The following is a 72,089-nucleotide window of genomic DNA, read 5'->3' as shown; positions in this document are numbered from 1 at the left end:
TTTCTCATTTTCCATTTTTCATTCATTTTCATTGAAACATTTTTTTGGATTTCTAGAGAAGTGATTCAAAGATCCTTTGTAATTTCCTTTAACCTTCGAACCAACCTTGAGTCTTTGGGCGGGTGAGACAGGATTTTAAATACCTTCCATATTACCAGTAAATCTCACTTTAGGACTATGACCATTATTGACCAAGCATCTTGATAGCTTTAATCACATCCATACATTTCCAAGATGTCATTCAAACTAGCAACAACATGTCAGCAGCTAAGGTTACCAGATTGTAATTACTTTGACAAGATACAGGTCCAAAATTCCATTTTATTTACTCTTCACTTTGTTAGTGTCCAAGTCATTATATGGAAAACAGCTCCCTAACTCCAGAAGTGTCCCAGCTTCACTTTTAATGACTTTATGTATCCAAGGACTGTGGGATATTAATCACTCCAATACTCTGAATTTAATTCAAACTGTGAACAGTTATACATGGAAATGTTAGGTATTCCAAAGCTGTATGAATCTTCTCTTAGTACCTAGTTTAACCAGTAAGTTTAATGCCCTCTCTTGGTGAAGAAAGTAACTGAGATGTCCACAGTGTACTTGGAAACAATGATGTTTGTGTTTGCACATGTTCGGAGGCTGAACACTAAGCCATTGTTAATGCTTTCACTGAAGCTTATGAGCAGATGAGTCTTACACTCAACAACCCTGAGACAAAGATCCCTCCCAAACTGACCCTGCTGTACCACACTGCCCTCCAACGGTATTGGTTCATGACAAGACCCTGGAAAACATGGAGCACTTCCCATATCTTTGGATCCACCGCTTGGCAAAGACAGATGTTAGTGATAAAGTTCACCAAGGTCTTCAATGCACCAGCACAGCCTTTGGTCGACTGTGAAAAAGGGTGTTTGCAGATCTGGACGTCAGACAATCTCCCCTCTACTCCTTCTCGACTCGAAACGTCGACTGTCCATTTCCGTCCACAAATGCTGCCAGGCCCACTGAGTTCCTCCCGCAGTTTGTTTTTTGCTCCATATTCCAGCGTCTGCAGTCTCCTGTTTCTCCCAAAACAGTTACTCTGTCCTGACAAGGTGTTACCAGGCAGACAAAGGAAAAGGTTCAAGGATAAGCTCAAAGTTTTCTTGCAGAAATGCAATAACCTCAATGACTTCTGGGAATCTCTGGTCCATGGCCACTCAATGTGGGGAAGGATTTGGGATCCTTCAACCATCAACCTCCCATTAACTATACATGAATCCCCACATTCTCATTAACACCCCCTTGGATTGTACCACTCACCTACACACATATCCAGAATCTACCCCTCACCTACACATCAGGGGCAATTTACATAGGCCAATGAACCTACCAACTTGCACATGCAAACTCCACACAGACAGCACCCACACACGGCCGGGCTTGAATCTGGGTGGTCTCTGGCATTATATCCAAGGAATAATTATTTTTGTTCTGAAGAGCAAAGGGAAATCAGCGTCTGGATGTTGCATTCGAACTGAATGGTTTGGATCTCCTTCAAGCATCCCGACGTCAATAGCCAACAATAGTTGAACCAGTGTGAGCTGGAAAATTCTTCAACAATTGAAACTGGTTTTAATCTCTTTCTGTACTGTGATCCAAGTATAAAATAACAAAGCAAGTGAAAATTGTTGTATTTGTGTCAAGTACCCTCTTGTCCCCCCCCCACCCCCACACCCCACCCACCCAAATCCTCTTCCATTTTCTTCCAGAACTATTTATTATAGTAACAGAGGACTTTGTCTTTTGCTGACTATTCAAACCCTATTTTAACCAGTCCAAACTTTCATCTGCTCTTTGAAGTCTGAAATCTTTTACTCAGCTTTTTCTTTGCCTTCATTCTTTTGTAAATGAGAAGATTATGAAAGGTACAGGTTTGATGAATGTTTGATAGGAAAACCATGCCAATGGTACCTCGGTCTGCCAGGGCTCCCTATCAAAGTCTGGTTCCAATTAACCAGGTCCTGTCCCACATGGTGGAGAGGTGTTTTCTGACTGGAGGTCTGTGACCAGTAGTGTTCTGCAAAGATCAGTACCAGGACTTCTTTTGTTTGTAATATAGATAAATGATTTGGGTGAAAATGTAGGTGGGTTGATTAGTAGGTTTGCAGATGACACGAAAATTGGTGGAGTTGTTGATATTGAGGAAGGTTGTCAAAGGATACAGCAAGATACAGTTCAGTTAGAAACTTGGGCAGAAAAATGGCAGACGGAGTTTAATCCAAACAACTGTAAGATGCTGCATTTTCAGGGGTCAAATGCAAGAGGAAAATGTACATTAAATGGCAGGACCCCTCTGAGCATTGATGCCCAAAGGGATCTTGGGTGCATGTGCATAGCTCCCTGAAAGTGGCAACACAAGTGGATAGGGTTGTAAAGCAGACATTCAGCATATTTACCTTCATCGGTTGGGGCATTGAGTATAGAAGTTGGGAGGCTGTATAAGATTTTGGTTAGGCCACATTTGGAGTATTAAGTGCAGTTCTGGTTGCCACACTATAGAAGGATGTGGCGGCTTTGGAGAGGGTGCAGAAGAGGCTCACAAGGATGCTGCCTGGATTTCGAGTGTGTTAGCTATAAGGAGAGTTTGGATAAACTTGGATTATGTTCTCTAGAATGCCAGAGGCTGAGGGGCGACCTGATGGAAGTATATAAAGTTATGAGAGGCATCGATATGGTAGGTAGTCAAAGTCTATTTCCCAAGATGGAAATGTCAAATGGAAATGACAAGAGACCATAGATTGAAGGTGAGAGGGGGAAAGATTAAAGGAGATTGTGAGACAAGTTTTTTTACACAGAGTGTGGTAGGTGCCTGGAACACGCTGCCAGAGGAGGTGTTAGAAGCAGATATGATAGTGACGTTTAGGAGACATTTAGACAGATATGTGACTAGGCAGGGAATAGAGTTATATGGACCATGTGCAGACAGATGGAATTAGTTAGATTGGCATTGTGGTTGGCACAGACACAATGGGCTGAAGGGCCTGTTCCTGTGCTGTAATTTTTGATGTTTTCTATAACAAGGGCTGGTACTACCTTACTGTGTTATTTAGCCAACATGATATTACTTAATTTTTACAGGGATTTGACCATCTCGAGTATATTCAGTTATGCAGTTAAACCACGGGTTTCTGAGGTGCTGACTTGCCAGCAGTTAACCAGCAGGGGGAGTAAAATAAAGATGGCTGCACCCATAATAACATGTCTTCCTCTCTATTATTATAGATTAGGTTATTACACAACCAGATTTGTTATAACCAAACGAGGTCCAGACTGACTACATAATCAGTCTGGGACTATCTAGGACTTGGTTTATTTAAGGTCCCATGCTATTTAACCAGATTTTATGTTATCTAATGACATCTGGTACTAACTCATGATGTCTGGTAGAAGTTTGCAAGGACTGGCACTGTATAATCCACAGCTTGCTAATAAGAAGTGGTTTTATCTAACCAATTCTGGTGCTATGTAACCAGCTGTAAAACCATCTAACAAGCTTTGGTACCACCTCATGAGATATGATGCAAACATTCAAGGTCTGTTGCCATCTAACCAGTTCAGGTACTTCCCTAACCATTTTGTGACAAAATTTATTTGTTTCCGAACTTAATATTTAATGAAATATTTTGCATTAACTGAAATAACAATGCCTTAGTAATTCCAACATTTGGATTTAATTTCATGTTTTAACTTGATTCTGGGGAATTGAACCTCCAACAATATTCAGCCAGCAATAAAAGATTGATGTCTTTGCATAGCTTTACACCTCCTAAAACAGGCTTAGTCCTGTCTAGCATCAACTGAGTGTGGACGGCCACGAATGGATCATGTTACAAAATGTTTTTATTTGACAGCAAAAGCTCCATACAGTCCTATACCTCTCATTATAAAAATATTATTTAGAGCTTGGAAGTTGCTGCCTGCAGGTTCACTCAAGGTTTTTGGGGAAATTTATTCCTTCTGGCTCACCCCAGATATTGCTGTTTTTGGTCTGTAGGTAAAACTGTGGGATATTCTGAGACACAGTAACCCTGCCAATAGGATTTGGAGCAATATCAAATCCCAAAGTGGTTACAAACTACAGTTATCAGCCAATTACAGCCAATTAAACAACTGGAATAGCAAGAGCAATTATTCATCAAATGGCAAACTGAGAATAAACAAAAGACAGCAATTTTCATGAGAGATTTGCCCCAAGGACCTACTGTAATTGCAACTAAAACTCTGGAGGACTAGCACAGGCAATATGTTGCCCAAATGGCCTCCGTTGCTCTATCATTACCATGGAACCAATGGTTTGGAGAAGGGTACATCCAACATCCTGCACACATTTAGCAAGTGTCAGCCAGAGGTGACCTTTTCCTCTGATAAGTGACACTTTACCCACTTATTCCATTTTCCCACTGGTTTCAATAACACTGCCAATATTTGGGAGGAGCATCAGGGAAACCCATGTGGAAATTCTGGCCCTTTTTTTCAGTGTTATTCCAAGTCAACTTCAGAGGTATGAAGACTGGTAGGGTCTTGGGGAAGGGTCATGTGGTAGAGATTCAAGGGGTGTGTTGATTGGGAGAGTGGCTGGGGTGACCACGAGCAAGAAGATTTACCTGTGTGGGCCTAATCTCGGCCTCTGCAGGGCTGACGTATCTGCTTCCCTACTCAAGTGCTAGGTTAATAATGGCAGCTGGTCACAGGAACCCAAGCTGCATTTTTAAAGGAGCCCTGGTCATTTCTGATGGATGTCTCTCTTGCCTGCTCCAAGCAGCAGATTAAAACTGTGTCAATTATGGGGGCATCAGTGGGAAATTTTAATGCCCTGTCACAAACTACCAGTGAACAGACCCTAAAGTCTCTCCCACAATTTAAACAATATTCTTATTCATGTTAAGACCCACTTCTCTTCTTTAGATTGCAGATTGGAACGTAGGGAAAAGACAATATATGGGGCTGTGTTGTGCCTCTCTATGTACTTACATCAATTGAAGCAAATGGCATCAGATCCTGTCTGATCAAAATCTCAGTCAGGATTTAACCTCTCCTTGAAGCTGAGGACTGATAAAGTGTGAGCTGAAGTATTCATCGCACTGGGAACTCAGCCAAGAATGGAATAAGAATTCCAAATCCTATCCTTTCCAAGAGATCCATTTGCACCTGGTTAACTTGTTCCATGCATCAGAATAAAAATAGTAAGGTCACAGTGTCTTGCATCTTTACACGAAGGCAGGTCTTCTCACTTACTGGGGCAGGAGTGGCAGCCAAGAAGATACAGAAGCATTCAGGGAGCCTCTCACTGAACCCCATAACAAAAAACAACCACTGCATTATTTGGTGGGTGTCTTTAAATATGAAAAAACACTGCAATGAGCTTCACAGAAGTTTAGTAAAAAAAAAATAGGCATTGAAGTAGAGAAGATGTTTATTTGATGACTGCCCAAGTTTGGCCAAGGAGTCAAGTTGTAAAGAAGTTTTTAAAGGACGAGATAAAGTTGCAGCATGGCAGGAGTTTGGGGAAGGAATTCCAGAGGATGGGATCTTGGCAGTTGAAGATGTGGCCACCAACAGTGGGGAGAAGGAGGTGGGTCAGCAAATAGGCCAGAGTTAAAGGAAGGGGCAGAAGGGGTGCAGGATGTTACAGGGGTAGGGAGGGAATAAGGACTTGAGATCTTTAAATGTGTTTCAGTGCAATTCATTAAAGACTTCCCAACAATTGACTCAAATACCATGCACCAATTTACCTTCTTTGGTCTATTGCAGCCTCAGTAAATTTTCAGATATTTGTACTTCATCCTTGGAATGTTGGTGCCTCTGGTACTTTTTGTTCATCCTCTTCATTACAACAACAACTGCATTTCAAATGCACTTTGTTGGCTGTAAAGGCCTGCGGAAGACTGGAGATTGTGAAAGGTGCTATATAAATTCGAGTCTTCCTACTGGTGCACTGAGAAGGTGGTTGGTGGCCCATTGTTTGGCGTACTAGTGATCTGCCCACTTCAGAGGCAGTTAGGAGTCAGTCGCATTGGTGTCGGACTGGAGTCAAGCACGGGCCAGACTGGGTGAAGGCAGCAGGTGTACAAACCTAAAGGGAAAGCCCCATCAAGTCTCACTTCATAACAGCTGACAGCCCGTGTCAACTCTCCACAAGTTCCCCCCATACAAAAAAACTCTTGAGAGAAACAAACAAGATAACATAAAAACCACACAGTACCACTGTAAGTATAATAGCAATGGAACATTTCTCATCAACCTCTCAGGGTAATCTTTCCCTCAAGTTCATTGGTGGACCTGTTGGTTATCATGTTTCATTTTCTGCCCTCCAGCAGAACATTTCAAACCTGCCCAGAGAGTGAGCTACTGTGGGTAGGCCGCAGTCATTGATTCTCCTTCACTCCCACCACCTCCTCTGCTTGCTCCTGCAAACAGAACCGTGGCTTTGTTGAGCAAATGACCTTCTGTGCACTTTCCTTATCAAGAAATAGAGAGCGGTTGTGTTGTAACATGCTAATAACTTGCACGTCTTTGAAGAATGCAGGGCCCACGCTGTGTAATAAGGATTGAACCCTCAGAGGCATGGTGGAGAATTTAGAGGCATTTAGGATAAAGGAAAATCCGGCATGCCCCTTCATGTCTGCTTCTGACTCCGAGGAGAAGTGTTGGGGACCATGAGATACCCAAATGGAATATGCTAAACCACCCTTCAAGGGTTATTGGCTGCAGGAGATGCAGATGGCCAAGGCACAGGATTCATTTCAGTGGCACAATTCCCTAGGATAACCATTTTCCATTAACTGAAGCTTACACCTTTTGCAGATGGGAGACCTGATTGAAGTTCATAGAATTATGAGAGGCATGGATAGGGTAGATGGTCAGAGTCTTTTTCTCAGGGTTGAAATGTTGAATACTAGAGGACATAGTGTTAAGATGAGAGGAGGGAAAGTTTAAAGGGGATGTGCGGACAAGGTATTTACACAGAGAGTGGTGGGTGCCTCAATGTCATTGCCAGGGGTGGTGGTGGAGGCAGATACAATCGTGGCATTCAAGAGGCTTTTAGATAGACACATGACTATGGGGGGAATGGAGGTATGTGGATCATGTGCAGGCAGAAGGGATTAGTTTAATTTGGCATCATGTTCGGTTCAAACATTGTGGGCCAAAGGGCCTGTTGCTGTGCTGTACTGTTCTATGTTCTACATTTAAACCAAGAGAGACATTAGTTCAATTTAATTTAGGCTGGAAATTTATTATGTTTCTGTACATTAAAATAAATTATTTGTCCCAATTCTGGTAGGGGGTGGGATCGAGGTTTCAAAGTGTGATGGTGCATGTGTGGAACCATAGGAAATGGGTGAGGTCTTAAATGGATACTTCTCGTCAGTAGTTTCTGTGGAGAAGGACATGGAAGTTAGTGAGCTCAGGGGAGGGAACAGTGATACTCTGGAGCGTGTCAACATTACAAAGGATGTTGGAGGTCCTGAAACTCATAAAGGCGGATAAATCCTTGGGGCCTGACCAGATGTATCTTAGAATGTTATGGGCATCAAGAGAGGAGATTGCTGGGGCCTTGGCGGAGATTCTTGCATCTCTGTTAGCCACAGGTGAGGTACCGGAAGGCTGGAGGATAGCCAATGCTGTGCCTTTATTTAAGAAGGGCAACATCAGTCTTCCATCAGTGGTGGTAAAGTTATTGGTAGGGATTCTGAGGAACAAGAATTATTTGCATTTAGAAAGGCAAGAAATGACTTGGAATAATCAGCGTAGCTTTATGTGTGAGAAATCATAGGTTGCCTCCATCAGCTGAGGCATTGAGTAAAAGGGTTGGGATGTCATGTTACAGATGTACATGATGTTGGTGAGACTGCATTTGGAAGATTGCGTACAGTTCTAGTCGACACACTATAGGAAGGATGTGATTAAGCTAGAGAGGGTGTAGCAAAGATTCACAGGAATTCTGCCTTCATTGGAGGGACTGAGTTATAAAGAGAGGTTGGAGAGGCTGAGTCTGTTTTCTCGGGAGTGAAGGAGACTGAGAGGTGACAGGAAGGAGGAATATTAAATTATCAGTGGCGCAGATGCTGTTTCCCATGGTAGGGGTTTCTAAAATGAGGGCATAGGTTTAAGGCGAGAGGGAGATTTGAAGGGGTAAATCTTTCACACAAGGAGTAGCTGGTGTCTGGATTGAGCTGCTGGAGGAGGTGGTGAAGGCAGGAGCAGTAACAACATTTAGCAGGTAACTTTGAATGAGACGGCATAGAGGGATGTGGAATTAATGCAGGCAAGTGGGATTAGTATAGATGGGCACGATGGCCAGCATGGATGCTGTGGGCCAAAGGGCCTGGCTCCATGTGGTACCACTCTATGACTCCTTAACTCCACTCAGCACATTAAACAGTCACGTTCCTTCCCAAGGTGCCTGCATCCTCCCTCTCCCCCACCCCCCCAGCCACCTCACCCTTCTTTCTCTTCCTCATCGGACTGGCTTATGGCGGACTTCTGGCTGGCAACCTGCTCTCCAAGAATTTTGCCAGAAAAGGTTCAGCATTCCCGCATCAAAGCCATGTTTCCCGTACATAGTACGTTGGAGCATGACTTAAACTTGCTCTCCTGCCATTGGTAAAACATATTTGAGGTTCATCCTGCATAGACAGTGGGTTCCTTATGAGGTTCTGCTCTCCGGGTAGAATCCGTCTGTAGAAGCCCAACTACCTCAGAAGATCAGATGTGGCCCTCCTCCTCACTGGACTGTGTCACCCTATGATGCTCCTCAGGTACTTCTCTCCTACAGTTCAACTTGGAATTGCCTTCCTATATCCAAACTTAATAAAATCTTCATTCTTCGGTTTGGAAACACCCATGCAGTGATTGCCAGAAGCAATAAAATAATATTCCAGCAATTTAGCTGCCGAAGGGTCTGACATCCTGGGAAATCAGTGCCAGGCAGCTGTTGAGCCTGCATGATCTAAGTTCAGTGAACAGTGCCAGTTCCGGGCAAAAGCAAGAGGTACAGGCCTAGGGGTTTTGGTAGATTTTACAGCCTAACTTTAATGAGACTGTAAGCAACACAAAATACACTTCAATGTATACATTTAATCTTTATATTAAATTTTTAACCAATCATCATTGTTTAATTCACTTTGGACATTAGAAATTTCAGTTACAGGGAAAAAGTAGCAATTGACAATACAGTCCGGGTGCCCCCATATTACATAGAACATAGAACAATATAGCACAATACATTATGGGGGGGGGGGGGACAAGGTTTGTGTTCCTAGGAAATGGGCTGTATCGTGATTTTTTTGTAACGCAAAACCACGTCATCTGCACGTGTCAAGAAACATGATTTGAAAAAGAAATAATTTTGTGTTGATTTATTTACTATTTTTTCACACAAATTCCATGAGAGTGAACTTTAGTCCGAGTCTCAAATTTTTGGGTAGTGAGTTGTGAATTCTGTAAGGGCGAATTTCTGTAACTGTGCAACTGTAACATGGGGCTCACCTGTATGTGATTCCTTGTGTCAGTCTAAGAGCAGTGCCACCTAATGACATGGAGCAGTGGCTTTAAGGATCAACTGGGGCTATCTAATCCATGTTGTATGAGAAAAGCTAAAAGGGGATCAATGCTCACTCTAAGTCTTAGATCATTACAATGCAGGAGGACATTTGGCCCATTGAGCTATTGCCGACACATAGTAGATTGGCATGGTGGTGCAGCAGGTAGTGCTGCTGCCTCACAGCTCCAGAGACCCAGGTTTGACCCTGACCTTCGGTACTGAATGTGTATTCTTCCAGTGACCACATGGGTCTCCCCAGGTGCTCTGGTTTCCTCTCACAACCCAATAATGACCTGGTTGATTGGTTAATTGGCTACTGTAAACTGCACTATAGGTGAGTGGGCAAATTTGGGTGAAATTGTTGGGCACGTGAGAGAGAACAGGTTACCGGGAAGTAAGTGGGAGAATGGGATTGCTCTGAGGGCAGACATAGATTTGATGGGCTGAATTGTCTCCTATGTCGATATGAGAAGCCCCTTCTGGCTTCTTTCCATGCAGATTAGTCTCCCTCATGTTCCCATTCATAGAACATAGAACTGTACCGCACAGAACGGTCTCTTCAGCCCATGACAATGTGCTGAACTAATTAAACTAGTAATTAAATGCCTAAACCAATCCCTTCTGCCTACAGAAGGTCCATATCCCTCCATTCTCTGCACATCCATGTGCCTATCTAAGAGCCTCTTAAACACTTGTATCGTATTTGCCTCCACCACCACCCCTGGCAGCACATTCCAGTCACCCACCACTCTCTGTGTAAAAAAAACTTGCCCCGCACATCTCCTTTGAACTTACCTCCTCTCACCTTGAACGTGTGCCCTCTAGTATTAGACATTTTGACCCTGGGAAAAAGATACCGGCCGTCTACTCTATCTCTGCCTCTTATAATCTTACTCACTTCCCTTTTGAGAACCCCTGATTGACTCTGTTCCTGCCAATTCACTGACAGTTACAGACCACAACCACTCTCAGTGCAAAGAAAGTTCCCCTCATGTCCTCCATTCATCTTTAGACCAAGTAGCTGTGTTCCCTGGCCCTTGAACCATCAGCTAATGGGGACAGCTTCCCTCTATTTACACCCTCTAAACTAGTATATCTTGTACACCTCTGATAAATCTCCTCACAATATTCTCTGCTGTGAAGCGATTTAACCTTAGAGCTGAAATCCCTCACCTCTGGAATTATTTTAGTAAATCCTCAATTTTCCTTTTCATTTAAGTCAACAGAATGGCTGCCATTTCACCAGCCAGATGTTTGGTACCACTGTGGGAGACCAGTTGCAGCTCCCATACGTCACAGCCTATCAATCACTGTAATTCCCATTATAGGCCCAAGTGCTGGAGCTAGAGCTAATGGTCACACCCCAGCATGAACATTTCATCCTGAGAAAATCTCCAGGAACTGTTAAATCATGTTTTCAATGAAAGACATGAGACAGCTTTCAATTTTATGCTTTGATGAAGAATACAGGGTAGGGACATGTTTGGCACAGCTTTGTGGGCCGAAGGGCCTGAATTGTGCTGTAGGTTTATCTATGTTTCTATAATTGTAAATTTAGACTGTTGGGAATAACTGAAATGGAAAATACATTCAACTGTTGGTAGAAGTTATACAGAAATAGAAGCTTGTGAAAGAAAAATAAGACAAAACGATATAATTTAAATGTTTTATATAAGTTCATGAATAAAGTAAATGGTTTAACGAGTTTCAAAATACATAAAAGTATACAAATGAATTTATACATGTGCATGTATAGAACATATATATGTTTGGCATGTGTGAGTGTAGTGAAGAATAAATATATCTATGTATAATACAGTATTTATCTTATTTCTCCATGCAAGCCCATTATAAACTCATAAGTCCACGCATAACGGGAAATGCCCATAGAAACTTGTGTTGCAATGATTGCTCTCATCTGGTACAAAAGGGTTGCCTTATAAGGAAAGGGTGAGTGGGCTGGGCCTAAACTCATTGGAGTTTAGAACAATGCAAGGGGACCTCATTGAAACATAAAGAAATCCAAGGGAGGTTTGACCAGGTAGATGCTGTGAGGATGGTTCCCCCACTTGGGGAATCTGGACCTAGTTATGGTTTCAGAATAAGAAGTCACACTCTAACATGTTGATGAGGAGAAATTTTTTTCTCTCAGAGAGTTTTGAATCTTTGGAATTTTTATTCCAGAGAACTGTGATGGCCAAACCATTACATATATTCAAGGTGGAGAGGAATTTTCGATCTATAGTGGAGTCAAGGGTTATGGGGATCAGGCAGGAAACTGGAGTTGAGTCAGATCAGCCATGATCCTATTGAATGGCAGTGCAGGCGTGAGGGACTGAGTAGCTTACTCCTGCTTGGATTTCTAATATTCCTATACAATAGCGCCTCATTTTTACCTCTTGCAACCCATTAGCTTGAATCACAAAAAATCCTTATTTACTAATCAATTCTATTCCTCTGCATTTTAAATTGCCATTGGTTTTGTTACTTAACAATAAATATCTATTCAATATCTCCCCAAGAGTTCCAGAAGACAGCCACCATAACTCTGGCAAGAGGCAAGGACTCTGTCATAAGATAGTAAATTCAGATCAGGCAGCACCTGTGGACAGAGAAACAGCGCAATGACCTTTCATGAGAACTGGTTCAATCTGAAATGATAACTCGGTTTCTCTCTGCACAGATGCAGCCTGAACTGCTGAGTATTTCCAGCATCTTCTGTTTTTATTTCACATTTTCGGCAGCTGCAGTGTTTTGGTTTTCAAGGACCCTATTACGTCAACCACACTGACAACTCTAGGACTACGAGTCCTGATAAAACCAGCACTCAAGGGCCACTCATGTCAACTGGGTGAAATGAGGTTTTGGGCCTCACTTTAGTGTGAGTTTCTCCTCGGAAGTGACCTAGAAACTGAACTCTTCAGGGACCGCAAGGTACCAACGGGTTGGATCTCAGCTGATATGTGGCTTCTGGCAGGGAAAAGGGAAACAATTTGCATTTGTACAGTGTCTTTCATGACCCCAGCCTGTTCAGAAGTTCATAATGGCCAATTAATACAGGAAATGCAGTGGATAATGCACAAATCCCCCAAACAACAATGATATAATGTCAGAAAAAACACGCTTTCATGATGTTGCTTGAGGGGCAAATATTAACCAGAAACTGGGGAGTGCCCACAACCCCACACATAACCAACCCTCCCAATCCCCCAACTCTGATCTTCTTTGAAATAGTGCCATCTTACACCCACCTGATGTCCCCAGGACTAAGTATTTTTGGTTCCCTTACATGAGTTGCAAAGTTGATGAACTTTGACAAGGATGCAGGTGCATCCTGGTACAGCAGGTGGCTGTTTGGAAGTGCCAGCAACATTAAGCAGCTGATGCCCAGAAGCACGCCCCTGATGGTTACTGCTAGCCCTAATGCACATAAGGTGCCCAGCAGCTGGCACTTAAATCTGGTAAGGTGAGTGTTGATGGTCACGGCAAGTGTAATACCAGCCCTGCCGCTAGCAATGCAGCCTGCAGATGGTTGTGCCAATCATATAAAGAAAATCAAACTATTACATAAATATTGTACATGGACCTTAAAATAGGAACTAAAGTCCACCACCATATCCCGATCGCATTAATTATGTGTGAACTTCATAACCACAGGCTAACTTTTTGCTTACCACATTTCACACTAAAATTTGACATGTAAACATTTACAATTGAACTCCCCCTGTGTAAGCAATTGATAATAACTCTCTGTCGATGAACCATTTTCATCACCCAAAATGCATTTCCAAAGTATAATCACCTCTCTCACAGCACCTGAAATTCATAATGTCCAAATGAATACTTTAAAGAGAATTTTAAAATCGCACATTTATAATTAGAGTTACCCACCGTGTTTGATTTTGCACATTGCAATTCTTTCACTAAACTTTCCAACTTCTATTGTTGTGTCACAAAAATCAGACCGCTGACTGGATACTTTTACCCCACAGAGCTTTGTTTCTCTGCTGAGTGCAGTGCTTCACTCAATGCATTTGGAAGACCAACACACATTCTGTCCTCAACCTAGAAGAATCTGAAGGGTTCTCCTTTTTCCTAAAAACAATTTGAAAGAGACAGGATGTGGGAGTGATGTGTGACTGTTGTGGGAGGCTGTTGATGGAATTGGAAGAAGTCCCATACAGTTATGGAATCTTGGAATTTTGGAGGTGGTTTTGGAATGTGGGTGGCAGGGAGGGGCAACCAGAATCTAATCCTGCTGTATGGAAGGTTCATCAAATGAAGGTGTTGGTAGAGAAGGTCTAGTGGGATTTGAAAGAATTAAAAACAGGTTTTAATAAACACCGGTGAAGAAAATAGAAACACAGTCAACAGAGGAGGACTCAAAAATAGACAGGCTTAGAAATTTGTGTGAATATTTGATGTACGTAACCCACAAATTACAGACCACAAAGGCTTTTTTTTCTGGCTGCACTGCATCCTTCTGTGCCGTGATTTCTATGGTCCTATAATCATGAGACTATAAAACAAACAGAGAAAAAGTCAGAAATAAAGATGTAAACCAAAAGAGAGGGAGAGAAGAAGATATAGAGGGAAAGAATTAGAAATAAGTAACAGTAAGAAACGGAGAAGGGAAGAGCTGGGAGAGATGTGGACACAAATTTCAAAAGCAGGACTTAAAAATGTACTAGCAGAAGCAGGTTTAACAAATAGAAAAGGTTTAAACACAAACGTGGAAGCTAGATTTTAATTTTATGGTTCAAAAGCACTTCAGACAAGAAATGTTTGCAGTTCTTTGCTACAAAACCAGAAAAACAAAAATTTGTTCAATGACTTCCTGATTGACCGCACCACGTATGGCCAGAGACTTGGGGCAAGGCTGGTCCACGGGTGAGGGACAACTGACAAACACTGCTCCTTTGTGGTTGGGACCAGGGCTTGCGTCCAACTTACATCCAGGGAAAAAAAAACTGAACTTGTGTTCCATCTGGGAATTTGCAAGCAGACAGACTGATGACTGAAGATAAAATTGAAACCACTGTGCCTGGAGACAAGGTCAGCACAGAGCTGACAATGAAATAAATTTCAGGTCCATTTACAACAGCAATGTCAACACAAAGTCATTTTATTTATAACGTAGCTGCAGCATTTGGGCCAGGCAGTATTCTGACACTGAAGGTATGTGACAAATGCAAATTGACAAATTTGGACAAATGCAGCCCAAACCCTGGTCATGGTCTAACCTGATACAGTAACAAAGCAGAGCAAGATTTGGTGGAGGAACGAGCCTTAGGATGCTTGTCTCCAGGTTCACATAACATCGATTTACCCCTCACAGTGCTGAAGTTAAACGCACTGTGGTAACAACCGGAATCCTGAGGGCAACACCGTCTTAGAAGAAAGGCCACGAACTCCGCTTGTGGCAATATAGCCAAAGGAAATGTGAATCTTTTTCTTCTTGAGTCAGTGGGACAACTCAGCTAATGAAAGGAATGCAGCCAGGCGTCAAAAGGATGAAGAGTCAAAACATTGAATGCTATGTGTAAATAGCATGCTGGAGATGGAAGCAAGAACAGAACTGAGAAATCTCATGAGAAGAACTACACAGTCAGTATTACCAGGCTTGAAAATAATGTCCTGATTCTAACCCAACAAGGCTCAACTGTGATAAAGTCAAAGCTTATAACTCAGTGATTGAAAAGCAAAAAACTGCAGATGTTAGAATTCTAAAATAAAATCAGAAAATGCTCAAAGTATTCAGCAGGTCAGGCAGCATCTGTGGAAAGAGGAACAGTTAATTTTTCAGGCTGAGCACCTTTCTTCCATGTCAGTGAGCATGACAAAGGAAGCTGTGCTTTCAATGCATATTTAACACATCACCAGTAAAGATCCTGGGTTACTTCTCAGTGAGCCTGAGGACAGGTTACTTTACAACTGTGTGACGTGGTAGCTGGCAGTTCTTCTGAGCAGCAGGTTAAAACTGTACAGCAGAAAGCAGTGAATTAAATATATCAGGGGAGCAGAAGCAGTAACATCTTTTTTGAAGTAGCCAACCAGGAGCATATTATTTATATAAGCTATTAATGCAATGGTGTAAAATTTACCATTTGCCTGCAATAAAAGCTTTGAGAATTTAATTGTTGGTTTCAAAGATCTTTGTTTGCAAAGAGTGGAGACACTCTTCCAATGGTGAGGAAATGGTGAGGTATATAAAATATTGAGAGGAATAGATAGAGTAGACAGTCAGTGCCTCCTTCCCAGGGCACCAATGCTCAAGACAAGAGGGCATGGCTTTAAGGTTATGGGTGGGAGGTTCAGAGGAGATGTCAGGGGAAGGTTTTTCACCCAGAGAGTGGCTGGTGCATGGAATGCACTGCCTGGGGCGGTGGTGGAGGCAGATACATTGGACAGGTTCAAGAGTTTGTTGGATAGGCATATGGAGGAATGTGAGATAGAGGGATATGCGGGAGGAAAGGGTTAGATAGTGTGAGGGTGGTTTGATGGACGGCACAACATGGTGGGCCGAAGGGCCTGCTTTATGCTGTATGGTTCTATGGTAAACCAGACTTCTGCCAACTCCTTCTGAGAGACAAATTGCACTCAGAGAAGTTGTGAGCTGCATGAACTGAGAGTTACACAGAAACCGCAGCACAGAAACAGTTTGATGAGCCAGCTGCTCTGTGTCAGTGGTTATGATTCAAAGCTCTAATTGTTCTGAGGCAAAATTATCCCGTGGCCGAGATCTAGAGGTAATAATACTTTAATGAAGCCATCAAAAACACAACTAATGGGCCAGATATTGCCAGGTTTGTTTTTACCAATTTGTAATAATTTGGTGTGCAACTTTTTTTGTGGATACTTAACAGTTAAGCAAAAATAATAGATGGTGTTTCCTTGGAGAGCATTTTGAGTATTTTGCTGGGAAGAGATAATACAGTGTCACCTTATAGTATGACAGGTACCAGTGAGTTACCGATCTGAGTGTCAGCTTGTGGCATGATGGGCATATGTAATATTGGCATTCCCATCACAGTTGTTTACAAGCAAGGATTCAATGGGTTATACATAACACATAAGACTAAGAATGAGATATACAAGAATAGGCAGATGTTATATATCAAAGGGTTGGTTTAAAACTGTTTGAAATTACGTCAAAATGTCACACATTTAAATGATGGGAAAACGTGTTCTATTTCTCTTTTGAGAAAAGAACTTGCTTGCAACACCACTTCCAAATCCAGGTGTTATCTTTATATAAGATTGCGCCCCTCATAACTATTTCTATATATCAGAATTTGTAGTTAACCTAGATACTTCCTTTGCAAAATGCAATTTTTCTCCAATAATTATTGTACCTCATCAAGCTCTGGTGGGCAGGGTACAGTTTCTTTCTCAGACTCCCTGGAGGAAATTTTCTTCTGTTTAGAGTTCCTCTACAACTCCTGGGCACATCAGTCAGTTCAAAGGTCATACTGATACTGTTTCAGAATCTAGTGTCCACTGAAGCATCTCAAATTTGCTGGAAAGCTCTCTGTTGAAGCTGAGAAATACCATACCACTGAGCACATAACTTGGAATCAATGTGCCAATATTTCATCAAAAAATGAGTTCTTTGTTGTTCTGAGCAACATGCTTAATACCAGCCTTTCTGCTGTATTGTCCCAATGGAAGTTAGATACAATCACTTTTATATGTTGCAGTTCAATGTTGCAGATGAAGACTTCTCTTCAAGCTTGGCATTGTGTGCATTTTTGAAGTAAAACACTTCTATTGAAATACAGATCACTTAAAACTGATGAAGATTAGATGGCAAGGTACAAAGGGAGAACTCTTGATGGTAAGATCCTACCAGTTTTATTTCATCTCAACAGTTATGTAATTCTATTTCTGATTTTTTTTCTTTGTATTATGGTTGCCATAAAGTTGGCAATAAAGTTTGTTTCGTAGCAGGATACGTCTTGCTATACACCAACAAGTATGCCCATAAAATCAGATCCACTCTGGATGGATATTGATGCCCCCGCACTGTTGTCCACAAATATGGAGGTATATTGATCAGCCTGGAAAACACAGAAAAAAAACATTAAGCTGAGCTTCTGTAATCTTCCTCCAAACAAAAAGTAACTTCTCTTTGTTCAACCTTAGCTTTTTGAATCATAGATTATTCAGATCAAGGTTGAGGGAAATTTATAATAATGATGAAGTTGACAGATAAAATAAAGAGAAGTATCAAGGCAGAAATAATGGGAGCATCTTTCAATGCCAGGCCAGGCATAGATGCAGATATGGCTCTGAGGAGATGCTCAGGGAGCCCCACTGTACTTCGAATAACTGCATGAGCCTTTGCTGAAACAATTACTCTTCGTCTCCTAGCAGTCAATCCGTTTTCTCTTTAGGGTGATGGTGGCACAGGAAGTTGCTTTGGAGACATCTTGCAGGCTCTCTGATGCACTGAGTCATTGATGAAGCTGTGGAGTAAAACATCATTCACCACCTCTTTTGGAAAGCTAGCTCACACTCAAAACATCTCCAGTACTTGTCACAAAACACTCAAAGGCACAGAGGTTCCCAAACCTGGGGATTTGCACAGCTACTGGTACAATCACTTGGTTTTGCTGCTTGTCACTTGACAGGTGGTACATCACTGTCCTGGTCTTCCAGCTTCACCTTAGCTCCGTAAATACTGACCCATTCAGTTCTCACCACATCAATGTGCTGACACTAACCCTCTACAGACACAACAATATAACACTGACACTGGATGCTGGCAATTATTTTTCACAGTATAGCATTTGTGTAATGATTCTTCAGACTAGAAGTTGATACATTAATAGTAACACCAACTCTGAGAGCCTCGTTCATCATTTTTCCTATTTCTCCACTGAGGTACAACTGACCAGTTTTTGGACTTTAACTGAACAGTTATGTCCAGCAATCAACCTCTATGACACCGGCAGCAAGACAAGATGATACCATCAGATTAATGGGATCAGGCACAGTAGTGTAGCGGTTAGCGTAATGCTATTACAGCGCCAGCGACCTGGGTTCAATTCCCGCCGTGTCTGTGTGGGTTTCCTCCGGGTGCTCCGGTTTCCTCCCACATTCCAAAAGACATACAGGTTAGGAAGTTGTGGGCATGCTGTGTTGGTGCCGGAAGTGTGGCGACACTTGCGGGCTGCCCCCAGAACACTCTACGCAAAAGATGCATTTCACTGTGTGTTTCGATGTACATGTGACTAATAAAGAGATCTTATCTTATCTTGTATCATATCAGTAGCCAGAAGCTAAAATGCCATCAGGAAAATGCAATGACGTTATCAGCCAGAGGCTATGGCACCAGCAGCCGGACAGGACGATACCCACAGCCAGTAGCATGGAATGCAGTTATCCTCTTGCTTCGATGAGCCCCTATCCCAAAGCTAACCAAACATTGTTTGGATTGTGCATAAATTTATCCAAAGCATTAGTTGGGATCTTTGTGCATGGGAATAATGGTAGAGCTGTGGAGAGGCAGAGAAAAGTGTGATCATGGTTCCAAAGTATGAGCCTACTTATACGAGAAAAGTCTCACCAATTTGTCTGAGAGAATCCACAGAGAAAGATCAGGCTGTGATCTATCAGGAGCACAGCACGGGTGGGTGGGTGGGTTTATGTGTTGGGGGAACAGGGAGAGTGAAGGAATGAAGTAGGCTTGGTGCTATTTTCAGGTGGGTGGACGAGGGAAGGGATGGTAGTGGGAGGGCTGCTCTACTGGTAAAACCACAACTCGTGAGAGTGAGTGAGTGCCTCTCGAGCATGTTGGCAGCACCAAACCACTGAAGTATCAGGGAACCTGGCTAACCTCCAGGGATGGACAAAGATGAAGGGATGGGTTGGGAGGGAGTCGGAGGAGGTGTGGGAGGAAGATCTGGTTCAGCAGCGGCTCAACTTCTTTTCCTCCTCCTTGTTGTCCCACCGAAACCACTTCCCTTTGCACTTCTCTTTGGCTGGGCCATTACTTGAGTCCTGAAACGCCAATGGGGTCCTACAGGCAGCACAACAAACCAATGTAAATACCTAACTGGCTGCACTTGAGCTGCCTTTATGGGACCTTTGCCATTGAGGAACATTAATTTACCAAATAATGGGGACAAAGCAGTGGACTGTGATGAACTGGACAGCACTTCTAAAGGGGCAGGCACAACTTTGATGATCTGGATGACTTCCTTGTACATTGACTCTAAATCAGCTCGCGAATTTTTACGCCGCTATATTTATGATGCAGTCACCTCGTAGCAGGGAGACTCAACACCTCCCCCTTGGTTTTCACATGGAAAGCTGAGGAAACATGGAATGGATACAGAGGTGGAGAGAGGAACACAAGTGGATGTTGATTTGAAAATGAAAATAAAATTAGAAAAAACACAAATCCTAGTTTCTAATAGATTGCACTGTTTGAGAGATAGCAGCAATATATCCTCAGTAGACTGAATGGTCTCCTTCCATGACACAATTCCCCACAGTTGTTGATTTATCCACTTCTGCCACTCTTTGTAGACTTTTTTACAATGAAATTGTAAGTAGTTGACAGAATTTATTTGCTTTGAAAATTATACACAGAAAAATGCCAGCAGTGGTCTTCTTTTCACATTATTAGGGAAAATAAAGAATCTTAGAGATCCCGAGACAATATAAGGAAAGATACGCTTGTGTTTGGACACTGATTCACATTGGTGAGGGTGTGATAATGGTGCACACTTACAAGCTGCACAGTTGGGGGAAGGCCAGCTCTCTGCAGCAGACTGGGTAACAGTGTGTGAAAGATACCATTTCCAACCCTGGTGCCTGAAATAGGTTGAGGCCTCAAAATAAAAAGGTACTTAAGGACATGAAAGTTACTTCAATTACTTTCTTGCTACATATCATGTAAGAAAAACCTATTAATTGTGAAAATAAAAAAACAAATACACTGGAAATAGGTTGCAGGTCCATGAGCAACTGTAAAGAAAAAGTACAAATTAATGCTTCTGGTATCGATGGGGTCTACTCTTTAATAAACAATGTTATTTTTAAAAAAAAGTCAGAGAGAAAGATGCAGAGAAAATCGTTCATGGAATGACCTTCGTGTGAATGCTAACTTTTTTTGAGTACTGCAATAAAATTGTACTTTACAAAAGTAACGTTGAGCTGGGTAAAAATATGCTTAAACTGTGACATGTAATCAATGACCTGACCGATGTTGGAATGGGCTGTTGCAATACAACGGTCAACTTCCTGCGGCGTGCCATGTCAGATGTGGTCAGTTTATAACAATGGGACGCTGTACGTTAATTAATGACTAATTTCATTTCTACTAAATGCTGTTTTTGAAACTTTTGCCAGTGTTTGGGACCTAAACACATGGTTTCAGAAATCCATGGGGAGTAGGGAGGTGTCCCCATTGGTTTCCCACTATAACACTGGCAGGGGCCCAGGGGAAAACACTGGGAAAGGGCAGAGCTGGTTGGACTCGTTTGCTCCTGTTTCGAAGTTCCTGATAAGCCTGGAAAAGTGAGACCTCCTCCCACTACTTGTAATGGAGCAGGACCTGGGAGAAGAGATTCCCCAAAGATGTTTCTGCTTGATGGTTCAGTTAGCACTCAACATGCCTGCAAAGGCTGTGAGTGAGTTTGGCCAATCTGGTCCCCAGAGGAATGAATGGGCCCCCATTGAAAATGGCCATAGCACCCAAGGAGGCCATCTTGCAAAAATTCCAAGAGGGAACTGTCTGTGGCCACCTCTAGGTTGGGATGATGGGTCTCCCAATGGGAATGCACATTTCGTTTGGAGGAGGTGAGTGAGTAATGGAGGGTGCCGGGCTGATTGCTCTGTGTTTTGAGCTGGTGACACTAACCGCTCCCATGTTTGCAGGCAGTGGTTCACCCACCAGGAATCCAGGTCACCAGGAGATGCAGCATCATGGAGTCATGCAGCAGGGAAGCAGGTCCTTCAGCCCAACAAATCCACACCAAACATCCACTTACACTAACCCTACACTAGTCTCATTTTATTCCCCCCAGATACTCACCAACGCCCCCTCCGGTTCTCCACTCACCTACACACTTGGGACAAATTACAATGGCCAGTTAAACTTTGGGCTATGGGAGGAAACCGGAGTACCTGGAAGACACCCATGTAGTCACAGGGAGAACGTGCAAACTCTACACAGACAGTGCCAGAAGCCAGGATTGAAGCCGAGATGCCGGAGCTGTGAGTTAAAGGCTGCGCCACCTCGACGAAGTGTGGCATTTGCTGCCAGGAGGCAGGAGACAAGGGCCAAGGTGCCAGCACTGCTTTTTATCTGACATTTTTGCAAATTTCTGCGAAACCCCAACCATCCGCTGGATATAGTAGTAACCTCAGTAGCCTCCCCCTTCTTCCCCATATAAAGCCATTTTCCATTAAGTGATGGAGATAAAAATGTGGCAGAACAGGTGCCAACGTTGAGGTTGCTTTTACCAAGTTACTGAGTTACATGTAGCAAACCCTTGTGATTGGGCATCATGACCAGCAACTGGTGTGATTGCTTATTGGACCCCCAGAGCACTTGATAGGTTCACCGCAAACCAAAATAGTGGCCCACTGGTAAAACAGGAGCCCATAAATTGTTCCACCACCTATTAATAGCATGAAAGCATCATTGGGTCACCCTACTGCTGCTTGTGAAAATCCTGCACTGATTGAGATCTTCAAGGGGCAAGTTCACAGAACAGCATTCTTGTTAATGCTGTGCAGTGTTCATTGCAGTGCAGCATGGCCTACTGTTGTGTGGTAAGTTCCCACAGCTACTGGCATTTAGCCTCTGCATCCAGGTCTTAAAGGCACAGACCACATTGCAAGCAACACTCTTCCAGCTGTAGGGGAGTGTTGCTACTCAATGAGTGGATGCTGTAATGATGTGAGAGTGCTCCTAGGGGGACAGAGAAACCTCAACAGGCTGGTGAAGAACAGAAGCCACAGGAGGAATATCCTTTGGGCAGAGAGAGCTCCAGTGCTACAGGCAGGTGCTCCAGCTGGGAGGTCACCATGGAGGTGACTGCTCTTCATGAACGCCTGGGCTTTGGGGAAGTCTGTAAAGCAGTCACATGCCTACAACCACTCCGCTTTCTCCTGTGGGCTGAAGTAAAGTTAGATGAGATCTTCTCTCCTTGAGTATGAAACATGGCTCATTGCTAATGCAGCAATGAGCAGCGAACTGCGGGATGAGGCAGACATCAGTAGCAGCAACTCTGAATGATTCCTGGGGGAGGTTCTTGAGAGTGATTGTGACCCTGACCCCCACAGGCAAAGCAGTCAAGGCTTGTACATGAGGCTGTATTTAAAGGTCTAAAATTTCAGTGAAGACAAGGAAGGCAGCTTGTATGTTAGAAATGGGCATACCACAGTACAAGTATCTATTCTCCGAGCAAATATAACACTTGAGATTAATTTTGTGTGTTTCATGACTGTTGGCATCACTTGCGGGAGCTTTATGCTGGAAAAAAGGTCCTTGTCCAAACAAAAATCCCACAGAAGGGTTAGGATTCTTGCTGACAGGCACTGAGACACCATAAGTGTGTGTACTATTGCTCTACTTCAGGGCAAATTATTTTCAACTGCACAGCACTGCTTGCTTACTGTTGTGTGAAGGAATCTTTAGGCTACAGTTCTATATGGATTCTCAGAAGTAGATGCAAAAGTATGTTGCACTGAAGAAATCCTTAGGGAATGATAAAATGTACAATTAAAATTCTAGATATCATCTATTGCACTTGGTGAATTCCATTAAGCATGAAGACCCACCAACATTGATTTATTTCGGATGGACTCTTCATGATAAAAATACAACAGTGATAGCTGATAAGATCAGGTTTGCAGGGTGTATGATGAAAGCTGCGATCAAGGTTGCTACCTCAATCACCATGTGGGTCACTGATCAAAATCTGCTTTTAGTCACCCCTCCCTATTCAAAAGGAGTTTTCGGTCGATATTACCTTGGTTAAAGATAGCACTACATTGATGCTTGATTGACAGACTCCCCACACATGAAAACTTCACAGCTGTGTATCTGCTAAAGGATCCACTCAGAGCGGATTAAGGATGCATTTTTTTGTTGGTGCCTCATGCATTTTTCTTCTGCTGGGCTTCAGATCTTTCTTCTTGCTTTTTACATTTGCACACGTCAATGTGTATTTTTCAACATCACATATCTGGAGCAACCATACTTGGACTTAACTAATCTCATATGCTTTCTGCACTCTGCACTGCCAGGCCTTTGCCGTGGCCAGTCACAAACTTGCTTCTATCTTAATTTCTTTTGTTGCTGATGCTTTTTATCTATCAAATTTTTGGCGAGCTACTTTGCTATTTCTTACATAGCACCTGCTGAAATTTCAGTCTCACAGAGCCAGCCATTAAAACAAAAGAGATTTTTAACCCATGCAGATGGTATTGAAATAAATACTAACAGGAATGGAACTACATAGAGTCAAACTCATGAAGTCACTTTATTGCTGTAAATTCCATAAACAATCAAAAGACAAATCAGAATATTTTGTTAATGGTGAGAGACTATATACTGTGTAGGACCAAGGAGAAAGTGTCATAGAGAGATACAGCATGGAAAGAGGCCCTTTGGCCCACCGAGTCCATGCCCACCATCAACCACCCATTTGCACTAATCCTACCATATTCCCATTTTTTCATTGTCCCCACATTCTCATCGACTCCCTCCAGATTGTACCCCCCACCTACACATTAGGGGCAATTTACTGTAGCCAATTAACCTACCAGCTTGCATTTCTTTGGGCACCTGGAGGAATCCCAGACTGTCACAGGGAGAGTGTGCAAACTCCATACAGACAGCATCCAAGGCCAGGACTGAACCCAGATCTCTGGCGCTGTGAGGCAGTGGCTTTACTAGTTGTGTCACTGTGCTGTCCTGCTGTGCTCTCGTGCCACCCCGAACCAAAAGATGGCTCAGCTCTCTGTACCCCCTTTGAGCCACATCCCGACATACAGATTGTGGATGAAAATATGCATATCGTAGTCGTGAAAATCTGAACCAACCAGGCATCAGTAGCCCTTTGCCAGGAGAGGGTTCCAAACCTCCACGTTACCGCTCTCTGCAATTTGATTACTTTTTGCTCAGACAGAAAAATCGAAAACATTAATGGAACTGGATGGAAGTGGAGGGGGTGATGGGTAGGTGAAGCCAGGTCGGGGAGGGAGAGGAGGGGTGTGTTGCGACAGAGGCTGTCTCTACCCTCCCCCCCACCCGGTTCCACCTGCCTAAAATTTACTTTTCCTTATCCGTTTCTCCCTATCACCTATGACCCTCTGTCTCAACACTCCCCTCTCTGCCTGCCCCCCTGCCTGCTTACTCCCCCCTCACTGGTTCCACCTTCTGCCCCTGCCTCACCCCTCCCTCTCACTTCTATACACTGGCTGCCTTCCCTCTACACACTCTGTCCTACCGCAGGGTCTCGACCTGAAACGTCGACCATCCCTTTGCCCCCACAGATACTGCTTGACTCGCTGACCTCCTCCAGTGGTTTGCTGCTGCGCTAAACAACAACGGTGGTGCAAGATGAAAGAGGGCAATGTTGAGGTCAGCAAGTAAACAAAAGGGCTGAGTAGATGATGCGTAAATGGGAAAAGTGGGATCATTATCTGAAATTACAAAAAAGGCAAACATTGTGGATGCTAGAAATCTGAAGTGGAAATGTTGGAAAGGCTCGTCATTGGTAACTGCAGAATGCAGTGTTGAGTCCGTGTTTCTGTGTTCCACTTCAATACAACAAAAAATTCAAACACTTCTTAATTATTTCTCCAGTCTTCCAGTTTTGCTTTCTGCTATGGTTAATTTATGTCTGATTTTCTTATTAATCTCATGAAATTTTCTCTATACTGTTTTAGTTGGACTTTTTTCCAAAGCATTACCAATCTCGCTCGTCACTCGGAACCAGTCACTGCATAGATCCACCAATGAGAACAGTGGAGGTGACTCATAGGGAATGCTCTGCTTCCACAATGCCTGATCTCTTTTGACCAACAGGGCATTCCCAACGGTCCATCACTCCATTCCACAACAACTGCCAAAGCCTCACCAAAGGGGAGATCAGGGCTTTTTGCTTATCTGATGTGGGCCTCCAGGAATGGAATTATTGTACTGTCGCCTGGGGAGACAACATTGTGAAGTTTGCGCAGATTATGTCAGTGTTGTACACTAACCTGTAACTGAAGCAACCCGTGCACATAGACTGTGAATATTTTGCTGTTGCTCTCCAGACCAGCTATAACTTCAAGGGAGCTGGAAGTGAAACAAAAAGGCAAAAGGTCACCTCAAGATGCTATCAAATGAAAACAGACTGAAGTAATTAGAGCTTGCAATGATAGCACCAATTAAAAATAAACAAATGCACTGTGTTTGAAAATGTAATATTTCCCATGTGCAGGAAAACCTGCAGAGTAAATTATTCTGGAAGGGAATAAACATAAAAGTGAGGTGCGAGAGAGTAAGAGAGGGAAACCACAGTGTCAACTACCTAACTCCATTCTTCAGATATTATCCCCAAAATGCCAGCCTCTGCAGGCACAGTAAAGGTCACTCAGATGAACTTCTAACATTCAGCATAAAAAACAATAAAACATCAATTCACATTTGTAACCGGCATGGCTGGCTTCAAGATAAACACAAACGTGAGTCAGAATGTTTTATGCGATGGCATGCAGGTATATGTGACAAATTCAGTCTTCCTTTACCTGTGATGGATTACCTTGGATTCTTTCTTGTTGACCACAAGGAACATGGGGCTAAAATGTTGCTGCTGAAAAGTACCAGTGAAATAAGAACATAAGAAATAGAAGCAGGAGTGGGCCACCGATGTCTGCCTTCCTCAAGAGGCTCCTGAGATATGGGGAGTGACTCACGGACCTTTATTGTTGGGGATTAGTGTCCTGCAACAGGGCCAGCTAGGTAGCGGACCTTGGACTTGCGGATGTTAAGTGCAAGGCCCTTTCTTTTCTTTGCCTCACTGAATGAGTTGACAATAATTGGACTTCAGACTTTGAACATGCACAAGTGTAAGTGTCATCTGAGGCTGAATGACTGAGATTGGAATTCTCTTAGTTCCGGACTGGAGCTGAAGGAGATTGAATGTTTCTACCTCTTCCCAATACTACCGCATCGAGAGTATACTTCATTGTCTATGTAGCCTTTTGGCATATCCTGAAGTCACTGAAGATGCCACATGGATGCAAGTTCTTTCTTTAAAAGCACTAGACTGCCAGCAGATTTTGAGGGACGAAGCTGCTTATACAAATTGTTGGTGTTTTTCCTATTAGCTTGATAGTGTGGGTAAAGTTGATCATTCCAAGGCAGGCTGGATGAGCAGGGAGAACAGAAGGAGATATTCAATTATACTCTGCACGATATTGCTGAATGAATTGCTTTGAAGTGCTGGTTCTGAAGCTCCTTAGCCATTCTGCAATGTTGCAAGAAGTAACTGTCAGCTTCCGGTAGTGAAGGTAAGAGGAGGAATGCTGGAGGAACACTCCCTGTCGAGCTTCAGATACTGCCACGGGGGCTTACTGCTTGGCCAAGCAGCTAAGTCCAGCATCTCAGCCAAAGGATAGTAACATAAAACTCCCCCAAACTCCAGGGCCATCAGCCTGAATTATCAACTAAAGTCTTGGAACTTTTGTTTTCTTTTTTTTTTCTTTGGCTTTTATCACCAGGCCCCCATTTTGTGGGTTTTTTTTCTTGCCACAGTCTGCTTTACAGCCTGCTAACTGAACCAGCTGAGCAGGAACCACCACATGTAGTTTCGTTGCTTCTCATAATAAAAATTATGGGGATTTTGGGGTGTAGTTTTTGTTGGTGGATGTACTTTTAAATCCAATGATTATGCATAAAGATGGTGAAAAGCCAGCTGCACCCAGGCCCACAATACAAATGTTTGACCCAACACAAACCTTCAGGTTTTGGTTGGCTGTCTGAACAGCACGGAGAAGCCCAGCTGTTTTTGAACAAACATAGCGTGAAACCAAAACAGAAAATGTCCAAAATACTCAGTGGGTCAGTCGGGATCTACAGTGAGGGAAACAGATTTAATGTTTCAAGTTGTTGACACTTCATTATCGATTCATAGAGTCATACAGCAGGGAAACAGGCCCTTCGGCCCAAATGATCCATGCTGACCATCTATACTAATCCCATTTACCAGCACTTGGACCGTAGCCTTCCCTGCCTTAGTCATTCAAGTGCTCTCTAGATACTCCATTAATGTTGTGAGAGTATCTGCCTCCTCACCACCCACTCCAGATTCCAGATTCCAACTACCCTCTGGATGAAAATTCTTCCTCAGATCCCCTATTATGTCCACTAGTTTTAGATATCTTCACTATGGGGAAAGGTTTCTGACTTTCTACCCTATTTATGTCCCACATTTTGTATACCACAGATTCTGTTCTGATGAAGGGTCATTGAAACATTGACTCTTATTCTCCTGTCACAGATGCTGCTTGACCTGCTGAGTGTTTCTGGTGTTTTCAGATTTTATTCCAGATTTCCAGCGTCTGCAGTTTTTTTTCCACATCTGAGTACAGCAGCCTGGTATTTTGAAATATGGCACTTATTCCAAACCAATAAATGCCAGTCAGTGTGTTGGGGAATATTTAAAGACTTGTTCTGTTTTGAATCTCAGAACCTGAATTCAGGGGCAGTATTGCTTTGTGGCTAATGAAAAAATTTCTTGCGGCCCCAGGAATAGATTTACTAGATATCCTATTGCCAGTTAACTTGGAATGGAAGAAGGAATATCTTAAACCAGAATGAGCTGGTAGGAATATAGGAAACAGCAAAGAAGCAGCGTAGATGCCAACTTTTCATTGTCTTTCTACTGCAGGAGCTGGAGAGAAGAATTCTACAGAACAACTTAATAAATCCCTTTAATAATGGCCTCATTTGTTGTTCATACAATACATTTTGCCAGAGGATTGTGCATAGTCCCACCCCGTCATTGAGGTCACCCAGGATGATCAGTTTGTCTCCCTCTGGGATGGGGACCACTGTTTCTTCAAGGTCAGTCTAGACCTCCTCCTTGGCCTCATCGTTAACATCCAGAGTTGGGGTGTACACGCTGGTTCCATGGCACAGTGAGGTGAAAGGACATGAGGCGTTCACTAATTCCGCAGCGCGAGTTGCTGGAAAACCAGACCAGCTCATTCTTTAGGGCAGAGCTCACTCTGTGAAGACAGCATTCCTTTTCCCTGTCTGCCCCTTCAAAAGAAGGTATTCTCACCACGTTGTTTGTTAAACTGGCTGCCTCCCACCCACCCAGGGTAGAGGTGCTTAATGATTTCAGTTCAAGAAGTTATGACATAGGGCAGTCAGAGAGATTACAGAACATCAGAAATAGGAGCAGGAGTAGGCTATCCGACTGAGCCTGCTTTAGAAGTTAGTGCAATGGCTTCCAGATCTGGGCCTTCTACTGATCAACTAACCTGATTTTCAAAGTTAGTGAAAATGCACCCAGGCACAGAAGTTGAAATAAAGCTAGAGTAACAAGATTCAGACCCAGGTTAGTTTATTGTCAAACACACCAGGATGCAATGAAAGGGAAAGTAGAAAAGATCCAAATTCCTGCAATGTATGAAAATCATTTGCCTGTTAACTAAATCCTTTGAAAAGTTAAAGTGAGCAGGTGAACCACTGCATAGGACACCGGTGTAGTCACGGTAACCAGCAAACTACTGAAGTAAATGAACCCTCAGTGGTGTTAAAGGCACTGCAGACCTTGATGGTATAAAATATATTTTCCTACTTCAATTGTCATAATCCTACAGACTGATCCCTACATTTTAAAATACTGCTCTACAAAGATGGCCGTTTAGTCTGCCTGGACTGATATCTCCCATTGAATTGAGAGTGCACACAACTTAGTAATCTGCTGAGTAAGTTCAAAAATAATTTGCGCACTTACGTATTCCGTTGGCAGAGTGACTCGATACAAATGAGAACCCGCACGTTATCTCGTGGCCGGAGAGGTCCTTTGCTCTTCATTTCACTGTGATCTACGGAGAGTCAAAAGCTCATCAGATGATGATGATCATTTTGCATTGACCACATTGTGCTACCATTGTTAAAACTCAGCTAAACGTCTTGATTTCTGCTCCTATTAACAAAAAGGGAGCAATAGAGTTTGAAGGACAACATATTTTCAGTTTGCTTAAGGAGTCTTGAGATAAACAAAGTCCCTGCTTGATCTGAGCTCTTAGTGAGAGACTAGAAGTCTGCTGCAATTATTTTTCATTAACATTGTCTAAAAGATTCTATACAGCAGTGTCTCCGTAATGTAGACGTGCAGTCTGCTCCAAGATCTCTATCAAAATACCTCAGCATCAGAGAATAATAAAAGCAACATGGGGAGGGGCTTGTCTCTTTCTGGCTTGTCCCCTTTCTGGGAGGAATGCGCCTGGTACCAGCTCCTGTGAACCAGCGAGCTTCAGCACTAAAGGAAGTTACTTCTGCACTGCCTTGACATATGCACAAAACATGGTGTACTGGGCAGCAGAGGGCTCTCCCCTCCTATTTACTGCTGAGACTGGTCTACCTACAGCACTGGAAAAACACCACCAACACTATCTGCAAAATCCTCCAAGTTCACTGGAAGGGCAAGGGAACTCATGTCAGTGCCCTCTCCCAGGATAACACTCCCAGCACCGAGGCCCTAGTTACTCTAGACTGGCCACAGTGTTTGCATGTCCGACACCAGACTCTCGAAACAGATACTCTATTCCGAGCTTTATCATGAGAGATTACCAAGTGGGCAGAGGAAAATATTCAAGGAGGTGCTCAAAACTTCCTTGAGGAAGTGCAACATCCCACTGACTCTTTGGAATTGCTGGCCTATGGCCGCTTGAAGTGGAGAAGGAGCATTCAGGATGGTATTGAGAACCTCGAGTCCATGTATCAGAAGCACAGTGAATCTCCGCGGTGGTAGAATCTGGGGCAAGTTGAAGCGAATGGAGGGAGAAAAGGTTACACGGGAAATTTGCGGGGAATGGGATTGCTCTGTGAGCTGGCATAGACTTGATGGGCCGAAACTGCCTCCTTCTCTGCCAAAGGGAAACACAAAATATGGAAGGGTGGTTCAGGAGGGTTTAAACTAGATTGTGAGGGGGATGGTAACCAGAGGAGTAGGTCAGAGGGAGAAGGGGATGGGGAAAAAGTCAGATCTGACAGGTAGAGAGGCTTTGAGGAAGGAGAAGCAGAGTACAGGCTATAAAAGTAGTAAGGTGGATGGGCTAAAGTGCATTTACTTAAATGCGAGCAGCGTCAGGAATAAGGGAGATGAACTGAGAGCTTGGATTAGTACATGTGACTATGATACTATGGCTATTACAGAGACATGGCTGACATCAGGGCAGGAATGGATATTGAATATTCCTGGTTTTCAGTGTTTTAAAAGGGATGGGGGGGTAGAACAGGAGGACGGGTAGCGATACTGGTCAGGGACATTGTTACAACTGCAGAAAGGGTAGATAATGTAGAAGGATCCTCTCTAGAGTCAATATGGGTGGAAGTTAGGAACAAGAAAGGGGCAGTTACCCTCCTGGGAGTATTCTATAGGCCCCCCGGTAGCAGTAGGGATACTGAGGAGGAGATTGGGAGGCAGTTTTTGGAAAGACACGAAAATAACAGGGTTATTATAATGGGAGACTTCAACTTTCCAAATATTGATTGGCACCTACTTAGTGCCAAGGGGTTAGACGGGGCGCAGTTTGTTAGGCGTGTCCAGGATGGATTCCTGACACAGTATGTTGACAGGCCAACTAGAGGGAATGCCATATTAGATCTAGTTTTAGGTAATGAACCAGGACAGGTGACAGATCTATCGGTGGGTGAGCATTTGGGGGACAGTGACCATTGCTCCATAACTTTTAGAATTGTCATGGACAGGGATAGGAGCAAAGAGGACAGGAAAATATTTAATTGGGGAAAGGCGAATTATGAGGCTATAAGGTGAGAACTTGGGAGTGTAAATTGGGGTGAGATTTTTGAAGGGAAATGTACATGGAGATGTGGTCGATGTTCAGGGATCTTTTGCAGGATGTTAGCGATAAATTTGTCCTGGTGAGGCAGAGAAGGAATGGTAGGGTGAAGGAACCGTGGGTGATGAGAGAGGTGGAGCAACTAGTTAGGAAGAAGAAGGCAGTATACATAAGGTGTAAGCAGCAAGGATCGGACAGGGCTCGTGAGGAATATAGAGTAGCAAGGAAGGAACTTAAGAAAGGGCTGAGGAAAGTGAGAAGGAGACATGAAAAGGCTTTGGCGGGTAGGGTTAAGGAGAATCCCAAGGCTTTTTTCTCGTACATGAAGAGCAGAAGGATGGCTAGGGTAAAGGTTGGTCCGATTAAAGACAAAAGTGGGAGGGTGTGCCTGGAAGCTGTGGAAGTGGGTGAGGTTCTGAATGAATACTTCTCTTCAGTATTCACCAAGGAGAGGGGTCTTGATGATGCTGAGGACAGTGTTGCTGAGGGTAATGTTCTAGAGTATGTAGATATTAAGAGAGAGGATGTGTTGGAGTTGTTAGAAAATATTGCGACAGGTAAGTCCCCGGGGCCTGACGGAATATTCCCCAGGCTGCTCTGTGAGGCAAGGGAGGAGATTGCTGAACCGTTGGCTAGGATCTTTGACTCCTCGTTGTCAACGGGAATGGTACTGGAGGATTGGAGGGTGGCGAATGTTGTCCCCTTATTCAAGAAAGGTGGCAGGGATAGTCCAGGGAATTACAGACCAGTGAGCCTTACGTCTGTGGTGGGTAAGCTGTTAGAAAGGATTCTAGGAGATAGGATCTATGAGCATTTAGAGAATCATGGACTGATTAGGGACAGCCAGCATGGCTTTGTGAAGTGAAGATCATGTCTCACAAGCCTGATAGGGTTCTTTGAGGAGCTGACCAGGAAGATTGATGAGGGTAGTGCAGTAGATGTGGTCTACATGGATTTTAGTAAGGCGTCTGACAAGGTTCCACATGGTAGGCTTCTTCAGAAGGTCAGAGGCCAAGGGATCCAGGGAGGCTTGGCCGTGTGGATTCAGAATTGGCTTGCCTTTAGAAAGCAGAGGGTTGTGGTGGAGGGAGTGCATTCGGATTGGAGGGCTGTGACTAGTGGTGTCCCGCAGGGATCGGTTCTGGGACCTCTACTTTTTGTGATATTTATTAACGACTTAGATGAGGGGGTGGAAGGCTGGGTTAGCAAGTTTGCAGATGACACAAAGATCGGTGGTGTTGTGGATAGTGTGGAGGGCTGTTGAAGCTTGCAGAGGGATATTGATAGGATGCAGAGCTGGGCTGACAAGTGGCAGATGGAGTTCAATCCAGAGAAGTGTGAGGTCATACACTTTGGAAGGACAAACTCCAAGGCGGAGTACAAGGTAAATGGCAGGATTCTGGGCAGTGTGGAGGAGCAGAGGGATCTGGGGGTTCATATCCACAGATCACTGAAAGTCGCCTCACACATCTCAGTTAAGAAAGCTTATGGGATGTTAGCTTTCATAAGCCGAGGGATCGAGTTTAAGAGCCGCGAAGTGATGATGCAGCTTTACAAAACTTTGGTTAGGTCACACTTAGAGTACTGTGTCCAGTTCTGGTCGCCTTATTATAGGAAGGATGTGGAGGCACTGGAAAGGGTGCAGAGGAGATTTACTAGGATGCTGCCTGGATTAGAGAGTATGAATTATGAGGAGAGACTAAAGGAGCTAGGGCTGTTCTCATTGGAGAGGAGGAGGATGAGGGGAGACATGATAGAGTTATAGAAGATATTGAGAGGAAGAGATAGAGTGGACAGCCAGCACCTCTTTCCCAGGTCACCAATGCTCAAAACAAGAGGACATGGCTTTAAGGTATTGGGTGGGAAGTTCAAGGGAGATGTCAGAGGGAGGTTTTTCACCCAGAGAGTGGTTGGTGCATGGAATGCGCTGCCTGGGGTGGTGGTGGAGGCTGATACATTGGACAAGTTCAAGAGACTGTTAGATAAGCATATGGAGGAAGGGGTTAGATAGTCTTAGGTGTTGTTTGAAGGGCGGCACAACATGGTGAGCCGAAGGCCCTGTATTGTGCTGTATTGTTCTATGGTTCTATGGAATCTCCATTTACATTTGTGGTTTTCCCAGGTTTCAGTCTAATTCAGTCATTTTCACATGTTGCTCCACAGGGATAATCACTCGTATTACAGGGCATCAAATTCCTTGCTGGAATCTTGGAAGATCAGAATTTATTCATCCCCAGAGGACTCCTACAGGGTTCAAATTAATACAGAGCCTTTCACAACCTCAGGACATCTCAAAGTGCTTTAAAACTTATGAAGCACTTTTGAAATGCAGCCACATTTGCAATATAGGTAATATTCTGTTAACTTGTTGAAGTGATATCAATGAGTGTTAAGTATTGACATGAAAACTGGGGTTAACCTATCTGCTCTTCTTCCACTGGGGCCTTTCATCTCATCTAAGAGGTGGCATGTCAGACAGTGAACATTCCCTCAGTGCAGTGGTGGGCTGGAAATTTAGACAGCCTTCCACTATCTGTAAAGGGCCAGGAGCTCCTCCAACCACATGGTGAAAGGCAGCCCAGAGGACAACGCCAGGAGCCTCGTCCCCAAGGTTTGAGGACAGTGCTGCAAGAAATTTAAACAACTAGTCAAGGTCAGTGAAATGCATCCTCAAGCACACTATCCTATCACCTTCACTGCCAGCCTCAGCTTGTCCCTGTTACTCACACCAGCAACTTATATCGGGCAGGACGTCATCCTGACACACTTAGCATCACACCCACATCTCACGATTTGTGCACATCAGCAGCTATTCAACTATGGTGTATAAAATCATGAGGGGCGTGGAGACAGTGAATGCACTCAGTCTTTTTCCCCCCCAGAGTTGGGGTATCAAGAGCTAGAGTGCATAGGTTTAAGGTGAGCGTTGAAAGATTTAAGAACATGAGGGGCAACTTTTTTTTTTACACGAAGGGTGATATCCATGTGGAATGAGCTGCCAGAGGAAGTGGCTGAGGCAGGTACAATAAGAACTTTTAAAAGACAGATGGACGGGTACATGGATTGGAAAGGTTTAGAAAGCTATGGGCCAAATGCAGGCAAATGGGACTAGCTTGGATGGGGCATCTTGGTTGGCATGGACCATTGGGCTGAAGGGCCTGTTTCTATGCTGTATGACTCTATGACAGCGACCTCCTCCAAATACATTGTACAGGACTCACCGGCACATGAGTGGTGCACATCAAAAGCAGGAGGAGCAGAGCCTTGCTCTCCAAGGAGAAGGCAATATTGGAAGTTCCCCTTTAAGAAGGCAATGAAACCTTTGTGGTTGCCAGTGTCCTCATTCCTAATCCTCCCCCATGTCCCACCTCTTCCTCATCCCACAGCATAAAGTCCTTTCCAACTTGCCTAGAATTAATTTTTAAGCTTTCCTTATTTTTTTTGTCATTGCAGACAGCAATCAATATATACCAAGATATAATATTATTTTAGCTTTATTATACACCTAATGTTTTCTTGCTCTTAGATAAGCACAGTCACTATGTGAATAACCTCAAAATTACAACTGTCCTCTGAATGGTTGGGCACACTGTAATTTTACACCCCTTCCTTCCATCTCCACAACAAAAAACAGTGACTACCAATTTAATGCTCAGGCTGCTCCTGTACTGTATTAGGACTGAACGTTCCAGTCCAAGCATTCTTGGCTTCTCATCAGGATTACATTTTTAAAATATATTCCACAGAAAAATTGGCAGAATATTGACAGTTAGTGTAATTCTTTGTCAGAGTCTTTCTTTCATAATACCACTTATAGAAGCAATAAATAAGCAACCTACTATCTTTTCCAAAGCACTCTGCAGTCAGGTGACTTGCTTTTGATGGAATCACTGTTGTTTCTCAAGCACTGTTTAAGGTTCATTTCTTACAATTTCCCCCTAAGATAAACATTAATTATAATCATGCAGAGCTCTGAACAAGTACTTACCAATGTGTACATTGGCAGAAAATTGGTAGATGCCAGTTATTGGTGCTGTAAACCGTCCAGTTGACAGATTCATCCCAGATCCTCTCAGGAATGCTCCTTTTGCAAGTGGCTACAGGAAAACAAACCAATCTGGATTTGTAAGGATGTCAAATGAAACCAATGCCAAAATAAAAGACATTGCTCATAAATTACTGAACCTGACACTGGCAATAAATGCTTGGCATCATCTTATAAAGTTCCTCTGGTTTTTAATGAGGCATAAACAGATTTATTTGAAGAAAGGTTAATGGCTCGAGTATTGCAGACAAAAAAATGCCATAAAGAATTATAAAGCTGTTTCTAATTTTGTCAATACTAATTTCTAAGCTTTCCTTTACTTTTGGCACTGCAGATAAGCAGATACATCTTTCATCATATTAATTGAGATAAGATTATTTTAGCATTCTTATCTACATTTTCATATACAAGTCCTCCCCAGGTTACAAACATCTGACTTATACAAGTCCTCCCTGTACAGACGAACGAGTGTTTGGGAGACCGGCAGGATGGATTTACTGACTGCTGCAGGAATCTACTGCCGTGTGAGAACTCGGTTCGTGGCCGCATTTCCAACTTGCGACCCGTTTGGGTTACAAGCGGTTCACAGGAATGGAACCCTGCCTTAACCTGGGGACGACCCGTACATATTTTCTTGCTTTTAGGTAAGAACATACGCCAGATAAATAACCTCAAAATGTACAATTGTACTTTCACAGCAAGACTGCAATGATCCTACCTCAGACTGACAGTGTTAAGAGTCACCAAGTCCCCCAGAAAAACCTCTCCATTTCATGACAGAATACCTTCAAGCAAAGTTCTGCAATGTACTAAACAGAAGCAGAAAATGCTGGGAGCACCCCACGTATCAAGCAGCATCATTGGGGAGCTGACATTTCAGAACTGGCCAAGTGAATAAGCCAGTGTGTTTTAACTTACAGGGAAGGGGAGGGTGGAGAGAACAGAGGGAATGCCTGTGATAGGGCAGAGACCAAGGTTGTCAGGGTAACAATTACTTCAAAAACCTACAGGTAGAGACAGAAGGAACATAATGCAACAGGTAAAACAACACCTTGAAAGAGAAGGAGAGGAAAGAAAAAGTTTCCTGAAATTGTTAAATTTAATATTGAGTCCCAGGATCTGCATTATACCCAGTGGGAAGATGAGGTGCTCTTCCTTGAATTAAGGTTGGGCTTCATTGGACCAGTGTAGGAGGCTATAAGTCAATATGAAAAATGGATGGACAACAGGTGATAGGAGGTTCAGGGCACCTTTGTGGACTGAGCTGAGGTGCCCTGCAAAGCAGTCACCTGATCTGCATTTGGTTTCCCCAATACATTGTGAGCAGCAAATGCTATATATTTTGCTGCTGCTTAAAACATTCTTGTTTTCTCATTTTTCCAGTTTTGGTGAAGGTCTTTGATCTGCAACTTTCAATCTGTTTCTCTCCCCACAGATGTTGTTTGACCTGTTTTTGTTTTGGACTTCCAGCATCTGAAGTTTTTTGCTTCAATTTCTACAATGTTCTACCTCTGTAAACGTGAGCTCATCTAAAAGCCTGCAGCCTGGGTCCAAACTGGTTAAAGTCCTGCAGTCCCCTCACACTTCTGACTGCTGACTCACACTCAGGCAGAGTCTGAATTTTAAAATCCTTGTCCTTGCTTTCAATGCCAACCCTATCTCAGTAATCTGTTCCAGACTACAACTATGGGCAAATTCTGCACTCTTCCAATTCCAACCTCTTGATCATCCTAGAATTTAATTTCTCTATCTTCAGCTGCCCAGGAATTCCCTACCTAAGCCTTCCTGCCTTTCTCCCTCCTTTAAGACAATCCTATAAAACCCTCTGCTTTGACCAGCATTTGGTTATCTGCTTTAATATCTTCTGATGTAATGAGGTGTCAACCTTTACCTGTTAATGTTCTAGCAAAGTAAAAATGTTATACTACAAAATCATAGGCTAATGCTGACCACTGTCCAAGTGCTCCCCTGGAATGCAATGGACTATATGCCCTCTAATGTAGATGGATTGCAATTTATACAGTCTTTAATAATAAATGTATGTAAACAAAAGCTACCTCATAATATACTCTATATGTTATAACTTTATCTCTTATGGTTTCACATTTATATATATGACATGGATACCTTAAACCTTAAAAATATTTCTGCCCTCTGTTACAAACTTTGCATGGTGATAACTGAGTTACTACAAATAATTCACTCCATACACAACCTGTGTTCCCTTTCCCTGACCAACGGCAATCATGGACGCAGCCGATTGGTTTCTAAGCAGCTCATAATAGTAAAAAAACTGCATTTGTTAATGAATGGAAGATGGAAATAAAATTTCAAATCTTCAGGTTCATCCCAAACCTGAGGTATCATTGACACCTGATGTGGGGTAAAAATATTCAGTCCAAGCCCAAGCCCAGAACCAGGACAAGCCTTGAACCAAGGACCTGTCTAGGATTTGGGACCCAAATAGGAGTAGAACCAGGGAGTTGAATGAGTCTGGAACCAAGGGCTGCGTCTGGGAGCAGCGATCAATTAGGCCAAGACTGAAGGAAGTAGGAATGAGATATTCTGGGAACAGGGACACAGAGAACACCTCAGTTCTCAGCTTTAGATGTAGAGGTGCTGCTCTTGTTAGTATGACAATGGTACACAGGTCTCCTGCTGCCATTAACTGTATTTTCATGGAGGTCTTTAAAGAGCGGCTAAAGTTACAGTGGTCTGTAAGATTCTTTGAATTATCACTACTGCTACAGCCTCCCTCCCAGATTTTACTTTCATTAGAGACAGAGTCTGAAATTCTGTTACCAGCAGGGTATTTCCAGCACAGTTTGGTGCTGTCTGTTGGAACAGGATCACTGTGTCGGAATTGTTCATGGAGAATGGCATCCACTGCAGTGGAATGAACCTGAACTTAAAGATAATGTTGAATATTAACCAGTTAAATTACCTCAAAAAAGATATGAATGGCTTTCCTACATACAGCTCCTTTCACAGCACCAGGATATCCGAAAGTGCCTGAAAGGCAATGACATACTTCCTAAAGTGTGGGGTCTGTAGGTAGGAGGAAGGTATGAGGGGGATGTCAGAGCTAAGTTTTTGTTTTACACAGAGAGTGGTGGGTGAGTGGAACGCACTGCTGGCTGAGGTTGTGGGGGCAGATACATTAGGGACATTTTAAGAGACTCTTAGATAGACACATGAATGATAGAAAAATGGAGGGCTATGTGGGAGGGAAGGGTTAGATAGATCTTAGAGCAGGATAAAGTGTCGGCCGAAGGGCCTGTACTGTGCTGTAATGTTCTATGTAGAAACAAGTACACAGAACCCAGAGGATAAGCTGAGACCTGAGCATTAGGAGAAAATATCACTGGAAGATTTACTCATATATTAACATGCCTCCCATGCTGCTGGTGGAACATTCTCATAGCGCATCTGCTCACAAGGCCATTCAGCCCACAGGGTCTCTACTAACTGTCAGAGCAATCTCATTCCCCACTATTTCCCTGTGATCCATCCTTTCTTACATGCCTATGATTTGCTTACCACCCACTTACCACAATAAGGGGCAATTTTCAGTTATCAATTAACTTACTATCAATCTTTGGGATGTGGGAGGAACCCAGAGCAACTGGAGTGTGTGTGAATGTCACAGGGAAAACATGCAAACTCTCCACAGGAGGCATTGGAGATCAGGATCGAATTCAGGTCTCTACCTGCTGTGTCACTGTTCTACCCTACTGAACCTGTTGCATCCCTGCATCCAACAGCTCACATGTTAGCTCAGCCCTGAACACACTGCCACTCTGCTGAAGCACCTTACTACCTTCATGGCCAAACACTCCAGAACTGATTACGTGTCTCTTCAGAATTTCGACGAGCTGCACCCTAACAACTGAAGATACTCCAAGAATCTTGCTGTTCTCTCCTGCTGCAGGAAGGTGTCACCAGGCTGGCTACAGAGAGATTCCATAATCTCCAATCAACCAACCCAAGCGATCAGCTCCTCCAGTGGGTCTGGTTAATCACCAAGGAACCAGGAGCCATGCAGCATCCAGGCAACAAATTCAGGGCCAAAATTATGTGGCTTAGTTTACGCATTGGCTGACTATTAACTGGTCAAAGACCCTTCCTTTAAATGAGCCCCTTCCTCTGGTTTGAGGCCTTCATTGATGGCATCTGACCCTAGGAACCAGGGGAGCCTGGCTATTCAATACAAGTGAAATTGTTCTTTCATTAGTTTATCTAATTCCCCGAGGGATCTGTCAGAGTGTCACACTGAACCTCCCATTCCACAATTCCCTTCCAAGCACAAGGGAAGGGGGGAGATGAAAGCTGTGGACGGAGAGGTGAGATAGATTGCAGCTGTAATCAGACCCCAGCACCGCACTGCTTGTGCCCCATCTGAGCAGGTGCTAAGTGTGACTGGGAGGAGGTGTATTCTCCCCCTTGCCCAGAGCTCCCTGTGTCTCCTACCCTGCACCCACACACCTCACATCTCTCCTCCATCCTTAACTCTCTGCCACTCATCCCATTGTTGCTTTTAGGAGGAGCACAACCAATGGAAGATCTGCCTTACACTTCATCGGGAGGGAGGACACACAGCATTAGAGACACTGAAGGTGGGTGCTAGGGTTAGAGAGGTATTTGACTATCACCTTTCTTCAGTTGTACACTAACTGCACAGTTTGCACTGCTACTCATCTGCTTCTCGAGGAAGTTGCTAACAACTGATGTTTCCCAAGGACAGCTCAGGTCCGAAAGTCATTCAGGCTGAGGGGCAGAAACCTCCCAAATCTGCGCCATCTCCCACTCTCGTGCTACCAAGCAACAGAATGGGAATTTCAGCCCGTGGACAGAGTGGGCAAAGCCAGATGTCAGTGTCCGGGAAGTGGTTCATGTCCTGGCCCAGCTGAGGGGTGCACTGGTACACACACACAGGACATTCACCGTCTGGTGTTGCTATAGCAACACAATGCACATCGAACTCCGCTTGTGCACTGAATGCACGGAACTACCTGCCACAGAATTCCTGCAAGTCACAACTCTCCAACAGGCTGTTCTCCTGTTGATCAGAAGTGCTGTGCTGAGTCCCAGCAGTGGCAATGGGACCAGCTCCTGTTACCCTTCTCAGGGTAACTGCACGTCTCCTCCCTCTGACACCTGCCATCACAGAAGAGGGACTGCTGAACACCTTACTGCTGCAGCCCGTGGCTGAGCCTCCTCTGACACCTCACCTACATATGTCCCTGGTTACAAGGGAAGGACAAGACACCCTACAGGCCTGCCTTATTGATCTAACCTCAAACATGCACAGTGTAAGTATGGTTTCCCTAATCAATATTGACCAGTAAATGCAAGCTGCTTATAAATGTGCTTATTCTTGTTTGGTCAAGCCTGCCTTGTCTTTCTAAGCATCCAATTGGAGTGTGGGAAGAAAATTACACACTACTTTACAAAAACCATATTACATTACATGTGCATGGTGTCAGAACAGTATAATTTTCTAGACATCGTAATTGCGTTGACACATTGCTATACCACTTACTAACTACTGGAGATCATCACGTCAGCTATTGTGGACAATAGAAGACAGGTTTGTACCAGACCTTTTGCAGATCTCATTACCTTGACCATCACAGTGTAATTAATTTGAATTTCCTTTCACAATAAAATGCAATATGATCTAGTAAAACCCAGTTATTATCATACCATTTCATTTCATAATCTGTTCATTAACAACTTCAAAACATGAAACCATTTCATATTCTTCATATCTTTATAGAATGCGCCTTGATTTATATCACAAAAGTTCCTCTTTGACATGATGACTTCTCCAAGTGACAACAAGTCTGCCATGCAACAAACTTGATTTTGCAAACACAGCTAAATCCTTTCACATGTAGAGGTATCATTAACTTCATTCATTGCCATGGGAATCGCTTACACCACTGCTTTAATCCCTTAATTTCATCACCCCTCTACGTTTTCCAAAATTTCTCCTTTTCTTGTTTTATCTTTGCAGTAAATCGACCTGCTTCAAATTCTGTTTCAATTCTTTCCACAGCTTAGTGATGGTAATGTGGTCAACAAATTCTGCAACATAAAATGTTGTTATATAGCATGTTTTACCTTCATAAAACTTTATGCACACCTAACGGTGTTACTTAAACTGTGCATCCAAACCTGTGAGAGAATGGAGGTAGATCTTGGCTCGTGTAGTAGTGTGAGATGAGTAATAGCAAGTTGGTCTCAACTTCTTGATCGAGGCTCAATATAATTTATTGGGTGTAAGGCTGTGCCCATGAACGGAGCCAGCAGGTTATTTGTTTCAGGTGTCCAGTGATTTGAGACGATTCACTGACAGTTGGAACAAGAATCCTATCTGCCCATATACTTAAGGTTCAGTTGCTCGGAGAAGTTAAGATCATCATTGTAGAATTAGACACTGCTATTTGGTGGAGTTTACAATTCTCTTAACTCTTGAATGTACAAATAAAACTGATAATCCAGTATTTGACCTTTCAGGAATCCCAAAGGTTTGGCATCTGGCCACTTCTACCTTCCCAGTTGCCAGGACCCCAGTTCCCACATTCCCTTCCAACTCACCGGGAGCCCGGTTCCCACATTCCCTTCCAACTCACCAGGACCCTGGTTCCCACATTCCCTTTCGACTCACCAGGACCCCGGTTCCCATATTCCCTTCCAACTCACTAGGACCCCGGTTACCACATTCCCTTCCAACTCATTGAATTAAAAATGTGTTGAGGTATTAATCTGACAGTCCAACACCACGAAAGTCCTGGCGTGCCTGATTATCAGAGTTATGACTGCATCTGTGTAGCTTCCAGCTCAATAAAATTTTAGTTTCTCATTCATGCCACTTAGTCATTAGATTGCAGGTTTGTGATATCTGAGAAATTTCAGCTTTCTTACCGCTTGGAAGTTCTGAAGCTCCAGGAGAGTCCTTTTGTCCACAGTAACTGTCCCTTTCAGTTTGCAGTGAAATGCTTCCTCTACTCTTTTGTATGGATGGATGTCACCAAACAACAGAGAAGTTGGTGCTTGCACTTCGGTCAGAACAGCTGCCCGTCTCTCTGTTTCTTCTGAGAAAGGCAGGGAAAAATTCTCAAGTTTATAAGATTACTTCAAAAGAACAGGATCAATGTGTTAAACACCTTCTCGGTTTGATCCATTACTCCACTTGAAACAGTGGGATGCATCATGACCATTCTTGTGACGTCTGCTGGTCTAAGATTTTGCTCATGTACAGAGGTAACAAAGGAAAATTTAGCAAGGCAACCATAAGTGTATAGGGCCAGCATGGGCAAGTCATAAAATGATAGGATTAAGTGTTTAACTAACACACTGAGGGTGGCATTGTTCAGGAGGTGTCCAATGTGGGCACTCCAGAATTCTGCTCATGCTGAGACTTCCCTTCCCCACTTCATTTCTTAGAGACCACACAGGTAACATTACTAAATCTTTCATCATGCCCTTCCAGAATGTTTTTTAAAGTAATGTTAATTTGCTTTGGGAGTGGCTGACTAATTGGTTTCTTGGGTACTTTGGGGTGCATTTTGTTAATGAATTGCCTGGCCTCTTCCTATTTACTTGGTTACATGGTTTGATATTTGCCATCTTCCCGTTCCAAAGAGATTTGAAACATCACCACTTCAAGAGTTCCTTCCAAAGCCCCTTCAGGCTCCTAGGATACATAGAATTTGGATCCAGGGCCTTTTCCCCTTCTTGTCCCATTGAGGTCAGAGCCTCCCCATGTTCACTAGTGGGTGGGTCTCGAATGAGGGGAGATAACTAAGGGGTCAGTCGTTCAAAGCTAAGGTACATAGAAATTTCTTCTCGCAGAGGTGGTGAAGCTCTGGAATTCTCTGCTTGTGCAGGTGGTGGAAGCTGGATCATTAGAAGTAAAAGTGGAGCTGAATAACTATTTGATAGATCAAGGAACAGAGTGGTTTGGAGAAATGGGATAGAAGAGGAGTTGAGGCCAGCTTAGATCAACCATGATCATACTGAATGGCAGGGCAGGCTTGAAGGGTCAGATGACCTACTCCTGCTCCTATTTCCTTGTGTTCTTGTGCATTCCCTGTTTAATCAGGAGGACAAGGTCTGCAGATTTTCAGGATGTGCATTTGTCATCAATTCCACTTGGTGACATGTCTAAGAGTCATTTCAGGGTTTCCCCTTCTTCCTATTTGCAACATCACATCTCATTATCCTTCCAATGCCTCAAAAGAGGGTAAGAATCCAACTTAACCTCAAAGATCATCCTTGAGTGTCAAGTATGGTGGGCATCTCATGAACCCGCCCCTTGCTGCAGAGTGGTAGGACCTGGGTCCAGACCCACAAGTGCCTATGGGCCAGGTTTTGATTGCGGTTGTAGGGGTGCCAAGAATGAAGCCTGTGGCTTCCTTTCTGATGGGGAGAGTGAGTCACTTCAGTTGGCAGAACATAGTAGAAAACACAATATGCTGCAACTTGTCATTATATAGATTCCTTTCATAACTGGAATGGAAAACATACTGAACACTCTTTAGCTAATATACAGGTGATGCCATAATTACCCAAAGACTCCTCCAGCTCATTCCATATGGTCTGAGGAAATGATTATTAAGACTCTTTCCCTGACAAGTCACTGAATCAGTGCACACAGGTCAGAAGGAGAGCAGGATTGAATCCAGACCCATGTTGTCAGTTAGTCGCCGAGTTGTGCCAGGCAGGAGTATTATGGTTGGATTCTGTGCTGCTGGGCTGGTGAGGGGAGAACAAGTAAGTGCTCACACAGATTGTTGTCCGGTGCTTCCTCAGGACAAGGATAACCTCAACAAAGTTTTTACCTGAATGTTACGTTTCCAATTGCCCCACAAGCCGTTATTATAAATGCAGAGCAGACATTCTACAAAACCAGCAGCTGCCAACAGTAAGACCTTGTCATTGATGGCACAGCAACAGATTCCTGCTTCTGGGGTTGATTCTGTCCACCTGAGGGGGCTGGGTGAGTGCCAGTTGGGGGGAGGAAGGGAGGAAGCACAGTGGTGCAGCTAGTGCAGCTGCTGCCTCACAGCTCCAGTGACCCAGGTTCAATCCTGACCTCTGGTGCTCTCTCTGTGGATTTTGCACGTTCTCCCTGTGACGCCATGGGTTAATCCCGGAAGCTCCAGTTTCCTCCCACATCCCAAAGACGTGCAGGTTGGTGGGTTAAATGGCGACTATAAATGACCTCTAGTGTAGTGAGAGGATCTGGTGGGCGTTGATGGGAACAGAACCAGAGTGTCACACAGCATGGAAGCTGACCCTTCACTCAACTTGTCCATTCTGACCAAATGGCTGAGCTGAGCTAGTCCTATTTGCCTGGGCTTGACCCATGTCCCTCTAAAGATTTCATATCCATGTACCTGTTGGAATGTCTTTTAAACATTGTAATTGCATGTGCCTCTACCCAGCAGCGCGTGCCTCTACCCGGCAGCTTGTTCCACATACTCACAAAACCTGCCCTTTAGTCCCCTTTAAACCTTTCCCCCATGCCTTCTAGTTTTAGACTCCCCTGTCCTGGGGAAAAAGGCTGTGACCATCCACCTTATCTATGCCCCTTATGATTTTATATACCTCAATAAGGTCACCCCTCAGCCTCCTACACTCTAGGAACGTGGGAAGAAAAAAAAAATCGGAAGTGGTGTAGGATCAACGTAAGTGGGTGCTCGACATTCAGTGGGGACGAGATGGCCCAGAGGGCCTGCTCTGTGTGATGAGGATTCTACAGCTGTGTTACTCGACTGCTCTGGGTCCACCTTCCTTGCTGCCAGGTGACGTGGCAGCTCCTTGAAGCGGGTGGGGATGGGACAGCCCCCAGTATTTTTGTGAAATGGGGTGGGGGGGGGGGGGGAAAGAGAGCCTCTCATTTCAATAGGCACCTGAGCTCAGCCTGAGTGAGGAAAATGCTCCAGCTCCCCCTCCAGGGTGAATCAGGGCAGCAGCTGGTCAGAAGGACACTGAGGCCAACAAGCAGAGAGGCTGGAGAGCCCTGAACTAGGGAGCGCAGTTTCAGGAGTAGGAAGGCGGACATTTAGGAGCAGGAGAAACGTCTCCACATAGAGGGTTGGGAACCCTCAGAGTTCTCCACTCTATGGACCTGTGGGTGACGAGTCATTGCACCCACTTGTACACAGCTGGGAAACTGAGGAACTGGACAGCCAATGGCAAGACAGTGTGGACCAGAGGGACAGGACCAGCCACCAACTTAGTGAATGTTAAAGAAGGTTCAAGGGCCCATTTGGTTGCTCCTGCTCCCAATTCCTACTGTCCTTGCAGGGTCCAGAAAATCACACCTTACCTTGTCCCAGGTTGTTCTACTTCCCTCTTACCAGTCCCCCTCCTTGGAAACCACCTGGAAGGTGGCACGTCAAGGTGACCAGGTCTTCCACTTCCAACAGGTGTCTGCCTCCCACCTACAGTTGGTGGTAAATGCTAGAGAAGCATTTAATGAGCTCCAGTGATTAAAAATGGCCATGGGTTCCTGCCATATCCACTGGGCCTGAGGCAGAATTGACAACCAGTCTCCTGATGGAAACCAGACTGGGTTAAGCTTCACTCTGGGAAATAACCCATGGATCTTTCTGTGTAGGATTTACCCTGCCTCACAACGTCAGCAACCCTGGTTCAATCCTGACCTCCGGTGATGACTTGTGGAGCTCACACAATCCCACTCCAGCTGGATGAGTTTCCACTGGGTGCTCTGGTTTCCTCCCCAGTCCCGTAGTCATGTGGTAGGTTAGTTGGCCACTTTAAATAACCCCTGGTGTAGGTGAGTGCTAGAATCTGGGGGAAGTTGATGACGATGTAAGAAAATATGTGCTTGTGTGGGATTAGTGTAAGTGGGTGGTGCAGGGTACTAGAGGGAATTGTCGGAAGCTCTCTGAGATGAACAGCAGGTTTAAGGCCCCTTCTCTGAATCCTTCTCCACTGCAGGAAACGAGATAGGAGGACTCACTGCTCTTCACAACTGGCTGCCGGCACAGTACTCCCCATACAGCAAACCTGCTACCAGCTGATCACAGGGTAAAGCAGGCTCTTAAACTCAGCCTGTGTCCTACGTGTGTCAAACCAGGGGGCGGAGATGCACCGATGCACCGAACGTCCACCCCACCTCCATCCTGGAAATCAGTCCAGAAAGTAAAAAGCCGCAGATTCCTGAAACCTGAAATAAAGTCAGGAAATGCTGGAAATACTCAGCAGGTCAGGCAGCACAGGTCGATGGTCCTAATGACAGGTCACCTACCTGTAGAATTTATGTATAATTTATATTCTGTGTGTGGTCTATTCCTATGTGCCTGTGATGCTGCTGCAAGCAAGTTTTTCATTGTACCTGTACCTCACTGTACTTGAGCACATGACAATAAACTTGAGTTGACTTGAACCCTGCTTCTCTCTCCACAGATGCCGCCTGCCCTGCTGAGTGTTTCGAACCATTTCCTCTTCCTGCTTCAGATATTCAGTTTCAGAGGTGAATGTGGGACAGTCGATGCAACATCACCTCCTTTATGATATCGCTAAGGCAAGTTCCTCTCCCCCGTCACTTTGTTACCAATCACTCTGCTACAAGCCCCCCACATTCACAGCTTACCTCGTACCATTGCTTTAAATTCACGCATCAGTATCTCCTGAGTGACCGCGGCTCCCGCGGGCCCGGGGGGTCCGGGTGGTCCTGGAGGTCCAGGGGGGCCGGAAAGGCTCGGCTTGGGGGCAAACAAAGAGAAACACTGTTGGAGAACAATGTTGGCTCCGTGAGGAGAAAATGGGTTTAGTTGGGCCAAAAACTATGGTGTTACCTATGTCTGTTTACAAGGGGGCTTTTGACCTGACCCTCTGGGCATGAAACCCCTGGGATCAGGTGAAAGGCTGGACTTCTACCCTGACTGGTGACTGCACAGCACCATTAAGTCAAATCAGGGGTGTGTAAATCCAGCACTGTACTTGATCTCTACAGTTTCACAAAGTTGTCCCCATACCAATCTAAATTGACGATATTCATCTTCATATATTTCTAATTTCGAAAATAGAACACTACAGCACAGTACAGGCCCTTCGACCCACAATGTTGTGCCGACATTTTATCCTGCTCTAAGATCTATCAAACCCTTCCCTCCCACATAGCCCCCTATTTTTCTATCATTCATGTGTATGTCTAAGAGTCTCTTAAATGTCCCTAATGTATCTGCCCCCACAACCTCTGCAGACAGTGTGTTCCACGGACCCACCACTCTCTGTGTAAAAAAACTTACCCTTGACATCCCCCCATACCTTCCTCTAATCACCTTAAAATTATGCCCCCTCGTTTTAGCCATTGTCGCACTGGGAAAAAGTCTCTGACTGTCCACTCGATCTATGCCTCTTATCATCTTGTACACCTCTATCATCACCTCTCATCCTCCTTCTCTCCAAAGAGAAAAGCCCTAGCTCACTCAACCTATCCTCATAAGACATGCTCTCCAATCCAGGCAAATCTCCTCTGCACCCTCTCTAAAGCTTCTACACCCTTTCTATAAATTTATTGTGTTGATCTTCACAATATTAGGAAACCAGTACAAGAACTGTATCCACTGACAGAGCAGTGATCTCTTGATAAAAGCAGCACGTAAGAGACCAAATTTGATCGCCGCTGGGTTTGCTCATTTATCACAGGTCGAGGGCTTATAATTGGTCTGGGCATACTCAGGCTGTGTAGTGAAGAATGACAGAAGATCAGCCAGGGAGCCCCTCTCAAGTGTTATCTAGCCTCTGCTGCTGAATCTTTGGGCTTTGAGCATGGACAAGGGTATGACTGAGTTAAGCTATGTCACTGCGCCAGTGTTCACAGTCATGGCTTACGGTTACTGGGTGTCCAGCGGAGCCATATCCCAGGAGTGAGTCATGATCTGGGCAGGGGGAGAGATGGAAAAAGACTGAAGTTTAAGAAATACCAATACTTTCTTCCGGTTGGACCTGCACTTCTTGTTTTTCTTGGCTCCATCTCGTTGTACAAATTTCATCAGGAAGGAATGCGGATCCACTGGACGATGCTCTCGATTTTCCGGGAGCTAGGAAAAAACAAACTGATTATTCCTCCAGGCACTTTGGGCCACTTGTCTATTACAGTGCCCTAGATTCCCCTCACAAATCAGGGGAATCCTGGCTGTTTGCCGCAAGCACTTGGAACTAATCAAAGATGGAAACTAGCTGAACACCAGTGAACCTTTATATTAACCATGTCATTTAAACCCTGCAAGATAATGTTCCTAAACCTGATGTCTATCTCCGTGCAGCTTTCCACACATTTATGCTCATGAGTTATCTGAAGTATCATTCCCCTTTCACACTGGTCTTCTGCGGAATGGTGAAGCAGGTTGGGCCAATGTCCTCTGGAATTGAGAAGAATGAGAGGTGACCTTATTGAGACGTATGAGATTCTGAGGGGGCTTCACCAGGTGGATCCTGAGATGATGTTTCCCTTCATCTAGAATTAGGGGCATGGTTTCAGAAATAAGGGGGTCACCCATGTCAGACGGAGATGAGGAAGATTACTTCTCTCTTAGGATCGTGAATCTTTGGAACTTGTTACTCCAGAGAGTAGTGATGGATGAATCATTGAATAAGTTCAAGGTTGGTCTACTGTGGAGAAAAGGGTGTGATTCTAATTTCATTTAAAAATAACTTACTGGTTAAATTTAGTTTTACAGTTAAATTCCCTTATTCTTGGGGTTGTAAATGGCAATGATGTAAAATAGTCCTTAGTCTTCTAGGGAATTGAATCGCTGCTAGAAATGGTTAATTGAAATTCAGTGACTTGCAATGTTACCTGGGAATAGAAATCTGTGGTCCCAACTAAAGACAGTGACAGAATGAAATAAATTGATTAAATGAAATGAAATGAAGAAATCATTTTAAGATGTGGGCAGGGCATGTGATGTATTGCAACTGTGGTACGTGGGAGTTGATGGAAATCAATGGCATCCATGGTGGTCATATCTACAACAAGTATCTGCAACTTGAGGACAGCTCAGAGTTGAGCTAGAGTCTGAGATTCGCACAGTGTGATATGACAGGGAGGGAGAGAATTACTGGGACCCTTTGTTCCAGGAGGTGATTGCAATGCTTTGATGGGATAGTGGGGAACTGGATAGTAAAGGAGGACAGGAGGGTGTGACTATGAGAGAGGAGGGTATGGGGACCCAGAGGTAGCACTGGAGGAGCATTGGCCTTTGCACTTGTCCAAGCACAACAGGCACAAGGTTCTTGCAGTCCATATGGACAGGAGCAGAGACTGCAGAGTGGATGAGCAAACCAACCACAGTACTGAGGTACAGGGGCCATTAAATTTGGGGACTTGAAAGGAATGAAGCAATAATAGGAGACAATCGCGTTAGAGTACGAATACTCTTCCTTGTTACCTGCCTGGTGCCACGGTTAAGAACATATCCTCAGAGCAAGAGATCCAGTGGTCAAGATCCATGTGGGAACCACTGACAAATGTAGGATAAGGGAGGAGGTTCTGCTGAAGGATTATCAGCTTCTAGGGCCCAAGTTAAAAAGCAGAAGCTCTGGGTTATTACCCGAGTCACATCAAATTGGCATAGAGTAAGAAAGATTAGAGAAATGAACGCATGCTTCAAAGGTCAGTGTGGGAAAAAATGGGTTTCAATTCATGGGCACTGGCATCTGTATTGGGGAAAAGGGAGTTCTTCTTTGGGACAGGCTTCACTTGAATTAGACTGTGAATATTGAATAACTAGAGCTATAAATAGACTTTAAACTAAACACAATAAAGTTCTGATAATCCGCTCTCTGTGCAGAATTCCTGAAGGTTGCACATCTGGCACACCAGGGGCTGCTGCTCATGCTCCCTTTACACACACTGGGACCAAGCTTCCTGTGCTCTCTTTTAAATTAAGAGGGGAACTGGGTCCCATGCTCCCAATGGACTAGATAAGCAAAATTTTGCAGTAATAGATTGAATTCTTGAAAGAAAGAAATAGTTTCCTAAATCACTATATTGAGGAATGAAAAGCAGATTCCAGATCCAGTGTTGTGTAATGAGAAAGGTTAATCGATGACTTGGTAATCAAGGAGGAACAGTGATCATAATATGATAGCATGTTTCATAGAGATTGAAAATGACTTAGTTCTATCAGAAACTAAGGTCCTGAATGAAGCAAACTCTGAAGACATGATGCACAGATTGGGAAACTACATTAACAGGTTTGACTGTAAACATCCATTGACTAACTTCTAAAGAATGAATACATAGTTTACAAGTAATATATATCCCACCTGGGCAAAAAGAACCAGGTAAAGTGTCCAGCAGTGGGCTTCAAGAGGAGTTAAAGGCAGCATTAAATAAAAAGGAAAGGCTTATAATATTGCCAAATAAAAAACCTGAGGATTGGGAATATTTCAGAGTTTAGCAAAGGAAGACAAAGGCACTGATAAGTAAAGGGAAGCAGAACATAAGAGTAGGCTAGTGAGAAACATAGAAAATATGCCAAAGGAAAAGGATTAGCAGAAGTTAATGTGGGTCCTTTACAAACCGAGCCAGTTGGAGGATAAGGAAATGGCAGAGAAATTAAATAAATATTTTGTGTCTATCCTCGGGGAAAGGGGCACAGAAAATCTGGAAGAAGTAGAGGATTACAAATCTAGAGTGAATGAGAAGCTCGAAGAACTTAGCATTAGTAAAAAAATCAGCAATGGAGAAATTAATGGGACTGGAAGGAAAAATTCCCAGGACCCTGTATCTGGGGGTTTTGTAGAAGGAGGCCATGGAGATGTGGATACACTGATTGTCATCTTCCCAAATTCCACAACTCCTAGAATGGTTCCCACAGACTGGAAGATATCAAATATAAGCCTACTATTTATGAAAGCAAGGAGAGATAACTGAGGACTATGGATGTTAGCCGAAATTTAATAGTGGGGAAAGTGCTGGAACTAAGGAAGTGGTATCAGGACACTTGGAAAAGAATAAAGGAATTAAGTTATTAAAGGGAAATTCTGTTTGACAAATCAATGGGAGTAACTTGAGTTGTAACGAGCAGAATAGATACGGAAGAACCAGTGGATGTGATGAATTTGAACTTTCAGAAGGATTAGAGAAACAAAGGACTGCAGATGCTGGAATCTAGATGAAAAAACAAGATGCTGGAGGATCCCCGACAGATCTGCTCTCCCCACCTCCCCCGCACCTGCCTATCACTATCTCTTAACTGCCTCTACCTATCACCACCTTGTGCCCACCCCGCCTCCCCTCTTTTGTCCGCCTATCACTGCTCTGCTTTTCCCCCCTATATATTGGGCTTCCCCTTTCCCTATCTTCAGTCCTGAGGAAGGGTCCTGACCCAAAACATTGACCACTTGCTTTTCTCCATGGATGCTGCCTGTCCTGCTGAGTTCCTCCAGCATCTTGTTGGACTTTCAGAAGGACTTTGATTAAGTACCACACAGGAGGTTATTAAACAAAGAAGAGCACACAGGATTGGAGGTTAACGTGCTGGCACAGACAGAGGGTAGGAATAAATGGATGAACAGAGAGTAGGAATAAGCAAGTTGGAAGACTGTGGCCAGTCGGCTGCCACAGGGGATTGGTGCAGAGGCCACAACTAGTCACTATCCCCATCAATGATCGGAATATGGGAATCACTGGAGACCATTCCCATCTTGATCAACTGCCCACTCTTAATTTACAAACATAAAGAGCCAAGGTCAGCAGGTTACTGACTGTAAAGTCTTTACTGTCCTCACCTAATGTACACACAGATGCAGTCTTCAGCAGGAATTACCAGATGGCAGAGAGGACCAGAAGCCTCCCTGATCCAAGGGCTGAGGCCAATAACAGAGACCTTACACTGCCCAGCAAAAACTGATCTCCATGGTCGTTCAAACTCCGCATCTCAGTGTGCAAGCAATGATAGACCTCAGCATCAAGAAATAGCATGGGTTTTAAGGAAAGCTCTTCATCTTTTGTAAAGCTCTCTATTGCTGTTTTAAAACGTTATGTCCTGAAAGTGTGTTGTAGATCAAAAAACACCAGATTAAATCCCATTCTAAGGCAGTACAACTTATCATTGTTACAAACCTGAGGTATCATTGATACACAGGTACCAGATCTTACATAACAACAGAATGGGAATCACAGTTGGTTTGGGCCCTGGATGATCATTAGGGAACAAGCCTTGAAGATAAAACATGGTGGGAAACAGTGTCACTGTTAGTAGGAGGATGTAATTGCAGCATGATTTTACAAAGGCAGCTTCCTTTAATACAATTTATAATGACAAAGTTGACACAAAGGAGTGAAGAAAGTGCGGGTGATAACAAGAATAAGGTTCTGGGCAGGAAGAGTGCATGGATGTAATGGGGTAGAAATGTAATCCTTGGTCTTAATCCTGAATGCATGAGGTAGTAGTGGCTGTACATTGGATTCCACTTCTGACATTGGGTTCTTTTGGAGTCAATGGAGCCAAATTTCAGAAGCAGAAGTCAATACACATACACTGCTCTCTGCAGCAATTTGCACATGGACTGGGATAATCTATAATTATAGGATGGACCAACATCCTGCTGAGTTATTGGTAATTGTGGGTAAAAGAAGGAACTGCAGGGGGGCTTCTACCACTGCAGGAGATCCCAAAGCTCTTCCGGTTACTGAAGTATTTCTGACCTGTAATTACTGTTGTGAGGTAAGACATGTGGGAGCCATTGTACCCAGTAGGCTTCCACCTACAGTGATGGAATGAGGAGCAGATAATCTGGTTTTAATAATGGATAAGGATTGGCCAGAACACCGAGATATGACCCCTGCTTCTCCTCAAAGTCACCATGGTTACTGCAGTCACCAGAGAGAATGGAAAGTGCCTGGATTGAACATCTTCTCCAAACAATGGCACATATACCGCAGTGGAGTCCTCCCTCAGTACTGCTAATGCAAACTACCACAAATGCTGCAAATCTGAAGTAAAAACAGAGAATGCTGGAAATACTCAGTGGCTCAGGCAGCATCTGTGAAGAAAAAGAGACAGAGTTAACATTTCAGGTCAGTGACCTTTTAACTCTGACCCTCTCTCCATAAGTGTTGAGCATTGCCAGCATTTTCTGACTTTATTACTAGTACTGCACTGCCGTAGCAGCCAAGATTTATGCATTCGGTTCTAAAGACTGAGGCATAAGCCCAAACCTTCCATCGCAGAGGCAAGAGGACCGTCCTAATACATTGAACAACCAGCTGGCCAAAGGATAATTTCACTAGTTCAGCAGCTCAGGGCAAAAACTCTTTTAAAAGTCACATATTGTTTACAATAAATTCCACGATTTCAAGATTGTACAGCAGCTTTAGATCCATATGCTGATGGTGTAGCAGCCTTTTATACATTTAAATAAGTCTTGAGCCCCAGAGAAGTCATGGGCCTGATTATCTTCCCTGCTGCCTACAGTTTGAATCTGGTCTGTGATTTAACTGGCTGCAGAGCAAGTCTAAGAATGACTGTACAGCCGTTAACCCCTGTAAACGTAGAGAGAGGGATTTATCTTCAAAAAAGTGACAATAAGATGGAAGTTTGTTGTAGGCAGGAAATGCATGCAGCTTCACAATTTCTAATAAAACACAGATAAATGAGCCCTACTATCTTTGTAGTTTCTGTCTGTGATATCTTTGTAGCAACTTTTAGAGAATAAATTCCTTTCAAGGTCTTGAGTTTCTTTTTGAAAGGTTTAAAGAATCCTGTCATGAAATAATTTAACAAAATAATTCAACAAATTTGGAATGAGAGATGATTTTAAAAATATTGCAAATATCCTGTGGAATCTAGATCCTATATGATTAAAAAAGTGACTAGAGCAAGGGAAGAAAATTTCTAGTCATGATTGAGGTACAAAAACCAAGCCTGATCTGTCTAGGACCTAGGAGCTCAAATTCACCCGCTACATTGCTGCCATTTTACAGGCAAGCCATGTTGGCTCATCGTGCACCTGGTGAAGTGGAGAAACTCACATCGGTCGTCTCACCCTGCAACGAGGGTGCCACCTGTTGGCTGACCAAGGACTGGCACTGGCGTCGGAAGTCATGAAGCTGTCCACGCCCTGTTCTTCCACCCTCCGGCCTGGGAGAGGGGGTCTGGAGGGAAAAACCCTTGAGATGGGGAAAAAGGGAGAATAATAAATAAAATAAGGAATAAGTTGATACTTTTTCTTTTTTTTAGAAATCAAACGCCAATATAAAGGGGATGAACCAATATTCTTCTCATTTATATTTGAAATTCAAAAAAAGACAACCTTTTTATTCCAAATATGAGCTTTGTTTAGGGAAGGCCCTGAAAATCTGTGCATTGGCCAAGATAATGACAACTTCCTTTAATTGGACAGATTGCCTGGATTTAAAAAAAGGAGTGGACTCATTGACTGCTGGGTCTCTGCTCTGTGTCCCTTAGACTGCCAACAGTGAGGGCAGTACTACCTCTGCCCTGATATCCATGAAATGTCAGATTGGCACCGTTTAATACAAACTAACCCCATCGTTCCTTGGCCACTATAAAGCAGGCCCAAAGCTCATCCTTGAGGAAGAGGAACCAGCTTTTGAAAGGGCTAGGCTATAAACTTACAAACAAAATATTACTAAAACTAGTTCATGTGTGAGGTGAGCACATGGAATGACCCACTGTTGATTTACTGACTTAACTTCCCACACTGTGATGTGTTAAGTTACAATGTAAACTGCTGTGGATTAAAGGTGCTTGAATGGTAGCTTTTAACAAGCAGTTTGTCGCTGACCATCCATGGTGTATCTCTCGACTATTGACCTCTTACTGATGGCTGCAGACAACTTGAAAAGGACAGACCCCAGAGATAATTGCTAGAAACAAAGAAAAGTGGTTTGCATTAGAACCCTGACCAAATTTGAAAAATACTTGACTGGCAATGAATGGGCTTGATTGTACTTGATTTATGCATTTCTAATAATTTCAACAGTTAAAATCCATGTTTACTTTTAGGCATCAATTTTGATTTTTAACTGTTTGAATTTGCATAAAAATAGGTGTGTGGGTGCATAGATTTTACCAATGCTTAAATGCTTGGGGTAACAATCTATCAAAACGTAAAAAGTATCTATAAATCAATAAACAACTCCTTTCTTTAATTAATTGTTTTCATTTGATAGTAATGATATGATCATAAGAAAAATGAATTCAAAAGTACAAAAAACTTGAGTCTTTTGTTACTGAAGAGCACGTGTTAATGAATTCTGATTAACAACTGTGGAAATATTGTTTATTGATCTGTAAGAGTGAGGTGAGATCAGCATTTATTGATAAAGATCTAATCCTGTCAAGTTTGGTTATAATACGCTTCGGGACATCCCAAGTTGAGAAAGATATTTATACAGTATAAATGCATATTCTTCTTTACATCTCAAGCTGCTAATGAAACCCAGAAGAGGGTTTAAGGAATTGAAGGGAAAGGCTTCTCCTGATCAAAGGGCTAAATGTTCTTCTTTTTCCTAAATAAGCATGGTACGTCACCTGCTTAAACTAATCTTGCCAACATAGTCATTTTGGGCAATGGAGGGAACTCATTTATTTGCTAACACAATTACCCAAGGACGGCATCCAAAAAGGAGATGTCCCACCTTACCACACACAGCCCATCTGTGGCAAAATCACTTGAGGAAAATGAACTAGAGCCTGCCTTCATGCTGGGTTTGCTTTGTAAGTCACCATGACTCTCCTTATTGACTCTAAACTCTCTGATCCTTTGCATCCCAGCCTCCTGATTCTCTGCAGTGCCAGGATGTCTGGAGGTTGATGGCTGATACTGTCCAGCAGGAGCAGGGTTGGAGAGGACACTTCTCTTGCCTGTGAGCAGCTGTCCTTTCTTGAAAAATAGGCTACGGTATGGATGTAACCCAGAAGAGAGAAATCATTCCTTAACATGGAGCGATCATAGATGTGAAGGTAACAAGATATGGGCTGAAATTTCTGCAAGAAAATTAGCAGTTCCACACAGAATTGCCAGTGTTTGTCATGCTACTGTGGACCTCTGCAAACGTGTGTGTACACATACAGAAACCCCAGAGTTCCACGGTTGATCACTGCCTTCATTCTTACTGCAGCCTGATCTTGGACTCCTTGAGTCCGGAGGTGGAGTGTGAGCTGCCTGCAGTTTCCCAGCAGTTACACTGTGTAATCTGCCTGCTGAAACCGTGCCAGTTTACAAGTTTACAGCTGGAACAAGTTCAGCAACTCCATTCATTTTAATGCAGAGGCACAGCTGCAAGTGAGAGATCACAGTTTCAGGTCATTTACAATTTTTTTCTTTAATTAAGTTAAATGTATTTAATTGTTCTTCTATTGTCTTTAAGCATTTAAAGTTTTGTTTACTTTCTAAATTTTTTAAAAAAATAATAGCATGATTGCCTTTTCAATACTTTCTGAATGTTTGTGAATGTCAGAGACATTCAAATCCTTTGACAGCTGAGGATGCAGCTTGACCAGCTGTCGATGTATTTAGGAAGGATTTCTGACTAGAAAGTCCAGCAATGGCCTTACCGATGGAGTGGAGCTGATGACATGGAGGAAGTTCTCACCACCTGGTAGAGCTGCTGCCTCACAGCTCCAGCAACAGAAGTTCAATCCTGACCTCTGGTGCTGTGGAGTTTGCACCTTGTCCTATGGCCACATGGGTTTCCTCCAGGTCTTCCCATTTCCTCCCACACCCAAAAGACGTGCAGGTTGGTAGGTTGATTGGCCACTGTAAATTGCTCCTTGTGCACAGGGGAGTGGTAGAATCTGGGGGGAGGGGAGGTGACGGGAATGTGGAGAGAAAATGGGATCAGTGTTAAGATTGGTGTCGCTGGGTGCTTGATGGCTGCCACAGATCTGGTGTGCTGCAGGACCTGTTCCTGCACTGGATGACTCTATGACTAATACATATCCTACCAGTGCCCTTTCACAAGCTCACCAATTCACAGCCAGGAAAATCGCACAGAGAAAATGTTTAGGTTGTGAGAAGTATTGAAGTAATGTGCATTGTTGGTAATTTGCAGAAGGTGAATTAATATAATGGGAGCAAGCTGTTGAAAATAAGAAGCACAATTATTATAACGTACAGCTACAAAGTGTAACTGCCACCTGTGGTCTAGGCTGCTGTTCTTCAGCCACCCATTTCTGGCACTAGATAACTGAGTGAGGCTGCTGGATTTGGAACTCACTGGCAGCACAGCACCTTCCCACTGGCCTTGGCTCTCCTTTATGGACGTCCTCCTCTCCTGGCCTAAAGGCTGGGTTCTCATTGGCCAGATTTTAAACAATCAACTGGAATGCAAGTACATTTGGAGCCCTGTCCTGGTTATTGCAGTGAAAAACCTTTGTGACTCAAATTGGTGGAAGGAAAGAAAGAAACTAATGCTTTGCAGATGTGATAGGCGGATGATGTCCCACTCCATGGCGCTATAATACAAAGGTACCAGAATACTCTGTCCCTGATTTATTTTAATCACACTAATAGGTGGCTTCAGTATGCTTGGCACTTAATTGCCAAGCAGATTCTCATCAGCATATGGAAACAGGGATCAGTGTGAAAGAAAACTCACCTTGCATCATCCAAAAGAACAAGGAGCATTGCTATGGACTAACGTCACTGTGCTTGCCATCAGTTACCAGCCCTGATATGTACTCTCAGTGAAAGGCCAGCTTCATTCCTGAGTACCTGAAGTTTAAGACTTCTGAAGATCCTAAGTCCTGAATGCTTATTTCTGGTACAATTTTCACAATGTGCTTCCTCACCTTGCATTAATATACAGACAATACAAAATTAGTCCTAGCAAATTGCTTTACAAAGTTGTTACATTCATAAACCATGAATGAAGGACTAGGGGTAAAAATAATAAACCAGAAGGATATCAAGAAATATGGGAAACACTCAGCAAGTTAGGCAGCATTGGTAGTGACAGAGAGATGGAGCTTGTCGCTGATCTTTCATCAGATTGCTGAGTATTTCCAACACTTTATTTTAGATTTCTAGCATCTGTAGGACTGTGCCTGTGAATAAACTGTCAGGATACTCGATCAAAGCAAAAGTTATAGCTGCCTCTCCTTCTGTCAGAGTTGACTCCCCCTCCAATTACATTGTCATAAGGATGACCCCAATCCACAAGGCAACGAAGGTCACACACAGAACTTTTACTGTGAGCCCAGACATATAGGCCTTCATCTCCAAGGTGATTGCAGTCTCACAGCTAAATGGAAAACACATGCCATGTGAACATTTTACCATAATCCCCTTTATTACAGCCGTTTAATGTAAGCAATCCATGTTACACTGTAAGCAGGCAAACAGCAAGGTGTGAAACTCACTGCACATGTTCCTTCCTGTACAGAAAAGGTGCAACAAGCATTCCAATTATGTTGGCGTTGTAGTTTGGAGTCTGTCACCACAGAAACAGAATTATCGTGCTTGAGGCAGTCTACTCATTGCTGAAAGACTTACTACAATATTATTCAGTGTATCCGTATATGAAAGTTTTATTCCGTGAGACTAGAATTAAATAGGCTGCTAATTCATCACATCATTGGCAGATGTCTACATTGAAAGAGTCCACGAGCAAATCTCTACAACATGTGCCAATTAGATGTTACTCTGCAGAGAAACAGAACATGTAAACACGTAACACGGAAGCAGCGAGGGCAGCAGAAGGATGCCCAGTGTCCTCACTTCTATTTTTAGCGCCAGTTCTCTCAACAAAATAATTATATTAATGAAGGGAATGGTGTTAGATTGTCACCTGGCTTATACTTTGAATGGTCGGACACTTTACCATATCAAAGCCAAAAATAGATAAACTATCACTTATGTGGAGGTATTAAAAGGGAGTTTACATGGACGTCTCTGGAGATTTTGGGTCAAATATTTAATCAACTGGCATCATCAAGTCAATATCACAGGCACAGTGGTGTCCTGGATAAAGCCAGAATCATAAGTAACATACTCAAGATGGCATGATCTGTTGGGACATGCCAGGCTTCAGTCACCAACCAACATATACATACAACAGAGATTATTTTGTTCAGAGGTTTATACCAGGTCTATCTCACATTCTCTTAGAAAGCGAAAAGGTCTTTCCAAAGCCAGCAGCCCATTATCCTTTCATACTGGGATGAAAGGATCTTTTCCAAGATCTTATCTCCCTGATTGAATGATTTGGTCTCCAAATTAACCTAGACCTTGACCAAATGAAGTTCACTGATTGAAAAACTATCACACCCACTCAATTTATCAAATTCAGGCTGGTTCGCTCCCAAATGGCTTTTGATAAAAGCAGAGCAGCCTCTACTTAATGTGATGCTGGAACCCAGCCATGTTCTACTCACAGCTTCCTCCGCAGTCACTGGCGGAGTTGCTTCTTCCTCAGTTAAATAATTCTGAGTACCCTGTCCCTATGCCTTTAATTCTCACCTGGAGCTTATGTCCTAACTTTTTAACCTCAATTTAGATACCACAGTTGCAAGCACCTTTCTTAGCTCTTCTTACCACTTGTAATTATCTACGTACCAGAACCTACCAGCCTCTCTGCTCCTCTTAAAGCATTTCCACATGTTGCATTAACTCTTTCCTTATTCATCCTCAAAAACGTGTCATCTCTCATTTTTTCACATTAAATTTCATCCGGTATTTGTTTGCCCAATCTACAAACATCATCCCTATGTCCCACTGGAGACAACTGCAGCCCTTCTCAGAAACAGCCAACCCTCTCATTTTGTATTACCTCAACATTGACATTTTAGCCCTGCCCTAAACACACACACACACACACACACACACACACACACACACACACACACACACACACACGACTCCACTCTGGCTGAGGTATATTGCAGTAAGGATAATGAAGGACAAAGATGCATGGAGACCTTAAGCATTCCCTCTCGCATTACTGGAACTCAGTGATCTCTGCACCTTGGAAGGAAACATCAACTGATGCTCATAAACACCAGCAGCTCCAGATCCCCTAAGCATCACATGTCAGCATTTCTTCATTGTCACTGGTTCCAAATCCTGGCTGAAACTCCCCACAGTTACACAGACTTCAGTACTTGACGAATGACAGCTCACTGCAACCTTCTCCAGAGAGACTGGGAAAGGGCAATAAATGCCAACATTCCTGCTGATGCCCACCTCCCAAGGAATGGGTCGCAGAAATGATACTGTGCTGTCTGTGGGCAGTGCCAATAAACTGAAAATTAATAACAATTGGACTCCATTTGAAATTTTCAAAAATGGCCGACTGTAGCAGAGCCAGGAAAGTTAACTTTCAAAAATTTAATGAGATCCATTTGTGCACTAACATTGTGTGATACAAGGTTGTTTTTCGAGTAACACTGCAGAGCCACCCCACCCAACCTGCACCATCCTGCCATTTGCTCCTTACTGCATCTTTGGTTTTGTTTCCATTTGTTTCTCAGGATGCAGGTGTCATTGGCAAGGCCAACATTAATCGTCCGTCCCTGAGAAGGTGGTGGTGCCCTCCTGGTGAAGGTACTCCCACAGTGCTGCTTGGTAGGGACTGTGATATTTAGACCCCGTGACACTGAAGAAAGGTGATATATTTCCAAGTCAGGATGGTCTGTGACTCAAAGAGAAACCTGAAAGTGTTAGTGTTCTCATTTGTTTGCTGTCATGGGTCTGGGGAGGTTGCTGTCAAAGTAGCCCAGGCAATGAAATGCCATGTCTTTTGTAGACGGTACACACTAGAGTCACTATGTGCCTGCGATGTATTGAATGGTGGTCAATGGGATGCTACCCTGCTTTGTTCTGGATGGTGCCAAGCTTCTTGAGTATCACTGGAGCTCCACACGTCCAGGCAAGTGGCAAATATTCCATCATGCTCCTGACTTGTGGAAAGGCTTCAGGAGATGAGTCACTCACCACAGGGTAACCAGTCTCTGACCTGCTCTTGTAGACAACAGATGTGACTTTTCCCAGATAAGTTTCTGGTAAAGACTAACCCCCAGGGTATTGGTTCTTGGCTCTGGTTATGCCATTGAATGCCAAAGCTAAGTTGTTACTCTCTCTCTCTCTCTCTCTCTCTCTCTCATTGCATTTGATCATTGGGATATTTTTGCAGCACAACTGTTGTTTGGCACCTATCAGCTCTTGCCTTTCTCAGGCATGGGCACATCAAGCCATATCTGTGGAGAGAGGACTGAGTTAATGCTTCATGTCTGAAGCTGTAGGTTCTGATGAAAGGTCATCAACCTGAAGCATTAATGTTTGTTTCTCCCACAGATTCTGCCTGACTTACTGAGTCCCTCCAACATTTTCTGCTTTCATTTCAGGTTCAATCATCATGTAGGTTCACTCACTACTTGCCACAGACCTAATCTGGCAAGTACATTGTTCAGGACTCAGCCAGCTTGATCATTGCTGGTGTTACCAAGTCACTCTTGGTGATGGACGTTGAAGTCCCCATCCAGACTTGCTACTGTCAGTGCTTCTTCCATGTGTTTATCAACATGAAGGAACAGTTGTGGGAGAGGATGGTAAGAGGGTTCCTTCCCATGGGGCGTCCAGGGTCAGGTATCAATGTCAAAGACTCCCAGGTCTACCCCCTCCTGATGGTACACTATTGTACTGTCACCTTTGTCCTTGGTCTACCAGCTTGGCTGTGCTCCATAAAGGCAACCCCTTGCTCTGCTGCTACCAGGCACCTTGGGAATTTCAGCCCATTTGCTTCTGTGGATGGAAAATGATGGACAGATTGTCCTCAACTACCTACAATGCATTCCCTGAGAGGACCATAAGACTGCTGGATCACAGAACACACACTTGAATTCCCAATGTTGAACACAAGTAGGAGCAGGAGGAGGCCATTCGGCCCCTTGAATGACCCTACTGAACTGTCTTCTATTGGCTGGGTGTCTGATGTATCACTTCCATCCCACCAATATGCTAAGATGCTGATTATATTATGCATTTCCATTTAGTTTTTGTTATTTTTGGGAATTGTATTTCTTAATTGCTCGGTTCTAAAGAAATGCAGCAGAATGAAAAATCCAAGCTGATCCACCTCTTCTTCAGCCGAAGGAAGAGCCCCTTCCCAGCTCAAATGTGTAATCTATCGCCTGTTGTATATCTGTGACCCAACCACGTGGAATGGGTGTCCATGCTGAGTGTGTACAACTCGTAAATCTTCATCGGAAGAGAACAGACACACAGGTTCTCTAAATCCCTCCTACCAAAAGACATCATCCAAGCCAATAGCCATCAACAGCAATAACTTGAACCCAAACGACACACTCAAAGTGATCTGGCTATCTCCTTGCCTGAATCCATCACGAATACCTGCCAAAGAAGGTAATTCTCCATTCATTCTCCTCTTAAATGTCAAAACTATCACACTCCCCTCATCAAATCGACAAAATTCTTCTGAAATGCATTGATATAAATACTTCCTTCCTAAAGTAACCTAACATTGTCTATTTTTAATTACAAGAACTGAAATGCCTAAATAAAAATAGTTGCTTTAAAGGTCAATACTTCAAGGTGCTTTGGATGACTTTAATGAGTGCATACAGGGGTGGTTACTGCGATACCAGATACATATTCCCCTGACCCATACAAACAGCCTGTTTTACAACCAAGTCTAGATTCCCTAAAAGACAAATCATGATTTACCTGTGACCTAATTTAGAAATTAAAGGAAATAGTCAAATCCATCTCACATTGGCAGTCACCTTGTACTGACAGACGTATTTCATACTGATACACTCATCTTGTACCAATGCAACCAACTCACCCTGACACTTCTATTTCATACATTGAGATAACTTTCTCACACTTGGATATCCATACTGACACACCCATCTCACACTGACACATCAACCCCATTCAGTCATCTTTACTGGCATCTCCATTCCACACAAACATGCCTACTTTGTACTTACACATCCATCTGTATAGACACACCCATCTCATACTGACACACCCATCTCATACTGATTCATCTATCCCATATGGATACCTTCAACTGATCATTTATCTCCTACTGACATACTCATCTTGTATTGACACACCATCTCATAAACAAATACCCACCCAGTACTGGCACTCTCTCAGATATGCATGTCCACATCAAACTTAAGGACGAATATCAAGATAAAATTAAACAGAATCAACACACATGGCAGATTACAGAAAAAGAATAAATGATTTCTCACTTGTTCTTTAATTCAATTTTAAAAGCAGCAAATGTCACAGAGCACCCCAAACCTTAATTTGGATCATTCAGCTGTGAGAAGAAACTGGCCACAGTTTGAACATTTTATGTTGTGCCAGATATTTGCTACTGAAACTTTGATGGTGTGTCCTGCTTATGGGCTTTCACGGCCAAAATGATACAAAGGTCAGAATATGTACAGCTGAGAAGATTCAATCAAAATCGTATTTTTAAAGCAGATAAATTAACCTGACAGTGTTGCCTGGAACATGTGCAACACAAGGCAACTTTCATACTGAACAAGCTGAAGTATGCGTTCAACAACGTACAACCAAAATGACTCAACAACATGGGCTTTGCAATAAACATAAGTAGAACACCCAAACTAAAGTGACCTGTCCTCTTTTATAGTGACCTCAACAAATGAAACAAGGATTTCAGTACGTTTCCATTGAGTGGTTCCACGCGTGATCAATTATTAATATTTTGCCGATATCTTAAACTAATGCCCTCTACTTCCTGACTTACCAACTGGTGGAAATAGCTTTCTTCTGATTTACCTTTTAAATTCTTCCTTTCCAATCATGAATCATTCATTGTAAGGTGATACATGCTGCCAGCATTATACAAATCTAAAGTACATGTTCCCTCCAACAGCAAAGAACATCAACATAGTGCAGATACAATAGGTTGCAGGGTAATTGGTAAGATGTTCAGGGACATCTTGAAGTAGCATCACTGGGCAGATCGGAGGGCATTCTAAACAGACACCATGGTCTCCCAGATCAGCTTTTGTAGGCTTCATAAGAAGGACATCAAAATGGAACAAGCGTGGAGTATTGAAGAAAGACATTGCACACACACACACACACACACACACACACACACACGTATGGATGAGACGGGTGTGTCAGTATGAAGGAGTTACTAGTTAGTCCACATTCAGCTAATCAACTAGGCAAGAGAACAATAAGGAACCAAATGAATAACCTTAGCTAAAGAAACGAGGGAAGCTCACATGGAAGGGGTGATTACTGAGGAGTATCTTCCACCCAGCGAGTGGCCTAGGTCAAACCACAACCGACATAACATTTCGAACCATAAAACATCTTCAACCAGCGAACACAGAGTTCCACAAGCAAGTTATTGAGCCAGGGCAACAAGATCATTCACGAAATGAAAGGGGTGGATAAGCTCACTGACTGAAAGGGAATTCACATGAGAGGCAGTCATATTCGGACAGAGCGGTAATGTGTTCATTCCTGCTTGTACCACCCCTTTGAGCAGTGAGTAGGTTCAGGTTGTGATAGCACAGTGAAAATAGCCGCCACTTACGAATGCTGCTCAGGATAGTCCTAGGGTTAGGAGCTGTATTTAATTTCTTTTTTTTTTAAATCGACATAGGTTTAAAATGTCTGCTTCCTTGTGTTGAAAGAATAAGTATGTAAAAAGATCTTTCTGAAGATTCCCGAGTTCTTGCTGGTCAGTGAGGATCATTCAGGCAAAAGAGCTTCGTGAGCATGTGATGCATATTTCATGTAAACTCCTTACTTAATGATACAGCTCGAAACAAAATTCTGTCACTGAAGGACATGGGAAAACTTGTCTATTAACATTCACAGCGCCAGTTGGCAGTACTACATCATCCTTGCCAACTAACTCCTGCCAAGAGATTACTGAAATTCCAAGAGACCAGTCTAACTGTGGAGAAAGGATGGTGAGAGTTCTATTAAACTGTATAAGTCCCAGTTTGCTTATCAGCCAGTATTAATTCAATTTGCTTTATTTCAGAATGCCAATTTTCTTTGGCTTAATGTATGAGGAGTGTTTGATGGCTCTGGGTTTGTACTTGATTGAGTTCAGAAGAATGAGAGGGGAGTTCTCATTGAAACGTACTGAATACTGAAAGGACTGGATAGAGTGGATGTGGAGAGGATGTTTCCATTAGTGGGAGAGTCTAGGATCCGAGGGCACAGCCTCAGAATAAAGGGATGTCCCTTTAGAACTGAGATGGGAGGAACTTCTTCAGCCAGAGGGTGGTGAATCTGTGGAATTCGTTGCACAGAGGGCTGTGGAGGCAAAGTCACTGGGTGTATTTAAGGCAGAGATTGATAGATTCCTGATTGGTAAGGGGGGGTTAAGGGTTATGGGGAGAAGGTGGGAGAATGGGGTTGAAAAAAAGTCAGCCATGATTGAATGGCAGAGCAGACTCAATGGGCTGAATGGCCTAATTCTGCTCCTGTATCTTGTGGTTTTATGGCTTATGGTCTTTGCAACTCTTTGCCTGGACATGGGAACAACTGCAGCATCCACAGTGTCAAGCTCCATCTGCCTCAGTGTTACCAACACGGTCCAGTCACTGGATGGATCTAATACAGGAAGGGTCTTGCACTGGGAACCAAAGCCAAGAGGCGGAGTAGCCCTGGAGGTGCTCTGGTTGCTGTTGAAGAACAAAACCAGAGGGCCTCAAGAACTGAACAGCAAGTTTTTAAAAAAATACTTGTGTTTTGTTGACCTTACTGCCGTCAGACTCTCTGATGTGGGGTCAGGCTCCCAACATTAGTTCCCCAACAGCTGATGACCCTGGATTGCACACTGAAAGTCAAGCCCCCATCTGACTCCTTTCCATGAATATAAAAATCATAGGACTTTACGCCACAGAAGCAGAGCATTTGGCTCACTGTGAATTTGCCAGCCAGAAGTCTACTTCGATTAAATACCAGATGAGTGTGTGAATCCTCTGGATTGTGGAAGGCAATTTGTCCACGTTATCCTAAGGCTCGAAATCAAGAAATGACATTCCTCTCAAACAATGGTCAGAAAAATCAAACGCTATAACTTTGTCTAATTTTGGGAATAAATTTGCTTACATTAGTGGGATATATAAACAGCTCCATCTCCCAGATGTTTGGCTTACTAAATTGCTCTCTGACATTCATGATGTGCTACGTTAGCACGCAATCCAACTTGGGGGAGGTGTGTGGTATCATTGCTGTCATTAGCTTTAAAAAAATCCTCTCTATCCCAGGAATTAAGTAAAGAATATCAGTCATTCAAGGGTAGCTGAAGGTGACGAACATTCATCTGCTGGCCCTGGTATACCACATATTTTTCCAGACCACCTCCATGAGACAGAAAGGAAACTATAACACTTGGTAACATGTATGGCCTAAAATTACATGAAATTCTTGCTGCTACTATGCCCGTTGCTCTGTATCTTAATGGCAATACCAATCTCCACAACACATGGTAACAGCTAAAGAAGTTCTTGTCAATGGGAGACTGTTTTCTTCTTATGAGTTCTTCAAGTTATTTTGCTCTTTAACTGTTAGATGGGAGACACAATGGAACCCACTGTTCAGCTTTAACTGGGTCGGATAAAGCCTTTGTCCTGTTCCTGCCATCCCTGAACCGATTGGTAAGTGACAAGTCTGCAAGCCTCTGAAAGTCCTCCTCCTCATGAATCAACCACACACAGTATTTCTCCAACAGCTTTGATGACCATCCCCACTGTCAAAAACTTGTAATCTTTGAGGTGAAGTTTTCACTTTGGGGAGATCATAAAATTGTACTCATGATGTGCTTTGGCATTGCACTGAATAGTTTATCCTTCTGGTTTTAGTTCAAATTAATTTGTTTCTCACAAGTACCCAAATCTTCAATTAACCAAATTTCAAATCTTCCATTAAATAACATCATTAGGCAGAATAATAGATCATTTTACTTTCTCATGAAAAACACTCCTTGAAGGATTTAAGAGTATACAACAAGGGACAGTTTTATTAATGCTTCCGAAAATTGGGTTACCAACAAAAGATGTTTTAGTAAGAGTATCTAATGCTCCACCTGATTTTAAAATGGGAAATGCCTTCAGAAAACTATATTTAATCATTACTCACTGCACTGCTGGATTTTGATCAGTTTTCTCCAAAGACAATAAAAAATCGGAACGTTAGCCCCTAGTGCCTGAGCTTCCAAGAAAACAAGGGGATTTTGGAAGGGGCTTCCCGACTCAGGGTAATGTGAAAATTCAGAAGGTTGCACTTCTATGACAATAGCACTGGACTGGAATCAACGGGTAATTTCCCCTGTCAATCAACCTGATCAAAATGCTTCCGGAGACTGAGGCTGAATTTCATGCACAGAATTGATGCACAGCTATCCTCCACTCACTGCATTTTTCTGGAGAGATGATCCCGCGTTTATTGGGAGAAGTTGCTGTAATCTCCCTGTCTCTTCAGCTCATTAAGCAGGAAGTTTGCTGTGCAACTGATTTTTGTTTTGCAGCAAATAAAGTGCCCCGTAGCGCCTCCAACGAACTGTCTGAACTCGGAATTTCGGCGTGGTTGGTTTAGTAGGCGGGCCGAGTCCAAAACCAAAAGAATCCTGCACCAGCGTAAAAGAAGGCAGAAAGCACAACCTTTTTGTTTGCAGTTTTTGCGATGGTTTGGCCGACTCCGCCCGAAGTTAGGCTGCTAACACCGACGGTCACAGGGAGAAAGCCAAGGCTCCTTGTCCCAGTGGTCGGACGCAGTCCTGCTTTCACTGGGTACTACTGTGCTGTCACAGAGACGCGGAAGTGTAAACCCTCCGGAGATCTGCAGCTCAGGACACGCCTACAACCTACAACGCAGAAGCCCATTCCCAATCCTGCCTTTCCCGACTTTAGACCGCTCTCGGCAGCTGATTTTCCGCATCCCGTCCGCCTGCTCTCTCCACACCCACAGATTCACCATGCATCGCCATCAGTGGGAACGCATTCACATTCTAATAACTGCTCCCCAAAAGAACCCAATCGCCCTTTTGTGGATCGAGGTCCTACTCTGAGATCTTCCACTCCAGCCCCCAAGGGGGTCCGTGCTGATCCCACTCACCATTTGAACAGCACCCAAGCTAAAGGGAGTCACTCATAACCCACACCACCGAATCTCATCGTTATCATGTTAAAGCAGCTTATCATTTCCTCCACACTGTTGTATCTCTGCTGCACCTTCTGACTTGGGTTGGGCTACGAATGTCACCAAACGCTCGATAGCATGCAAACAATTCTTATGTTATTAAATGACAGCATGCAAAAATGTGAACAGGATCGGGTGAGTAAATCCAGCCGACGAGACCAGGTAATGAGTTTGGCAGCTCTACTCACCTCCTCGCTGTTGCTGAGTGTGGTGTTGTAGGGCTCGGTGTGCTGGTTTATCCTCGGCGATCTCTTGGCAGTCGCTTGCCTGTACACGGCGAGCTGATGCCACAGGATGGTGGTCACGATCGCCACTCTCCAGCCTCTCATCGTCAGCGCAGCGCCTTGGAAAACGAACGCCAAGAAGGTGGTGAGGAGGGTGCAGTGCACTGAATGCCAGAACTGCTCAGAGATGTGCCGCGCTCACACGTGGGTGAATCGGAGGCATCGGATGGGTCCGCCAGGAAAACACCAGCTCACGGCGAGTCGACCTTAGGAAACCAACGCCAAAAAAAAATAAACGCTGTTTTTAAGGGAAATGTTGGAGTTTTTAAAAAATATTGTGGATGGGGGGAAAAGTAAAAGGTGCTGGATTAATCCCGGGTCGCAAAACCCGGGTCAGTTGTAGAGTCTCCAGAGGCTACAGCTGCAGCATTGCTGAGTGGCTGCCCGCTCTCCCGCCAGTTAGTGTCGCCAGCAGAGTGCGGATGTCCCCGCTCTTGCGGACTGAAGACACCCCTCGGGGAACATTCCCCCCGCAGCTGAAACCCCGCACCTTTATCGAGCCCGGGCTCGGTGCCTTTAATCCTGAACACTTTCCAATCCTGGTTAAAGAGGAGGGAGGGGGAGTTTGTTTAGAGTAATAATCTGCCTGCGAACATTAATCCTCCTTTCAAAGGAATTTGACCATCAGATGTGAAGGATCGGATCCCAATAACCTGACCATCCGGACGACAGGAGTGCTCCACTCCTGAGAGAGAGAGAGAGGGGGGGAGAGAGAGGGGGGGGGAGAGAGAGGGGGGGGGAGAGAGGGAGGGGGGGGAGAGAGGGAGGGGGGGGAGAGAGGGAGGGGGGGGAGAGAGGGAGGGGGGGAGAGGGGAGAGGGGAGGGGGGGAGAGAGGGGAGGGGGGGAGGGGGAGGGGGAGGGAGAGGGAGGGAGGGAGGGGGAGGGGGAGGGAGGGGAGAGGGGGGGAGGAGGGAGAGGGGGGGAGGAGGGAGAGGGGGAGAGGGGGGGAGGGAGGGGGAGAGGGGGGGAGGGAGGGGGGAGAGGGGGGGAGGGAGAGGGGAGGAGGGAGGGGGAGGGGGGGAGAGGGAGGGAGGGGGAGGGGGGAGAGGGAGGGAGGGGGAGGGGGGAGAGGGAGGGGGGGGGAGAGGGAGGGAGGGGGAGGGGGGAGGGGGAGGGAGGGGGAGGGGGAGAGGGAGGGAGGGGGAGGGGGGAGAGGGAGGGAGGGGGAGGGGGGAGAGGGAGGGAGGGGGGAGGGGGGAGGGGGAGGGGGGAGAGGGAGGGGGAGGGGGGGAGAGGGAGGGAGGGGGAGGGGGGAGAGGGAGGGAGGGGGAGAGGGAGGGAGGGGGAGAGGGAGGGAGGGAGGGAGGGGGAGGGGGGAGAGGGAGGGAGGGAGGGGGAGGGGGGAGAGGGAGGGAGGGGGAGGGGGGGAGAGGGAGGGAGGGGGAGGGGGGAGGGGGAGAGGGAGGGGGAGGGGGGGGAGAGGGGAGGGGAGGGGGAGAGGGGGGAGGGGAGGGGGGAGGGAGGGGGGAGGGAGGGGGGAGGGGGAGAGGAGGGGAGGGGAGGGAGAGAGGAGGGGGAGAGAGGGGGGGGAGAGAGGGGGGGAGAGAGGGAGGGGGGGAGAGGGAGGGGGGAGGGGGAGGGGGGGAGGGGGGAGAGGGGAGAGGGAGGGAGGGGGGAGAGGGGGGGAGGGGGAGAGGGGGGAGGGGGAGAGGAGGGGAGGGGGAGAGGGGGGAGGGAGGGGGAGAGGGGGGGGGAGGGAGGAGGGGAGGGGGGGGAGGGGAGGGGGGGAGGGGAGGGGGGGGGAGGGAGGGGGGAGGGGGGAGGGGGGAGAGAGGGGGGAGGGGGAGAGAGAGAGAGGAGGGGAGGGAGAGAGGGGAGGGGGGGAAGAGATGGGGGAGAGAGAGAGGGGGGAGAGAGAGAGGAGGTGGGGTAGGAATTTCTCACATGCCTCCGATCCCTCGCTCCTTGTTTGTTGAGGAGGTGGGGAGCAGTGAACTAACTCCCACCGAGCCCGTGTGCGTTCTGCTTAATCCATTATCAGCAGCAGAGGCGGCGACGCGCTCCCTCCGAGCCTGACTCTCTCAATAGGACGCGGCGGGAAAGAGATGAGAGGCGCTGCGAGTCTGCGAAGCCCGAGCCGAGGGTCTGTGACAGTCCCTCGCCCATCTCTGCTTTTCATCGCCTTCCCGGGGGCATTGTTCTGTTTTATAGCGTGAGATTTTGTTATCTCGCTTGACCATCAGTGATTTGCCAGATCATTCGTCGCGTTACCGTGCGGGATAAATATTATCATGTTTCTCCAACTTTTTTAAACATAACACACAGAAAAAAAGATGCTAGAGAGCGAAACATTTTGCAAACCATTGCAAACTTTTTTTTCGCAAATGCTGACTTTGAGAGTGAGCTTGTCGTGAAAAATATAACAATATCTTTTTTTAATGTAAAACCTCGGGTAAATACGTTGCATAAAATGTAACAAGTTACTTAATACTTTTTTGTCAACATTTTAATAAATGGTTTAAAATGTAACTTGCAATTACAATTAGTTGCAAAATTAGAACCATGAAGCTTTTAGAATTATTTGGTTTTTTAAAAAATTACAAATTACTTTTGGTTCTGCAAATATTCACTTGGATTCTCCGCGGAGTTTGGTAAACGTGGAACCTATCTAAGAATAGAATACTTTCGGTGCATTCATATTACATTCTATATAAAAAATATGAAAAAAAACATGAGTGTAAATTTTTGGAATCTCGGCGCTACCTTTCATCAAAGCTCAACAATGTGATGGAACCTAATGTATTTAGGGTAATGTGAAGTGTTACCAAAAATGACACCGTGAAAGGTAATCCTGCAAGCAGCAGGAGTAAGTCTCCACAGACCGTGGAAAACCAGCCAACAGTGTCGGCCACAGGAAATTGAGAGTATCGCGAAAAGAAACCACGTGCAAAGCGTTTAGGCAACCGAACGCGTCGG

At 44.1% G+C, this 72,089-nt stretch overlaps 1 protein-coding gene across 5 annotated transcripts; it reads right to left on the bottom strand.

Annotated features, from left to right (window-relative positions):
- Positions 1-14,695: 14,695 nt before the first annotated feature.
- Positions 14,696-69,814, bottom strand: c1qtnf12 (C1q and TNF related 12). Of its 5 annotated transcripts, XM_052039532.1 has the most exons (10): positions 69,663-69,814; positions 69,077-69,378; positions 54,712-54,849; positions 48,653-48,769; positions 47,317-47,428; positions 42,615-42,784; positions 35,628-35,736; positions 29,569-29,659; positions 25,817-25,895; positions 14,696-17,646 (listed from the first exon to the last, which is right to left on the bottom strand). In XM_052039532.1, the coding sequence occupies exons 2-10, from the start codon at positions 69,215-69,217 to the stop codon at positions 17,548-17,550; spliced, it is 1,056 nt and encodes a 351-aa protein (XP_051895492.1). In that variant the 5' UTR covers positions 69,218-69,378; positions 69,663-69,814; the 3' UTR covers positions 14,696-17,547. The 5 variants fall into 5 exon arrangements, with proteins under 5 accessions (XP_051895492.1, XP_051895491.1, XP_051895493.1 ...); XM_052039531.1 differs by lacking the exon at positions 69,663-69,814 and having other exon boundaries at positions 69,077-69,653; XM_052039533.1 differs by lacking the exon at positions 69,663-69,814 and having other exon boundaries at positions 48,659-48,769; positions 69,077-69,653.
- Positions 69,815-72,089: the final 2,275 nt, after the last annotated feature.

The sequence above is a fragment of the Pristis pectinata genome, chromosome 26 (assembly GCF_009764475.1).
Source record: "Pristis pectinata isolate sPriPec2 chromosome 26, sPriPec2.1.pri, whole genome shotgun sequence".
In the NCBI taxonomy this organism is placed as follows: Eukaryota; Metazoa; Chordata; class Chondrichthyes; order Rhinopristiformes; family Pristidae; genus Pristis; species Pristis pectinata.
The sequence above is the reverse complement of the archived record's forward strand: the minus strand, read 5'-3'. Positions and strand labels throughout refer to the sequence as shown.

Excerpts from the sequence above, each read along its gene's own strand:
- c1qtnf12 (XM_052039532.1), bottom strand. The coding sequence starts at position 69,217 with ATGAGAGGCTGGAGAGTGGCGATCGTGACCACCATCCTGTGGCATCAG. Across the intron at positions 42,785-47,316 it reads ATTTAAAGCAATGGTACGAG|AAGAAACAGAGAGACGGGCA; the intron begins GTAAGCTGTGAA and ends TGCCTTTCTCAG. Across the intron at positions 17,647-25,816 it reads ACGGGTTGCTTCAGTTACAG|GCTGATCAATATACCTCCAT; the intron begins GTTAGTGTACAA and ends TGTGTTTTCCAG.